The 61,759-nt window shown below is 46.7% G+C and overlaps 1 long non-coding RNA gene across 1 annotated transcript; it reads left to right on the top strand.

Moving 5' to 3' along the window:
* The first annotated feature begins 20,651 nt into the window (after positions 1-20,651).
* On the top strand, positions 20,652-52,662 carry LOC144172814 (uncharacterized). Its single transcript, XR_013323109.1, has 3 exons — positions 20,652-21,015; positions 47,063-48,354; positions 52,398-52,662. It is a non-coding gene; the product is annotated as an uncharacterized LOC144172814 (long non-coding RNA).
* Positions 52,663-61,759: the final 9,097 nt, after the last annotated feature.

Here is a 61,759-nt window from a genome sequence, read left to right as displayed (position 1 = left end):
CCCACATGTTCCCACGTAAAAAGACAGCGACTTATGGGTGGGTGGTTAGAGAATAAGACACCAGCCAGAATGTCGCCCCGGAAGCTCAAACACAAAGGCAAAAAATTACTCAAGGAACTCTTGAAAGAGAAAACTCAAAACACTAACTCTGGGGTAAAAAAACTTTCAACTGGGGTTTATTGGAAAAGAAACATCTTTTATATACAAGGTCACAAGTAAAAAGCGCGTGCACTCCGTTGGTATCACCTCATACATTCAGAAAAAGAGTGAACAAGCAGAATCAAAAAAACCTTTATCGGCAATCAAGAAAAGCTACTTCTTTCTCTTGCAAACATACTGAGGCACGACTAATGCAAGCGTCACCGAGCTTTGTTATGTGTGAAGCCTCTATTATTTCACGTTTACGCTGATTAGAATGATTAAAAAGAATGACAGTTTTATCAAGTATGGGATACTTGATGCGAGCCCATACTTGATAAAACTGTCATTCTTTTTAATCATTCTAATCAGCGTAAACGTGAAATAATAGAGGCTTCCCACATAACAAAGCTCGGTGACGCTTGCATTAGTCGTGCCTCAGTATGTTTGCAAGAGAAAGAAGTAGCTTTTCTTGATTGCCGATAAAGGTTTTTTTGATTCTGCTTGTTCACTCTTTTTCTGAATGTATGAGGTGATACCAACGGAGTGCACGCGCTTTTTACTTGTGACCTTGTATATAAATATGTTTCTTTTCCAATAAACCCCAGTTGATAGTCAGCGCTCGTCCTGTTTTTGCTCTTCTCTGTGTTTCGTCTTCTGCGCTGTTTAGTCACCATGTCGCAACACCAACTCGCCCAACTTTCCATCCTGCTAAAAAAACTTTCTTTCTAAGACAATTTTCTCCCATACAATATGTGGAAGCCGATCTGTATACAGCTGATGGTAAATTGTCCCAACATCAGCTGTTACAAAACCTCTCGGCATGTATACACGCGTGTAGGTGTAGCCCAATATTCCTCATTGCGTTTGCCACACGCGTAGTTCTAACGGCGTGCTACTGCTCAGAAAATCTTTATATACTCCTGTACTACTTTGCTAGATGTAGGGTAGTGTGGAGTGTTTAAAGCACTTTAACGGAGAACAAGTAAGTAGCAGAATCCTTCAATGCTTTTCATGAAACTCCCACTCAACTTTAGTTTTTGGACAAAGCTACCGCGAGGGCCACCGCCGCTGATCGGAGAGCATTCAGCGGCCACGGCGTCCCCGTGTGTGGGGATGCGCTGCGGAAGCGGAACGTGCAACCACGTTTGGCAGTCCTTTTAAATGCAGAGCACTTTAGGCGCTCGCCTTGTCGTCCAAGCTCGCTCGCTCGACCCAGGTATATAGAGCACCAAGGTGGCGTCCCGGGTAACACTGTTGTTCGCGGCGTACCCCGGAGGCTTCGAAAGCCAAGCGGTTGAAATAGTCATAAGCGTTCGAAACTCGTGAAACACTGGCGCTTGTCATACATCTTCCCGTTGTTTAGCGCAAAGAAAACTATAGGTACATTACAGGAAATCCATACGTAATTAACCGACAGCTCCCGCGTTTCTTTAGTTAAGGACACCCGTTGGGTTGGTTTTTACGGTAGTGTTACAACCCCAAAAAGGCGCGACAACAGTAATTTATATTTGGAGAGTGGCCGGTTCGAGCGTATGCCGAAGTGTCTGAAGTGAATGAGAGGCTAGAGGGGTGCACGAGTACGTTGTAAACTAAATATTTTGTACTACATGAACAAGATGAGATAACATGGGGACAGACAGTGCTTGACTAAAAAAATAGAAAGAAAAAAGCCTTTACGCGCACATCGCTTTGTGCGCGCAGGCACTAACTGGAGGAGGCTGTACAGTGTGCGGACGTGCACGCTGGGTGGCTAACGCACGGCGTTAATCAGACAAACAACAACTAAAAAACCAAATACACAAGGGGGGGATACAGAGACACTCTCTGGGGTGGCTTACATCGTAACCCTAGGCAACAACAACGATGAAAAAAACACAGCAGGCACGAAAGTTGTACGTGACACAGGAAAAGCTCGGAGGAAGCATACGTTTAACCCTAGGCGTGGATATGGGTAAGCGCGATCTCAATGACGGAAAGTCACGGCGAAGTCGAGTAGGCTTGGCCGGGCAGCGCTTAGGTTTTCCGGGGATCCGGGGTGTGGAGAGAGAGAGAGAGAATAAACTTTATTTAATGAGAGGAGTAAAGCGGGCGGTTTCCTCATTTCAGGACCCCGTTGGACGTCCAGCCGCCTCAGCCCGGTGGATCAGCCGAAGCTGCTCGTCGAGGCTAGAGCTGGCCAGCACTTTCTCCCACTGCTCAATCGAGGGATTAGATATCGGGGAAAGTGAAGGGTTAAGCTGGCACTCCCACACCATGTGATACAGGGTGCAGAACGCGTTGCAGAGTTGGCACTGTGAGTTGTATAATGTTGGCCAGAATAAGTGGATTTTTGTCGGGTGGGGAACGTGTTGGTTTGGAGGAGACGCCAGGAGCGCTCCTCTGCCTTGCTGAGGGAGGGATGGCCAGCGGGTAGCATAAGCCTGGTGAGCCTGTAGAATTGGGTCCCCTCCTGGCATGAAGTTACGGGTGTCGCTATATCTAGCCAACTTTCTCGCGACGCTCGGCTGGTTAGACCTCGAGCAGTCTCATGAGCAAAGACATTACCACAGAGGGAAGCGTGAGCTGGTGACTGGTTGGCCTTGACACCCCCAAAAACGAGGCTAACTCGATCCCGTAGATGCGGTGCTGATCATTCCGCCACGGGCTAACCGACATACTTCGATAAAGCCGCGTCACCCCCGGACCCTTCCCAGCGTCTTGCACGTTAAAAAACCTCCAGTCGACTGCCCATAGCCCCCGCACACCCTTAAATAAACTTCGCCAGATCGCCAGACTGTCTCGCACATTTTCACCTCCGCCGTCCCCATTGGTTGCTTCTTTCCCTGTGCCCCGCCACCACTCCGCATCTGTGAGTGCAGGGCTGCTCCCCCGATGGTGACGTCGCCTTCCCGGAATCACGGCAACAGGCCGAGCTGGTCCAAACGGGTTTCCCCTGGCCCACTTACCTCGCCTCCCAAGAAATCGGGATAGCCGCGAACGAGCCGAACTTCCGTGACTCCACCACGTGCCCTCTTTTGAGCAGTCACAACGAAAGGCAGGAGAAAAAACGCCGGAAAAGTTGACGGGGTAATTGAGGTGCCGATGCGCGACCAAGAATGGCCGTCCACCACCGGGGAAGCCATCATGTCCGCCTCCCGAATGAAACAATTTAGGGCCTGGCTGGCTGCTTGTGATAGCAAACGGAAAATGTGCCAGTGCAACGCCGGCACGTGCGGGGATAAAAGCACGAAGAGAACAGAAGTTCCACAGGCGCAGTTTCAGGAAGGTGGTGCGTGAGCACTGAGAAGGCGGGAAATTTGATTTGCATGGGGTGGTAGCAGTAAGCGGATAACGGCGGTACAGCCCACTACGGCGAATCACTGCAATGCACGTTCACATTGAGTGGAACGGACTTAATTTTTTGTATATAGACACGGTCTTGCTAGTTATGCTCTTAGTTTTGCTACAAAGCAAACCCGAGAGGAACATCTTAAGTGTAGCCGTAAGGAGAATTCGCAGAAGGAGGAACGCCCGCTCAAAAAGATCGACGGATGTCCGGATTTGATTCTGAGAAATTTCGTAGTAGTCGGCATGCAGAGGAAATTAAGGGCTAGTTAAGTTCCGTGATGGTTTACGTTCTTCCACTATCCTGAGATCGCTGCGTTTCACTCATTCATGCATAGCTATAGCTTGATGGGCAGATGAGATTAAGAAGTTTGCGGGGATAAATTGGTCAGAGTTGGCACAGGACCGAGGTAATTGGAGAGTAATGGGAGAGGCCTTTGCTCTGCAGTCGGCGTAGATAGGCTGATGATGATGATGACAGATTGAAACTTTGAGTATTGATTCCACAGCATAACGAGAGCACAGCTAGGGAAGCTCTGGAAATAGCCCTGTTAGGTTCGAAGGAAAATTCCCGCACGTGAACGTCTCAGTAGGTTGGCCAACATGTTCCGTGCTGGTATTCATAGGCGCTAAGGTTGTAAACCTCCGCGCCTATGTAAAGCCCAGAGTTCTAAAGTATAGCGTTCTAGACCGCTTTCCCCACCGAGGGCTCAGCGGGTGACCTTCGCGCGGCCGTGATCGGCAACGCCACGATGGCTACGGTCATGCAAATACCCGTAGAAGGGGAGGACATCTCGCCCGATGAATTTGGTAGCAGCTGCGGATGGACTACATCGATCAACAAGCACAACTCCGCCAGCAAGGACGCGCGCAAGCAAGGCGACCGAACCTCATCCGCACTTCGAAACGGTAACAAAGACCTGCTCTGGCGAAAGTGAAGAAACGTATCAAGCCGTTTTGAGCCTGCACCAGTTTCCGAGGGAGCATTTTTGAACCATCGTTCGCCCCACGGAGGAAGGACAGTACGAAGGTGCTCCTTCATAATACGATTTCAGAATTAATAGGAGGCCACTTTGCCAGCCAACGTGTCTGGCTCACTCAAATACCTGTGGGCCTTGGTTTACTCAAACACCTATGACTCTCGCACCCAGCATCTGCTCCAGCTCTTCTTGTACTCCACGATGCTTGGAGATCTGCTTTACGGGTTTGCCCAATACCGAAGAACATGCACCCTGATCTCTACCGGGGCAGAAGACAAGCACAGAGTCAAGCCCACGAGAATATCTATGGGAACCGTCTGGACGTCGCGTATACAGACGCTAGCTCGTACCCAAGCGGGCACCACAAGGTTGCAACCGTCAGCACCAAATCGGCCTTTATAACCTGTGCTTCAATTACCACCACATCCACGCAGATTGCTGAGGAACTGGCGATCACACTCGCACTTATTCACACCAAGGGCGCGGTCATCTTAACCGACTCCCAAGCTGCCTGTCGAAGCTTCTTGGCGGGGAGGGTGGCCCCACCAACTTTCTGCCTCTTCTCGCAACATCAGCCACAAAGAAACGTCGCCCTGGTCTGACACCCGCCCACTGTACATTGACGGGCAATAATTTTGCCCATCATCAAGCCTGCGCACTCTCTTCCCAGACCCCAGAAGAACAAGCGGAGTCCACACCACTGGTTACGTTTCAGGATATTACACAGTACTATCGACTCGACAGGCAAGAATTCCCTCAACCTCACTCCAAGCTGTCCAAATCAGAAGAAATGACTCTTCGTCGCATCCAAACGAATATTTTCGTCCGTCCAAGTTGCTTACACCACACGTTTTCCACTCAATTTCCCCCCCCAATGCACTTTTTGCTCGAAGCCTGGCACACCCTACCACATTTTATTGGAGTGTACGCATAACCCTGACCTCCCACCTTTTCCTTCCCCCCCTCCCCCTCCATGAGCTGTGGGAGAACCTGGTCACCAGCGACCACCTGGACGTCCAGCACCTACAGGCATCTAGGGCGTCGGTCGCCTGGTCGTCACTTGGATTCCCGGACTAGGGAACCACTCCTACTTTATAAGGCTCATTAAAGTTTCATACTACTACTACTACTGGTCCATCTTAGGGTGGCCCAAGCCCTAATCAGCGCAGCCAACGTGCAGGAGATGGACGTCAAGGAGGATATCATATGCCCAAAAGAGATGCAAAACATTATGGTAGCGAGCACCCCTCGAGGCGCAACACCATAGGTTACGCTTGGGTTAAACACATTAACATCGGCCAAGCCAGTTACGCGGTGAATGCTTACGTTTCTTCTTCGAGAACTGGTGCAAGGGGGTCATACGTGGCATCCATCCGCCATAGAGCACGAGGAGTTACACTGCCTCGTAATTCAGCCCAAAATACCACTCCCCGGGAGGTGAGGAGAATTAAGAATACGAGCACCGTAGTAATTCCCTTAGAAGGCCTTAAAGTTCCTGGTTATGTTAAATGTGGCCGGATCCTCGTGAAGTGCTCGCTCTATCGCAGGCACACCGATATCTGCCACGCCTGCGGTAGGCTCGGCAATCGAGCCGATGTATGTCCGGAACCCAAACATATTATCTGGTGGGTGGTGCGGCGAAAGCGACCCAGGCAACAAACACGACTGCTATCCTAAACGCACCCTCGGCGGGGACTTCACAATGGCGGCAAACAAGACCTGTAAGCAGCGTTATCAGATGCTCTTCGTGGTCAGTCAGCCGCAAGGAGAAACGCAAGCGCGGCGGCGGTGGCAGCAACACCTGCAGCGGACATACGTCACCTAGCCGTTCACGTGACTGAGGCGGTGCCGGTAACAGATCCAGAGGACGCTCGTAAGAGCACTCGTCCTCCAAAGGGGGCAAGATTTTCAGAACCAGATACAGCGGCACGGGGCGGTCTTGCTCTCGCTTCAAGGGACCTCCTGCTGTTCGTATCGAGGTTCCACAGAATAGCAGCAGCAGAAAGGGCATTACCTGGGCTGACCGAAAAGGAATTCACCGCTACCACCACCGTGAAATGTAACGGGATTTGTATCTCCAGAGCATGACCGGATTGCACAACTAGAAAAAAAACGCATTACTGAGACATGCTCTCGAACAGCTTAGGTGGGAGGTAGCGGCACTTAAGACAGAAGATGGAAAGAGAATAAGGAAGACAATACGTCCAAACAGAATCAGTCCAATAGAAGAGCACTCTCTCAGACGTGGTGCCAGCCGAAGGGCCTCCATTCCGGCCGAATCAAGAAATTGTAAAACGCGACGGATAGTCCTTTTGAAAAGATCCAGCAGGCGCCGGGCGAAATGCGGGTCGTCTCAGACAGAGACGTAGAATCTATTCAAACCCTTGTGGCCAGGTGCGACAGGATGGACTCGGAAGTCTCGAACTGGTGCATGCTCTAAGGCCAACAGGCAAGCATTAATAACAGCCAACATGGCCGTATAACACAATAACATGGAAGTTCGGCAATGGAACTGTAGAGGCTTCAACCGAAAAAAGGATGTCCTCAATCAGTGTGTTCGATCCACATCGAAGAACACGAAAATTTTTTTGGTTCAGGAAAATCTCACAGACAAGGTTTCGGTGTCTCGTTACAATGCTCACACTTGTCTGGGCAAAGGGAAAACAAGCATCTGCAACCTGGCAGCAAATCACTTCCTTTTCATAGTATATGACATTGGCTGCGATTATTATAAGGTTGAGCACTCGCTCATTAAAAGCATACCTGTAAGGCACATTAAAAAGAGCATCTTCGTTCTTAACATGTACAGCTCGCCACAGACCATAAACACAGGTTCACCAATATCACAAATACGACCGTCAGTAGGGCCAAGTCGGGTCTATTCTTGGTGGTAGGATACTTCAACACCCCGCACCCCCCCCAGTGCACCCACAAATGGGTATACTTGAAGCAGGTAACAACCAAACACAACCTTCAGCTTCTGATGGATCCGGCGTTTCCGACTTGGATGAGGAATTTATGTACGAGAGATACTACTCCCGGTTCGTGTCGTCAGGGGTTTCAATTCTGCATCCTGTAAAAATCAGAGCATAAATCTAGATGTAAGACTTTTCTAGATGTAAGGCTAGATGTAAGACTTTTATGGAATTCGTAGTCACTGAATGGAATCCTTTAGAAAAATCAGGTAAGAGGGCTCCAGCATGAGCAGGACAGCAAGATATCTATTTGGAGGAAAGGACGCTACAGATCAGGGAAAATATTAAGGTGGCGACCAAGAAAGTCCACAAGAACCGCGAGGTGGAAAGAATGGATAGTCGGATGGCACACCATCTAGAAGCAAAGGAATCGCTAACTACTAGGTACAAAATGTAAAAGCTCAATGAACGGCTTAGAAAAAAGGTTGCGGTGGTCAGCAAGGCCTTAGAGGATCACTGTCGGTTATTACGCACAGCAGTGGGACGAAGCATGTCACTCCGCAGACGGACAAATGAGGGTGCGGGCGAAGTGGAATCTTATCAAGCACCTGCTCGACGAAACCAATACTAGGTCCAACAATAGGAAAGTGCTGGAGAAAATCGTTCACGAGGCCACACGAAAAGAACACGGGCCGAAAATCCTAAATAACCTGGCCGGCAGCTACTTCTCATTCGGCGCGACCGGGCCGAGCGACTACCCAACGTGCAGGGGTAGATTGTGCCCCGAGCCAGACGCGCCTTTCACAACCTACGAAGTTAAGGAAGCCTTACAATGTCTCAATGCCAGGTGTCGCTGCGGCACGAGCACATCCCAAATAAGGATGTCAAGACCATAGAGGACGACTCCATACAATGGCTCACAGAGGAAATCAACAAATCCCTGGAGTGGAAAGTAGCCCTGGTAACACCAATTCCCAAGCCCGGCAAATCTCCCAACCTCCCGACTGATTTTACTCACATCTTGTGTGGGCAAGGTAGCGCTGCACGTAACCAGCAATCGCATAGCCACACCCGTTCAACAGAAAGGTCTCCTGCCCTATAACATGGTCGGCTTCCGACAAGGCCTCTCAACATAAGATGCAATGATGCTCATCACGACTTTAGTGAACCAAATAATTGGACAAAGATGGCGTGCAGCAGCCCGGAATAAAGCACTTAGAAGCTGAAAGAATCCGACTAGTCCAAGCATTTGTAATCAGCCGTATTAAATATTGGCTACCATACCTCAATCCATCCCCGATCGAACTGAATAAGGTAAATTTCCTTATTCGTAAATTCTACAACACAGCCCTACAAATACCCCATAGCACTTCCACTGCCAGGTTGGAACAGTTGGGCGTCTACAATACAGCCGAGGAACTAATAGAGGCCCACACGCTCAATCAGCTATCGCGACTGTCGGCATCCTCTACCGGCCAACAAATCACGCACAGACTGAACCTACGAGCCCCGCTAACTGCCGATACCAGAGTCCCCATCCCCCATTAAATTCACGCACAACTTCTCATTCACCATCTCCCGCGAAACATGCACCCGGTACACAATCAAAAGCGCAGGGTGAAATGAGCCTGAACTCTAACCGAGAAATACCCAATAAACCCAAGCACGCTATACGTGGACGCGGCCGACTACAGACATCACAACGCTTATGCTGTGACGGTTCTGTATGATCCCAACACTCCCCCCATCAATTCCCTTACTGTACGCACCCGCAATCCGGCAACAGCAGAAGAGGCGGCTATTGCGCTGGCACAAGCTCACCGGCCGACCCCTGCTACCATATTTTCAGATTCGAAAACGGCCTTCAAAAACTTCGCCAAAGGGACTATTTCCTTGCAGGCACTAAAATTCTCGTACAAAATCCTCCTAACACTGAAGTGGAATTAATTTGGAGTCCTGCCTATACAGGGTTGGGGGTAATGAGGTGGTCAAACAAGCCGCTCGAGAGCTCACGACCAGAGCAGGACCAAGCCTCATCCCCATACACAGAGCCCGATCAGCCCGAGACAGCTTATTAAGCTATCAAGAAATCACCGCACACTCCCACCTCTCCCACCGAATGTATCCGCCCGCACATTGGGATCTCACTAACGCCGAAGAACATATGTGGTGCCTACTACAGACGAACACGCTGCTATGTTGCGCCATACTGCACCATATTCACCCGAATTTATATCCGTCACCTAATTGCCCTGCGTGCGGTGTGAAGGACACAGTCGCCCATCTTATATGAGCTCGCTCTCAAGACCCCTTTCCCTTCATCCCCTCAGACGAGCTCTGGGAGAAAGCTGTGCAGCTCGGACTTGCAGGCCCAGACAAGTCGCGCGGAAAGAGCTGCCATGGTCACCGGCAGGCTGCGGCTGTCGGTAATCGAACGCACTTCACCGGGTTCTTGAAGAAAGTGTTTTCTCTCGCTCTCTCATCAAGACTCAAATCATAGCCAACGATACCAGGGATGTACGGGACATTCTCGGGCTCGACTTGGAGAACGGTTTCGACAACATATGGCAGTGACGCCTTCTACAACCCATCTCGGATCTCAACCTAGGCCAGGCTTTTCGCAACTACGTGAGGTCGATTTTGGAGGGTCGCAAAACTACGTTAAAGGTTAGACTACACCAATCAGAAGGGTACTCCCTCGGGCCCAGAGGGACACCTCAGGGAGCCGCGATCTCGCCCGCATGGTTCAATTTGGCCACGAGCCAACTGTGGCTAATCCTTTCAGGAACCGAGATAATTATTCATACTATATATGCAGACGATATCACCATCTGGTGTACCGGAGGCAACGAAGAAGAGGTGTAATCGAAGGAGACGGTATACTGAACAGAAACTTTCCTCGAGAGTACAGGGCTAAGGTGCTCGACGACAAAGTCTCACCTACTTCTCTACAGATGGTCAGAAAAGGTCCCAGGCCCAACGGGTGGAAGCCCCTGAATGAGATTAACATCAAGCTTCACACCAAGAGTATTGCCGACATTCCTAGGGTGGACACCCTAAGGGCACTCGGAATGTTCAGTGAATTTAGCGGAGTTAACTATACCAAGCTCCATAAAACCACAAGCAAGACGAAGTGCATGATCGGCCTGATCACTAGACTCTCCAATAACAGGGTAGCTCTGTAGGAGGATAACATTCCCAGACTCTTCCACGCGTTCGTCATGAGCCACATCGTCTACGTGGCTGCAATGCTGCAAGTGGCTGCAACTGGTAGGCGTCTGAAAAGTACAAGCCGTACACTCTACCCTTAAGAACATCAAGAACGTTTTAGCGGTTCCGCTAAACGCTAGCCCAGAACGCCTTCTCGAGCACGACGGAACCATTGAAGCCCAGAAAACTGCTCAAATATAAGGCGTCTTCAGCACACCCATAAGGAAGAACTTCCTCGCGGTATTGGGGGTCGGCCACACTGTCGTTCAGGAAAGGAAATGTGCTATGTGGGATCACCTACAGGGCAACATCAAGGTTGCACCTTTGCCTGAAACGTCTGTGGGACAACAAACAGAAACTGTTCAAAAGATAGAAGAAAAAAGACACAATAAAAACCTGAAAATTCGCATCAGAAACTTGAACAAATGGGTCACGGATCATGCCAGCAAGCGCGCAAACCAAAACTGGAACGATTTTCGCGAATCGCTTAAAGGCACCCTGAACTCCTCCAAAACATGGGCTAATATCAAGGGCATGTTGAACCCCGAATCAAGGTGTGAGACGAGTCACCAACTCAACAAAGTGGCTCACAACTTCAAAGGTACTAACGACGAACTGGGTTTGGCTATTAAAGAACGATTTCAACTGGACCGAAACATCGCACCGGTAAGCAGGAACTATCAAGGTAACGCCAATGAATAACTTGACAAAGAAATCTCAAAGAAGATCTACAGCAGGCTGTATTGAACAGCAATATGAAAACTGCATCTGGTGGAAAGGGAATAACAAAGAATACGCTAACAAACTTAAACAATGCTTAGGTGGAGGCCCTGGCCAAATACATAAACGATTTATGACTTGGAGATCGACTACCTCCTCAGTGAAAACACTCCATGATAACAACTCTACTCAAGCTGGGGAACCTCCTTGAAATAAAAATCTAAGACTAATATCTCTTAACTACAAAAGAATAATTACAAGACTTCAAAAGTACACAGAAAAACATCAACTTTTTCCAAAATACATGATCGGTTTCAGGCAAGGACTGTCCACCCAGGACGCCTTTCCACAGTTAAAACATGGTATCATAGGCATCGATGACATCCAAGATCAAATCATCCTCGCACTGTACCTCAAAAGCGCCTTCGGCAATATATCGCATGATTCTAACGTTAAGGCAGCCGAGAAGAGAGAATTTGGGGAAATAACTTACAATTATATTCGAAACTTTCGATCAGACAGAACAGCAACTATCGGCAATGCCAATACTTCATCCGACCCCTTTAAGGCATCAACACAGGGATCAATTATCTCGCCTCTTCTGTTCAACTTAACAATGATCAAAATCGCTAAGAAAGTGGAAGAACGTGACAAAATTGGAAAATTCTAATATGCCGACGACATTAGTTTCGGAACAAAAAGCGAAACTTTACAATCTAAATAAAATCTGCTACAGGATTTTATCAACGACCTCCAAGATTCGGTCATAAAAAAATGGCTTGAAATGCGCCCGTGAAAAGTCGGAACTCATCAGACTAAGATCAAAGCGAAACAACTTCACTCCAGGCAGCACTATAGTGGATGGACAGAACAACCCTTTCCGCCGCAGAATAAGAATACTAGACATGGTCATTCAGGAAGACAATAAAGCCACAAATACTCTGAGCAAGCTCAGCAAGACGGCTCAACAGCTGGCCAGAGTAGTAAGAAGGATTAGAAGAGCTAGGAGGGGCATAGGAGAGGAGTGCACCCTCTGCCTTTTTCAAGCCCTCCTAATGAGCCGCATTGCACATAGCCTCCCCTTCTACTGGATGGATTACAAACAAGAGGAAAGGACCGATGCAGTAATAAGAACAGCTCAGAAAACCACTCTAGGGTTACAAATTTACACATGCAACGAAAAATTCGTGAAGCTCGGGGTTCACAATACCTTCCGCGAAATAAAGAACACGCTATTAGATGCCCAGAAAAAATGCCTCCTGAAAACCAGAACGGGCAGGAAATTGTCAGAAGATCTGGACAAGAGGTTAATGCAGCCTTCAATATTAGGGTGGTCTACTTAACACCCGTTCAGAGACGTTGTATCAAGACCTCTTCCATTCCCAAGAAAATGAACCCCACTTACTTTAGCGGCAGAACATTTGCGATAACTCGATACATTCGAAAAACATACCGGAGCGATCGACACGCACTCTACACCGATGTGGCCGTAAACAAGCAAGGCAATGCATCAGCCGTAGCTACCAACGAAGATGGAAAGATGCTGGAATTCGTCATTAAAAAAACTAAACATTCAAGAAGCAGAAACTGCTGCCGCCATACTAGCAATCAGATGGGCTGAATTCAAGAACAGGGACACAATAATTATTACTGACTCGACTAGGACCATAAGGAACGTCATCTGGGGCATCGTCCCAAGGAATGCTGAAAGTCTTCTTCTAAAAATTCTAAAACAGAACCGCACAGTTGTCTTGGCTCTTGCCCATCCGGGGTTATAGGGGAACGAGGTGGCCAATTCTCTTACGAGGACTACCATGCACCACAGAAAGCCGGAACATTCGCACGCCCTCCCTGCGTACTGTCAAGGCAGAGACAAATGAACATCCTATAGACTTCACCGAAGATTTAATCCTACGCCACACCCCAGCCTACTGATGAAGAAGCGAGAAATCTGAGAAAAATGCAGACGAGCACCTACTTACATAAGTCCAGACTCACTTATGTTCCCAGAAAAGTATAATGAGGATTGCGACTAATATCACGAGAAGGCCGATTTATTCCATACATTTGGGAATGGCGAAATTACTTGGTACAAAAATAGCCACCAAACCTCATTAGAGTCCTGGGAGGAAGCCCTGTCCAGCTCGGACCCTGCACAGCAGCTTGCAGTGCTTAGTAGGGCCTGGGATGGGCAAATAGCTTCTAGGGTCCTGGAATTTGGATCCCACCCTTGATCTCTCCCAATTTTCCTCAACCGCTTTTCACAAAAGAAAGCTTACTACTACTGTCCACTTCGTCTGTTCCTCGTGACAATATGGTTCTAAAAAAATCAGGGGTTGCGGGCTTTGCGGGGATTACCGTTCCTCTAACGTGGCCATTGCACCAGATAGGCACCTTCTACCAACAATAAAGGACTTCACAAATAACCTTAGCGATGTACTATCTTCTCCAAACTTGACCTCCAAAAATCCTACCGTCAAATCCCCGCAGCCCCGGATGATGTTACGAAGACTGCCATTATTACACCATTTGGCCTTTTCAAGCTCATGCGGATGCCTTTCGAGTTGCGTAATACAGTTCAGACATTTCAGAGCTTTCAAGACGTCGTCCTGCGTGGCCTACGTTTTGTTTCCACATATATAGACGATTTTCTTGTCGCCAGTTCATCGTTAACTGCGCCAATCCGCCATCTGAGGACAGTTTTCGATTGCCTTGCAGAGCATGGCCTTGTACCTAAAAACGAAAAGTGTGCATTCGGGATGCACATCATTGAAGTTTCTCAGTCACCGCGTTGACCGCAAAGGTATCCGCGCTCTACCAGACAAAGTGAAGGCTATAATTGACTTTCCGCGACCTAAATGCTTCCAAGAGCTGCGCTGTTTCCTGGTTCTGGTCAATTATTACCGACGTTTCAATCTACACTGCGCGGCCATTGCTAAACCCGTCGAAGCTCTCCTTCGAGCTTCCAAATTTTACCAGTGAAGTCTTGACTATTCTGACACTGCTAATCTCGCCTTCACTACCATCAAAGAGCGCCTCGCATCTTCAACTCTGCTAGTCCACCCGCGGCACAATGCTCCCACAAGCATGATGATAGACACGTCGCACTGTGTAGTTCGATGCGTACTTCAGCAAAAACTTCATGGTTGCTGGCATTCCCTCCGTTTCTTTTGGAGGAAATTTTCTCGAACTGAGCAAGGCAACAGTACTATTGGACGGCGGCTACTGTCCGCGTACCTGGTGGTCAAGCATTTCCGCTTTTTCCTCGAAGGCCGCACATAGGCAGCACATAAGAGATCTTCACCGACCACAAGCCTCTAACTAGCACCTTCAAGTCATCAAAGAATAACATATTCGCCTCGAGAGATACGACATTTGGCGTACGTTGCAGAATTGGCAAAGGGCATTCAGCACGTTAAGGTACCTGAAAACATACCAGCCGACGCCCTGAGCGGTATTTTCGAATTACAACGCTCAGGTTTAAGCCTTCAGCAATTGGCTTAAATACAACAAGGTGACGAAGAACTCCGAAATCTGCGTTCTTCAAACACGTCATCCCTGCAACTCTAGGACATGCTCGACCCTGATTCGGAAACCAGCATCATCTGCGAGATTGTCCATGTCTTAAGCGGTAAACGGCTGTAAATTCCTGCATCATTCAAGTATATTGAATTCGACTCTATTCACCGTCGCTTTCATTCAGAAAACCATGCCTCACAGCGTTTCATCATCATCATTATCATCATCAGCTAATCTACGCCCAATGCAGGGCAAAGGCCTCTCCCATGGATCTCTGACTATCTGGGTCCTGTGCGAACTGCGACCAATTTGTACTCGCCAATTTCTTGATCTGATCTGACCATCTAACTTTCTGCCGCCTCTGCAGCACTTGCCTTCTCTAGAGATTCACTCTGTGACCCTAATGACCAACGGTATCTTGCCTTCGCATTTCATGCCCTGCCCACACCCATTTCTTCATAATTTCTACTAATATATCCTTAACACGCGTTTGCTCCCTCACCCACTCCGCTGTCTTCTTGTCCTTTATTAATACTACTATTATCTTCCGTCCATTGCTCGCTGCGTGGTCCTCAATTTAATTTGAACCCTCTTAGTGAGCCTCTAAGTTTCTTCCCCGAAGGTGAGTACCCCTAAGATGCAGCTGTCATACACTTTCTTCTTCAGGGGCAATGGTAGGCTGTCATTCATTAGGCGAGAATTCCTGCCGAATGCACTCCACCCTATTCTTATCCTTCTAATTATCTGTCTCATGGTTGCGATCCGGGGTCCTCACTTGGCCTAAGTAAATATATTTGATTACCACTTCCACTGCCTTGCCACCTATCTCAAACCGCTGTGATCACCCAGGTTATTGCATTACGTTAGTTTACTGCATATTATTTTCAAGCCCTTGATTCTACTCTATTTCCAGCATAGCAATCATGCTTTGGAATTCGTCCCCGGAGTTACTTAGCAAGGCAACATCTTCAGCAAATCCAAGGTTACTCGGGTATTTCCCAATAACCGTCACGCCCCACTGATCCCAATCCAATGTTCTGAATACTTCGTGTAATCATGCTGTGAAGAACCTTGGATGAATGGTATCTTCTTGTTTGACGCCCCTCTCTTGGTGTATTTTACGGCTCTCCTTATTTAGGACTATGTTGGCTCTGGACCCCATGTAGATATTCTTTAATATGATTACATAACTCTGGTATAAACCCTAATTGCGCAATGCCTGAACGACTACTAAGGTTTAGACAGAGTCAAATGCTTCTTCATAATCTATGAAGGCTATCTATAGGGGTTGAGTATGCTCCGCGCATTTCTCTATCCCCTGTTTGGTTGTGTGAATATGGTCCATTGTTAAATAGCCTTTACAAAATCGCGCTTGTTCATTGGGTTGTCTGAAATCTAGGGTGGAAGAAATTCTGTTAGCGATTACCTTGGCGAGTACCTCGTAGACGACCAACAGTTAGCTGATCGGCCTGTAATATATGAAGTCCTTCATGTCCCCCTACTTATTAATTAGGATATTCTATGCGTTCTTCTAAGATTCCGGTGTACGCGCGGTCATTAACCATTGCGTATACAGGTCTGCCTATTTTTCTAGTACGATTTTCTTTCCTATCCCTGAAAACGTCTGCTGTCAGCTGGTCTTCACCAGGTGCTTTGCTCCCTTGCATTTCTTTGAAAGCCTTGTTTACTTCTTCTACGGTTACGGGTGGGATGTCAATCTTCTCTGAACTACTTCCGGTAAGGTGTTACCCGGAATTACGTGGTTACTATACAGATCTGTAGAGAAGTCCTCGGTACTATAACTATTTTATCTCTAGTTTTGATGACATTGCCTTCGTTGTCTCTAAGTGTGTACATCTGATTTTGCCCCATGCCTACACGCCTCTTCACTGCTTTCAGGCTGCCTCCGTTCTTCACAGCATGCTGAATCGCCTCCCTATTATACCTCCGTGTGTCAGCTCTCTTATGCTTATTAACTTCGACAGCTCTGCTAGTTCTATTCCGTAAGCTGGGGTAGATTATGTCATGCTTTCTCGTTTCCTAGGAAAATTTACCAGTATCCTGTTTAGCGATCATATCTCCGACTTCGAAGGCACACTCCTTGATGATTGGTGTAAGATTATCGCTGGATTCCTGTATTGTGAACCCTGCTTCCTGTGTTAGAGCTGAACATCGATTCTGCAGCGCGATCCTCAATTTTTCAACTGTCTGTCTTACTGTTAGCTCATTGATCAGCTTCTTTTGTACTAGCTTGTTGCGGTTCCCCTTCAGATCTAGCCTAATATGACATCTTACCATACGATGGTCACTACACCTCACCCTTCTGAGCACTTCATCATCCTACACGACAACAGGATTATCGCATAGTATGAAGTCTATTTCCTTTTTACTCCCCATTGGGACTTCTCCAACTCCACTACCGGCTCTCCCTTTTCAAGAAGAAGGTATTCATGATGCGTAGATTATTCCTTTCTGCGAGCTCTACAAGTAGTCCCCTCTGTTATTTCTACGACCCAGACCATAGTTCCCAACTCCCTTGTCTCCAGCCTGCTTATTGCCTACTTTAGCATTGAAATCTCCCATAACTATGGTATACTGCGTTTTTAATTTAGCCATTGCCGATTCCACATCTTCATAGAAGCATTGAACTAGCAGGTCGTTATGGCTGGACGTAGGCGCATAGCACTGTACCAGCTTGAGCTTGTATCTCTTATTAAGCCCTATTACAGGACGGGCTACCCTTTCGTTGAGGCTATAGTGTTCGTCTATGTTGCCATCTATGCATTTAATGACTACAAATCGCACTCCCAGTTCTCTTCTGTCCGATAAACCACGGTAAAATAGGGCGTGTGAATTTTTAGGAACTGTAGAGACTTCACCTGTCCTCCTCGCCTCGCTAAGACTTATTATATCCCATTTAATACCCTCTAGGTCCTCGAACAACACCTCTAAACTCGCCTCGGTAAATAACGTTCTCGTGTTAAACGTTTCCAGGTTCACATTCCTATGGCGGCCTGTCCGGATTCAGGGATTCTTGACACCCTCTGCTGCCTCACAGGAATGACTGCCGCAGTGGTCGGTTGCTTCGCTGCGACTTGAGACTGAGGGCCGCTTGTTATTTCGCGTATTTATGGGAGGTTTTGGTGCTTATTCACAGCATTTATTTGCTGATAATTACCTCTGGCCTGGCGTGACTTCCGACATAAGTCCATGGGCCCGTTCCCTCCTCGCTTGCTAGCAATGCAAGGTCTCTCGGCATACCACATCGCCTTTTCCCACATTTTTTTTACCGGACGCGAGGTTCTTTACTATTCACGTGAACCTGGTTGGACCACTACCACAATCGAAGGGGTACCATTACATCTTGACTGTGATTGCCTGTTTCCGCGTGGAAGTGTTAGAATTGACGATATTACAGCTGAGACCATTGCTTCCGCGCTCGTGTCCAGGTCCAGGTGGATCGCATTGTTTGGTGTGCTAGCGGAGACTATCACGGATACTGCCAACGTTGAATTAGTTTGAGAGCGAGATCTATTCGAAAAAAAATTTGTCGTGTGTCTACCGATTTGGCTGCAAATGACATTGAAAGAGAAAGCATTCTGCCACCCATTCCATGTAAATGTCTGGCTTCTCCTCCAGCAGCACTCCTTGATGGATAAACGCAAAAAAAGGTTTGCGTAACCAATTAGTCTCCCTCGTTAGCACCGCTGGGACGCCATCTATTTGGCGGTATGAGCATGAGTGAATATCAAGAGAGTCGTGAACTGGGCCAGTTTGTAGAGATTCGCAGTGGTGAAATAACCCGCAAAAAACCAGGACAGAAAGAAGAGGAGAAAAACACAAGCGCTGGTTGTTGTCCTCTTCTTTCCGCCCTGTTGTTTTGCGCGTTGTTTCACCACTATGACTGAATATGGCGTTTAAAGCGCCGAAGCTACACCTGGGATATCATGAGCACCACAATGCAGGATGGCGGATGAGTTTACACTACCTGGCGATATTTGACCTGCACGAGAATTTTAATACACGGGAGTTTTCGTTTTTCTCCTCTACCAGAAAAGGAGCCACCCCGGCAGGGATCGAACCAGTGTCTTTGGCTTAGCAGCACAGCGCCTGAGCCACTGAGCCCCACGGCGAGTGGAAGCTTTTGTTGCTGTTAATTTTGGAGCGCCGCCCCGAGTTGAAGGCTACAGTGCAAGATCTTTTTGTATTCTTTGCTGGAAAAATATTTTTACAGCATATATTGGAGTTTTGTATTGTAAAGTTTAACTCGGTATATTTCAGAATTAGCACACCACTGCCCAATAATCCTAAGTATTTCATGTTGCTAAAAAATTTCGAAACGGCCGACTCATCCGTCACTCCCTTGGGTTCTTGTAGCTTCAGCGTAGGAAAGACAGATGAAAAGATAATCCTGGTGTACGCATTTCGCCAAAATAGAATTTTAGACCTCACGTAGAGCGGTCATCCTTGTAAAGTGAAAACAGGGAGGTAGTCTCAACCCGCTGGCTTGTAGACGAGCTTTCTCCATTACTTAAACTTTATTGGGTCACTCGGTGATGATCCCATCTGATCGCTTGAGAGTTGTTACTAAGAGAGCAGAAGCCCAAGCAATCTATAGCGGCGGCTGTCATTAAAGTGACTGACGATGGCGCATGTAGAATGCCGCAGCGGGTACTTGCGGAAATACGCATCACCTCTTACTTACATTTCTTCGCAATCCACACTTCTCAAGGACATATTTGCTGTAATTAACACTGGCCACAGCACCACACAAAGCACGTTAAATTTGAAGGAAGGTAAGCGCGAATTCATCCACTATGTTTTACTTTGAGCGCTGCCGAAGAACAACTGTACTACAATTGAGGTGACAATGTTGTGTATTATTATGACGGCGGACTAATTGATCCAAGCTCGTAGCGTAATGGTTGCAGTTCGCAAAGTTGATGAGCCCCTCTTTGCTTTCTAAGCTTATTCCAGCGTTTCGATGCGCCTTCCTCTTTGTTGGAGCATGTTATTACTTTTTTGCCGTGAGAACCCTCTGTCGCAGACAGAGCAGCATCGACTACTTTCACCTCTCGGAGCTGATCGACTCGACGTCGGCACGGTTTTTCTGATAGAAAAGAAGCGATAGTGAACGTGATACCACGAAAATACAAATACAATTTCACGTCACATCCATTATTGACGTCATATGCGCTGACCAGTCAGGTTGGTATAAATTGGCCAATCAGCGTGGGCGGCCCTCTGCTCCCAACTTCTTCTGCAAGGACCAACCGTACGCCTCCACTCTAATACAGCCAACCGCAATTTTGCTGAATAATTTGCTTAGGGCTTTTTTAATATAATTGTTACTGTTCGAATACTTTTTTTCCCTACTCGACATTGTTGATTTTTTTATTCCTAGTGCTTATCCCTATGAATTTTCCCAGAATGGCTCCTTGGTACAACAGCAATTTTTTTTGCTTTGCAACGTGCTCAGTGATAATCCAAGTTCCGGCGTCATATACTAGTAGCTGAAGTGCACATTCTTTGAATATTGGTTGTTTTGACCGAGACAGCACAAAGTACCTCTTCTGTATGTACACCATACAGGCTTACACTACGTGTCTGCTAAAATTGAAACTATCATTGCATCGTCACATTTAAATCTACTGGTCGTTCTTTGTATTCCTCTCTCCTTTGTGGAAAATAACAAATCGGCGATACAAAAGGGAGCTGGTGCTTTTAGTGCTATCGGATACCGGCAGGCAGGCGCGCCTGAGAAGCCCGATAAGCGATTGTGTAAGCGGCAGAGGATGTCGCTGCGCTGGCTCAAGGGCATTCAGATAGGGCTCCTATTTCAGATGTGTTCGCGGAGGGCAAACAAAGGCGGTCGCGGTCGCTGTAGTGCGTCGTCGCTGTTGCGTGAGATGGCGTCGCGCGCCCAAGAGCACACGGTGGTGCGCTTTTCGAAGGATCTCGATCGGCTCATCTTCAATGAATGTCTTCCAGGATTCGTTGAAGATGAGCCGATCCCCCTTGGGCTCCCTCCAGGACAGGAGCCCAACGTGAAAGCGTCCGTCCCTTGCGAGCACATCGTCGGCAAACCGTGCTACGTGCAGTGTGAGCGCAGCGGCCGTGTGGCTTTCCCGCTGGGTGGAGACGCCTGCTCAGAAGAAGAAGTCGTCTGGATGAACCCTCCGGCCAGAAGCATCTTGGAAAAGCAGGTACGGAGGCTCATATCAACGCGGGAAAATTTTTGTGCGCGTCCATGTTGTTTCGTAAACAGCTGCAGTCTTTGCGGTACTATGTAAACAAGACTTGGATGCTGCAGTGATCATCTTATTTATCTCAACAGCCGCGTTGCATTACTGAAACATGATACAGGGAAGTTGAAAACTTCTTTTCTGCTTATACTAGGCGATGTTGCCTCCGTACTTCGGATAGTTGCCCATTTGTTCAGCGACTCCTCGTATAGGGTGACGTACGGCCGCCCATTAGACCAACGGCATTGTCGGTGAGCAGGCATAGCGTACGCGTTCACCCCCTCGCAGGCTACAGAAGTGCGAATAAAGAAACTCAATTTTATACCATCCAGCTGTGCCGAAGGTTTCTGAACACAGCCCAAGTACTAGTTTACGAGAAATATGTGCAGCGTTAGCCTGTTCACAGACACTACCTAATCAAAATTAGCCCGAACTTTATGAGATTATGCAACCCGTATCTCTTTAGTGCGGTCAAACATCCTAGCGCAGCTATTTAAAGTGTCCCTGAAAGGCGTTTTGAGCACACTAAATGAACTAGCGCAATCGTTAGATTGGGTCGTCAACGTCACCTGTGCCAAGTATTACTCTTTCACCCGCAGCTGAAAGCTCACACATTTGTTGCAAAGTTTGTCGCTTTTTTCTTACCCTTCCCTTCGTGTTTTTGGACGCCGCCATCTTCACATGTCTACGTCATCGATTCCCAGATGTTCGTCATGAGCTCTACATCCTGCTATTGGGCGACTTTTTGACGCACTTCCGACAAAGAGACGAGTCGTCTGCTCAGCGTCGGCTCGCCGGCTCATCTGCCAGCGTAGTGCCGGAGTGCTTTGACATTTTACGACAAACGAAACAAGTGCAAACAAACGCTTAACCGTTTGTATTGAATGCAACACGGCCATAACACGACATGGATATTCTCTTACCCCAGTACGTTCCATATAAAAAGCGTTGAAGCCTCGTGGCAGTTCTTTCGTGCAATCGCAGAGAACGCCCTGAGCCGAAAGCCCCGGTTTGACGCACACATTTTATTTAACTTCAAAACAATCCACAGATGCGTTTTGAACGAACACAACGTCACAACATGCGTTGCAAGTCTGAACCGCGATTGAGAGACGATGAGTTGCCTCCTCCTGCCCGTCGTAAATTCGGCACTTGCCTCGCGTGCGGTTTGCGGGGACGAACAGCAAGTCACTTAACCCTGGCGCACAAGCCGAGATGGCTTGCCACGCACACTGCACATATCCCATGCGAGGTTCAGTCGTACGTCGCTCGAGAAAGATAATCGAGAACATGGGAAGCACTATCCACCCGCAGAAGCACAACGTCGCATTTCATCGCGAAACAACGGCGTCCACAACACATACACCATCGCCTCCTGTAATGCCAAACGCATCTCGCACTTCCCATTGGGAGTGAGTGGTACGCCTGCAGTGCCCACATGTTGCGAGGTGGGGCCCCGAGGTGAACCGGGATCACGGAACCGTGACGAACTTATAGAGTGGTTTGGCCTTGTTGCCAAGGCAACCGATGTTTAAGATTGTCAAAAAAATGGCGCTCGCTCCAGCGCTAGAAAGCTCAGAGCCACGGCGGAGCATGTTTTGCCAACGTTGCCACTCTCCACCACGCGTCGCCCCAAGCTGAACTGGTCCCATGATTAAGCGTTTTGTGCACGGGTTCTGTATCGGTTTAAGGCACGAATTACCACCGCCGCAAAATAAGACCCGGCACCAGCGGGGCCACATCTGACACGGTGCTTTTTGGGTAAACAGTGCGCGGTGCATCAAAGAGAACGAGCGCACGATCCTCCCGGTGCGGCTGCGAGCTCACGCCGATAAAAAGTCACGTGCCGCCGATAGCAACTGCAGCAACGTACACCACGAAAGGGCAAGGCCAGGCCGCCGCACACATGCGGCCAGATTTTTCGTTCGCTTGTCAAGCCTTGAGCGGAGTGCGGGATTCATGGTGTCAACAAAGCTTGCCTGTAGCAGACGGCAGTCTCTGCAGCGCAACAGCGGAAGTACGTCACCGCTGAGGAGCGCAGCATCATGGGAGGCAAGGCTCGCGCGCTGTCAACAGCGGAGAGTAAGTTCAAAGGAGGAGGAAACCCGAGCGACGATAATGCGCGGTTTTCGATTTACGATTTCTCAGCTAATACTCATCGCTTTAACGAAATGCTTGCGGGAGGAGATTGCTAATACATTGCTTCATTTGGTTACATGTACATCCATGCATCGGCGGAAGGTATTTCAGGACCCATTTAACCAATCTTGTGGGGAGTAAAGAGCTTCCGTTACTAGCCCGGGAGACACAGATCTAGTTCCTTTCAGGTGTACTCCTGGCGGACATATGGATGTCACTTGTGTATTGATGAGCATTGTTTGAGGCAGATAAGTTCCCCCATCAGTAATCAAGCAAGCAAATGCCATTTTTGAAAATGAAGCTTTTGATTTGTTACTGATGGCGTGACACAGAGAAAAATACTCTTCAGGGTGAAGCGAAAGAAGAAAACGCTTCCCATAGTCGCAATCGAACCTTGGTCCCTCGGGTCATGAAGCTTACGTCTATTCGATTGCTCCATTCCGAGACGGCCAAAGAAGTTTCGATTTGGCCAGGGGTGAATGAACTTGCAAAATTACCCAGTAAAATATTCCGCCCCTACGCCTAACGACGATAATGGTTCAACGTGAGGCTTTTTTTTGCGGAATGATACAGCGGATGGCGAAAGTCAAAGCCGCTGCGTTGCAAAGTTGCGAGTCAAAGTCAAAGACCAACGAGTCTAAGTGCAAACCGTCTTCGAGTCAATGTCCAAACTCATGCGACATCCAAGGAATCCCTCCCGTGAAAACTTCCGAGTTTAACCATTGTCGTAGTCAAGTTGACGGGTGGTGCATGCTTTTTGGCAACCTCGTTCATGGTCACGCCTTATGTGTGTCCATGCGTACAGCATCAGGACCTTTTCAATGGATGCGTCGGTGAATGGTTTTTCTTTTCGGAAAATCTGTTTGATGTTGCTCCAATTTTACAAGCCGTGACGGCGTTTTGTTTTTCTGGTGAGCTCTGTAACAAGGCATAAAACTTCCAAACAAACTACGGCGTACGTTTTGTCGTTAACAAGAAACGGCGTGGGAGTTGACATATTCTAGTCTTTCGAAGCTGTAGAACATGGGCCCGGAGAGTAATGCGCACTGGGGAGCCGCGTTCAACAGCCGGGCTGCGGCAAAAACCACATTTCGCCAGAGTTTCAATATCTATTGCAAGAGCTCCGATATAAAAGATATTACACCCATCGAAACTGTGGTCACTTAATTCTGGTGCCAGAGCAGCTCACCACCACGTGGCCCGGCACTACCTTCTGGTTCTATGCAGTTGCCGCAGCACGCAGGAGGGGCAAAAGGGCTTCCAAAGTGGGTCATGCACAAGTAAAGGTATTTCGTCGTTGAAGAATGCTCCCATGAGGTTGCAATATTGGGTGAAACACGATCGTTAAGGTTATACGCATTAATAAGTATTATTCTATCTTTTCCTAAACTATAATAAGCACGTGCGCACCTTTGGAGTCATTACTGATTAACCCATTGTCTACGGCATCTCTTTTGTATTTGCTGATTGAATACACCATCTCGCCATGTGTTCAAATGGATGTTCATAGAGTACAGTCATGCCTGTTTTAGGGCTGCCACCAGAGGAAGGCGAAAGCGTACTATAGTTTGTGACAAGAGGCAGCCCTCAGGGACGCAACTCCTTTTGCTTTATTATGATTATACCCAGGCTTAAGCGATTCTTATAGCTATACAAAAGACGTTGTTTGCAAAACGTACATACTGTGTCATTGCAACACAAATAGTAGACCCGCACCTGTATATTTTACAGATACATCATGACTTGCTCTTCTATATAGTTCTTGAATCACAGGCACACTGTCTCCAAAAGCAGCGCATTACCATTTTGGCTACCACATAGCCTTCCCATTTCAACATGTCAGTTAGGGCCGCCACTTAGGCCTGCACATGGCGCAATGCCATCTTTGTTTACTTTTTCGTCGAGATATATGTCACCCTAACAGAGCGTGAAAAAGGCGAGAGAAAGAAAGCAGACAAGCCGAGCAGACAAAACGTGATCTTCATGCTGGCCATTCTTGCCTATTTTCCTAACGGCGAAGCTCTGTAGAAATTCTTAATTTTTCATGTCCACTGTTAAAAATACCAACAAATTGCCGAGCACACGCGCGCGGGAGCGGCTGTCGCAGCGACCGCTCGACAGGTAAACCGCTCGACAGCAAGTTAAATTGGAAGAACCAAATTACGCATGTTTGTTCGAAGATAGCATCCGGATGCTACGCCCTTTTACAAGCTCGTGATTGTTTTGACGCAAACATCCTGCTTATAATTTACCATGCCTTTATCAGCAGTCACCTGACATATTGTTTAGAGTCCTGGGGCCGGACGTTCACTACGTACCTTAACCCCATCAGACGATTGCAAAAACGTGTGATTAGAATTATGAATTTCGCCAAATACAATGAACACAGTAAGCCTTTGTTTACTCAGCTTCGACTATTACCTTTTGATCACATGCGTGAGGATAAAACGGCTCTAATCACATACAGCATAGTAAGGAACAATCATCCATTTCCTGTCTCCTTATTTAATAGTCCATTACGGCACACAAGAAATTTCAGCATTAACAATTTCAATCTTCTCCTTACTCATAATGTTTATGGTGAGCGACTTATACAGTACGTTGTTGCGAAAGTGAGGAATAAAATCGCTGTTGACCTAAGGAATGACCATAACTTCTGTAAAAAACTGAGAAATCATTCTCTGTTGTTATATGCCCATGAGTGTTCCCAACATTAGAAACGTAGTTGTTTTTTTTTTCCTTTTGATCTCAGCAAGATCACTTGCCTACAGTCGTAAAGTTCGCGGCATTTCTTGTTCTTTTTTTTCAAATATTCATCACGTGTTATGTATGACGTTGTTTTGGTAGTTACTGCAATCTGACCGTATGTTTATACAGTGATTGATAACAATGAGACTGCTTATAACTATGCATTTCCGAATTTTGACCCACAACTAGCCTTTGGCAAAGGGTCCAAGCACTGCTTGCAAATATTATGTGCCTATGCTTGAAATAAACCATTGATTGATTGATTGATTGGTTGATGGATTGATTGATTGATGGATTGATTGATTGATTGATTGATTGATTGATTGATTGATTGATTGATTGATTGATTGATTGATTGATTGATTGATTGATTGATTGATTGATTGATTGATTGATTGATTGATTGATTGAACCAAGGCACCCTCCTTCTCACCAATCCCTCAGAACACAGCCCGACCGCATTTGGCGTCGAATGCAGACCAACGCATTCTACAACACCACAATACTGCGCTACATCTCTCCCTCCACTTACCCCTACAACTGCCCTTCTTGCTCCGTCCCAAACACTACCTACCACCTGGTCTCGGAATGCCCCTACGCGCCAAACCCCCTCCCTTCCCCATCCCCTGAGCAGTGGGAGCGCGTGCTGGCCAGCTCACGGTGCGAGTACCAAGAACTCCTCATCGCTCGCGCTCAAGCAGCTACTCTAGCTCGCGGCTATCTGGAATAAGGAAGCCACCAGTTTTATGCTCAATTAACATTTTCCAATCCAATCCAATCCAATCCAATCCAATTCCAAGCGCTCGTGTATGCGTGCCTCGCGGCGACCACCCAGTGGCCCATGCGCACGTTCGTCAAGCCAGGCATACCTACTTAGGGTGATTGGCCATGCTTGGCAAAAATACTCCAGCGTTCACCGTAATCGTTGCAACACTTTCTGAGAACGAGAAGTACGCGCCATAGCGTACGCCCCTCCAAGGTGATGTTGAATGATCACCACTTCCAAAAAATGAAAGACGCTCACACTTAGGGCCAAAACGCATGAATCGCCCCCAAAGAAATAATTTTGCACGCTCGTCACTCCTGCCCAGTTGTATTGTTTCTGACAAATATTTCCTATAGTTTGTGTTGAAAGGAAATCGGAAATATGAAAGATGAGATGAAAGCAGAATTTGCGAAAGAACAGAAAGAAATAAGGGTTGAACTCAAAGAACATCGCGCAACGCTGGAACGCCAAATGCGGAATGACATTCGTGAACTGAAACTGGAACAGAAAGTTTTTGCTAAAAGCCTTGAGTTCGCTCAGAGAAACATTGGGGACCTAAAAAAACAGAAGATGAACTACTAAGAATGTGATGCTTGCATCTGAGAACGAGGCGCTTCCCGCGAAGAAAGCAGCGATGGAAAGCACTCTGCAAGATTTGGAAGGGCGCCGTGTTCACATGGAGCAGTACTCTAGGAAAGCGAATTTGGAGATACAGGTGTAATCAGAAAAGACATGAAGCCGTCACTGATATCCTCTCGAAAGTTGGCTCTGCGATAAACGAGCCCATCGAGGACGCTGATATTGGGGCTTGCCGTCGTGTGCCGACTGGCAACGCTGATAAGTCCCATATCATTGTCCAGTTCAAGTGGCCCACAAAACCCGACACTGTGCGGAAGAAAGCAAAGAAAACTCTGCTAACCAAAAATGACCTTGGGCTTCATAACACCGCACCAGTATATGTTAACAAACATTTTTGCCCGGCACAAAAGAAACTGCTCCCCATGGCCGTCAAAAGGAAGCTAGAACACCACTGCCAAACCGTCTTCTCGTTCAATGGAAAGATATTTGAGAAGGAAGGTGATGACCCGCCCATTGTGTCGATAAAGCTTGAAAACGATCTCGGCAAGATCTGTGCGAAGAAGCCTATCAGTACTCCAAGCGTAATGCGTCCTGGAGCGGCAAAATGAGATGTAGGGCCCTGAAGAAAACTTCGCTTCTTGTCCGAAACCACAGAGTACATCATGAACTACAGCGACTTTTGTCTGCCACACAAAGTTTAACTTCACAATTTGTCGTTTGAATCAGTCCTACATATTATTATACGTTCTATTAGTGATAAACAGGATTCCGTTGCTTTATTCTTAGAAAATTTTGTTTTAAGTTTACCATAATCATGTTTTAGGAAACCTGGTATCAAAGCAATTCTAAACTTTTTAATTTTCCAGGTCATAATACCTTTTACGTAAATTGTGCGAACAAACTCGGTGGTGGAGTGGCTATCTATGTTACTACTGAAAACGTGAAATACTATCCGAAGTCTCATGAGTTACGGATGCTTATGAAGTACTTTTGTTGATATGCCACAAGCAAATCATCCGTGTTATGTATCTATCGCCCTCCGACAGAGAGTGTTCTGCAATTTCTAGATTTCTGCGAAGAGTTTTTATATTTCGCAAGCAAGAACAATTATAACCTAACTTGTGGCGGGAATTTTACTTGAATATCTGGGACCAAGATCGGTTTGGTCGAGAATTCAATATTAGAATTTTTACATATGGCTTCGGAAACTTAATCAGCACTTTAGTTTTTGCTGCAAGAACAGGGCAAGTGACGGTTGTTGCGAGACTTATATTGGCCAGACGGGTAGATGTGTCGATGACAGGCTTAGAGAGCATAAGAACATCGTGTGAAAGACTGCTGTTTCGGTGTATTTGGCTTCGCAGTGCAGAAAATGTGCTTGCGTCCCGTTGTTCCGTGAGTGCGAAGTCATCACCAGAAAGATAGGCACGCACGCGACATTGTCGCGTGCACAATTTACTTCTGCGCTTGACATGCTTATTACCAATATTGAAACTACTGTCTGCAGTGCTGGGACAGTGCTAAGTAGCATCGGATTTGAGTGATCACTGTCCGGTATTTTCTATTTACCACACATCTTCCGTGGAGAAAGGTGCTTGATCTGTGCCTTTATTTGCTTAGCTGGTCGCCCAAGACAGGCTCGAATAATTTAAACCATGACTGATCGTTTATGCTTCACAAGCAAAATGTAAATGGTGCGAGCCTTTGTGCACATTAATGCGCGTCATTTTCTGTTCACGGCGTTGAAGTTGTCGAAAAAGATACGGAAGCCTTGGGTGACTAAAGAACACATAGATATGATGAAATGTAAAAATCTTCTCTATCATTTTTTTGCGAACCCGCTCGAAAGCAAAGCTCGAACAGTTTGAACGTTTCAAAATTCACCTTAACACAGAGTTGCGGCGCTCTAAAATAAAGTATTATCAACATATCTTTGGGCATATTACTCGGCAGCGCCATGATGTTGCTCGGAAGAAGATAAACGATGTCTTCGATCGGAATAATAATAGGTCTGCTGTAGATATGGTAACTCTTGGCAACCGTGAACTCAAAAGCAAGAAATTTGAAGACTACTTCAATATTCACTCGGTTAATATAAATGTAACGATAATTGCCCACCAGATATAAGCAGTCACCATAGCAGTTATATTGACAGTATATGTTTTGAACCAACCGACGCACATGAGATCCACAATACGTTTATGATTTTGCGAAATAATAGGTCACTGGATATTGATAACATTGAAATTCCACGTGTTAAATATGTCTTGGTGTTAAATTTGTCTTGCTCACATCTTTAACATAGCAATTGAGTATGACACTTTTTCCCGATGCCATGAAAAGGGCCAGATTATCCGTTATAGATAATGGGGGAGACAGGAACAATCCTACAAATTACAGACCAATCTTTTTTGTACCTGTTTTTTTAGAGCTTAAAAAAATATATTTTGCCTATTTACAAACTTCTTTGATGCAATAAAGTACTAACTGAGTCTCGATTTGCCTTTCGGGTACGACGATCCACAGAATAGGCTTCAGTGACGATAAAAGAAAATATTATAAGAAACAAAACTTGTATACATTACGTCTCTTTCTGTACTTCTGACTGACCATTACGTTCTTACTGCAAAGCTTAAACAACACGGTATTCGCGGAAAATCTGTGGCCTTGCTTGATTCGTACATAAACGACCAACAGGAATGCGTTTTAAATGCAGAGCATTTCAGTAACTCACGATGTCACCCGCGTTGACGTCCGTATTCATAGTCCGCACCATCGTTGTCCGCACTCCTCCCCCTACACTATATAAAAAAAAAGTACTATCCGGCGCCTGGTTTCGATCCCTCGACCCTGCGGGCGGAACGCAATGTACATGGTGCTCTATCCACTGCACCACAAAGCCGACACAGAATGGGAGGCTACGAACGCGCCTTATATCTTTGACTCATTCACACTATATAAAAAAAATACTATCCGGCGCCTGGTTCCGATCCCTTGACCCTGCGGGCGGAACGCAATGTACATGGTGCTCTACCCACTGCGCCACAAAGCCGACACAGAATGGGAGGCTACGAACGCGCCTTATATCCTTGACTCATTCAAACTACTTCGATTCCCGGCCGCGGCGGCCGCTTTTCTGATGGAGGCGAAAAGCAAAAACACCCGTGTGCAAGAGATTTCGGTGCACGTTAAACATCCCCAGGTGGTCAAAATTAATCCGGAGCCCTCCACTACGGCGCGCCTCATCGCCTGCGTTGCGTCTGCGCGTTAAACCCTACAATCAATCAATCAATCAATCAATCAATCAATCAATCAAATCATTCAAACTACGTAAAGAAGCTGCTGATACAACGCATTCACTACCACCAACTCCCCAAACACTAAACGTTAACGCAATACACCCAACCCCTATGCGACGCATTTACTCGAGTCCCCCTCGCGGGGAGATGGGCCCAATTTGTTTATTAATAACCACAAATCATCTCTTTTACCTGTCTCGCTCGGAGTACCTCAGGGTAGTGTTTTGGGTCCCCTTTTATTTACACTTATATAAACGACATTGTCCAGATTGATAGCAAAGTTAAATTTTTGATCTATTCTGACGACATCACTTTTACTGCCTCCAGTTGTATCTAGATAACATAATTGTAAAATGCAATTAAGATCTTAACAAGGCATGTGTATGGTCCAAATTAATGAGCTCAGAATTAAACCAGCGAATACGAAGGCCATCCCTTTTCGTGCTCAAAAGAAACATCTATTTTTTGCATCAGGAAAATTAATAACACCAGCCAGTTTTCATTGTCAGCGACCACAAAATTGAAGGAGTATGTTTTTCTTCAATCTTAAACTGGGACACTCAAATCGACTTTCTTAGCAAAACGTTTTCGGCAGTTACAGGACTACTATCGCGTTGTCGTAGTACCCTTCAGCTCGAACCATAGCTTCAAATTTACTACGCCTTATTTGAATTTTGTTCATACTTTAATTACTGCAGTTTGGTCTGGGCTACAACCACAAAAACAAAACGAATAGGATTGTCACCATACAGAAAATAATTATTCGACAAATATCAAATTTAAATCGCACAGACACAACAGGAGAAAAGTTTGAAGTGCATATAATTTCCTACAAGTCGATAAAAGGTACGAGTTTTGCCTATTGCAAATGTTCAAGTTTTTATCAACTAAAATTGTTAATTACCTTTCCTCTATGCCATACGTTACACAATTACTCACAGGCTGTCAAAACGCGCTGCGCCGATATATGGACGGTACCACACTTCCGTACAAATTACAAGTTTCGATCATTAGCTCATATTATTCCCATGACTCTAAACAAACACCGAAAAACTGCTGGATACAACAGGAGGCAGCTTCAAAAATACATCGTGCTATTGTAACAAAAGAATATCCGGAGTGTTCAGTCGTTACTTTATCTAGCTTCTGTGTTTCTGACCTGCTGGTTATGTACAGTGTGCCTATAGTGTTTTGTGCATCATGTTTGCTTTGCTTTCGTATGTGTTGCTTTGTGATTGTGTTAGTGTGTTTAAATTTCCTGTGTGAAAATTTAGGTTTTTAACATTTCAAATCCAAATTTTTAATTCTTCTTTGGGATGCAGTTAAAAGCTGTTTCTTTTTCTTTCTTCCGAAATTTGCTTCTTTATGGCGTGTTTTTGTGAAACTTTAGCGAAACTGTATTATTCCAGCTGTATTTTTGCATTGTGTGTGCAGTGCCTTCCAAATGCGTCCTGGCCTTCGTCAGGCTCTTCAAGCACTTTTTTAGCCAGGATGTCGTCCATTTGATTACGGGGAAAGAAATAAACCTGAACTATGGCAACAATGGTGGAATAAAGTTCGTTGCGGCAGCGAAGAAGCAACTCGTCTGCAATCGTAGTGGTCACCATCACAACCTTCATCAAGTGCTTATGACCATCATGACCATCACGGCCTTCGTGATTGCCGTGAAGGTTGCGTACAACTTCGATACCCTCAAGTCTTCCGCGTTAGTGTGAGCCCCCTTTGTTTTCTACGTCACGTTGAACATTATCACCCTTCGTATGTTCACATATTCTGTACTTGGTGTTCAAGTATTTTTCAGAAATCGGTCCCAATATTTTTTAAAACTTAGTGTTCGTACTTCCTCCTAATGTTGATGGAGTTAAAAAGTTTTGGCTCTTAACGCTTTTCCACGTGGTTTGGCCGCAACTGTGGTTTTTGTTGTTTACGATTTTCGGACGATTTCTTCAAGAGGTCTATAGCATGAAAGAGCTATCGTAGGTAGTGTTATCACCCAAATCTTGCATGTGATTTGCTTCTGTCCCCCTGAGACAATTTTCTTCAAGGTTGGACACTTTGAAGAAATAGAGAACACCGGTGGTGTGTGCGTGTGATGGCGGTGATCACCGATACCACCACGAGTCCCCTTGCCAAAGGGCCACTGAACCTACTCTGGCTCAAAAAAACTTCTCAGAGAAGCCTCCGCAATAACAGTAAACACATACGGACTCATTCGTGCTAAGTGCCCCTACTGTAGCGCCTGGCGCCACATAAAACATTGGAAAGTAGTTCACGTGGACTTAAGGTTTTAGTTGACAGCAGTTGCACGGGGGTGACATCACCGAGCTTGAAAAAGAGTGCGAGTACCAGATAAGGCAACGGAAATGCATATCTTTTGTACAGACGAATAATTTGCTGTCCCTGTTAATTTGGCATTTTGTATCGCTTAACACCTCAGTCGTGTTTATCAAAATATTGCGCCAGTCATTTTAATCCCGGAGGTCTTAATACGTTTCCTGCCACATCAAACTTTTGTGGTTGAGACGAGGCAAGGTCGATGTATTTTATAACTCATGAGCTTGCGACCGCCAGGTACAACACGAGATTTAAGTGTGGTGCACTCTATACACGTTCAATTTCTACAAAGAATGGTCCGCGCAGTGTCACGTTTATAATTTATTACTTGCACCACATATTTCCCGCACTAGGGGGTTATCAGAAGCTTCGTATAAACCACTCCAGTATGGCAACACACCACTGCTAACGAGGTCATATTTGGCGCTCTGTAGCTGGAAAACTACAAAAATAGTTCTACCTGTTTTTCAGGCAGGTGATAAAAATACCCCTTGGCTCCCATTAGTTAAACATAAAATCCAAACTATGGTGACCTTATTTTTATTTGGATTTTAAATTACACCAAAATGCTTGATGTGGGGCAGTGCATTTTTCCTAGTGAATTATCTTGTCTACAGAAAGTAAAACTCGCACGAAGACCGGAAAATAATACAAAAATACCAGTAAAAAAGCCTGCACTCCTAGATGTTCTAGATGCTGTTGTAAAAGACCCGACATATTGGCAGTTTTTGAAAAAGGGTAAAATTTGGGAATTTTTCTAAAGAAAATTCCTTAAATCCAGAATAAATATTGTAAGTTGTTGTAGAACATGTAATTTTTTTATATTCTGGTTTTCTGGTTTATAAATTATGTCTGGTTTTCTCTAGATGTACATTCCTTCCATGCTCCTTTTCTTACATATAAGCTATCTTGATTCACTCCGTTTACGCGCAACTAAACTTTGTTAACATTAATGTATACTTTTGAAAATATCTGTGTATGACGACCCGTGGCGTGATGTCACATGCCTTACTGCAAGGCACTGTACTTGTTTTTGTGTGTATATGTGTGTTTGTGCTTTCTGTGGGTGCATGTATATTCTGGTGTACGACAGTGTGTAATTTGTGTGTGTGTGTCAGTATCGCTGTCCTTTAATTGCATTACTTGTGAGGTGTGGGCATCTTACGTTGCCTGTTTTTTTTCCTTCGTGCGCTAGCAGAAGGGCCCTCCGGCTCTTCCTGGGCACGTTAATAAACGATTGATTATTATTATTATTATTATTATTATTATTATTATTATTATTATTATTATTATTATTATTATTATTATTATTATATTTTTTATATTATTGTTGTGTTGTTGTTGTTACTTGTTCAAGCCCTTTCGAGGTAGAATTCATTAAGACATGATTCTTTCCCGCAACACCAACTGCGTTCCACTCGATGGCAAAAAGTAACGCTAGCTTCGAAATATTGTATCAAAATGCTCCTGGGCTTCGTACTAAATCTTCTGAGTTTTTTGCGAATGTTCTGTCCTCTATATTCGCAATCATTGTTATAACAGAACCTTGGCTTTGAAAGGACATTTCCTCCGCTCAGTATTTTCCTCCTAAATATCAAGTTTATTGTGCTGACAGGAATTCGGGAGGTTTTAAGAAAAAAAGGCGGAGGTGTTCTTGTAGCGGTAGAGAGGTCGCTGCAATGCGTAAGACGTCCGGAGCTTGAAACACAACGGGAATCTGTCGGGCTTGATGTGCGCCTCTTTGAAGGCAAGAAGCTCCTTATTGGGCGTTTTATGTTCCCCCTGATACCACCCCTTCGGTGTTCAATAGTGTCCTTTCTTCTATCGAGCAAGCATCTACACTTACCAGCAATCACAAGCTGCTTGCCTTGGGTGAATTCAACACACCAGGCGCTAAATGGGATAAACATACATTTTGTCACTACACTTATAACAATGAACAAACGTGCAGCATGATTCTTGATTTCTCAGCTATTACTTCTTTGCACCAGTTAAATCGTACCAAGAACTTCAGTGGTACCATTTTAGACCTTTGTTTTACGGACATTTCAAACGAGCAAGTTTTTCATTCGGACATTGGTGTTGTGCGTCTTGATAAATTTCTCCCTCCACTTATCATTTCCGCATCTTTAAGCGTACAGCGTGACATAGCTCCATCCCCATACTCTACCCTTCGCCGTTATTGCTTTTGACGGGGTGACCATGTAGGTTTATACTAATATCTTTCCTCTGCCGATTGGTCCACTGTCTTGATCAACTCTGATGTTGCGCAATTCGACTGCTTCACTGAAATTGTAAAGAATCGTTTGGACCGGTTTATCCGAAAGTGCAAAACCTCGCAGAAATTTCCTTTTTGGTTCTCCAATGAACTCCCTTATGCTGAAAGATCGCGCCCATAAAAAGGCACGTGACTCTGGCCTCGTTAGTGGAAGAAAGATTTTCGTGTTCGCGGCTCAACGTGCAAAAAGCTTTATAAAAGAGACTATAGTTCCTGCCTTGAGTCCGTGGTGATTAGTGCAGCGCGTGACCCTTAAAAATTCTGGCAGTTCGTTCGTTCCCACTCAAATAACGTTCCCACTCAACCTTGTTACTCACCGACTGTTGCTCAAAAAACTGTTGTTCTGTGGCGTCAATGCTCCGCTAGTTGCCTTACTAGGCAGCTATCTTCTTAACAGATGCTGTTATGCCAGTGTACATGGCCAAAGATCTGTCGACTACATTCTTATCAGCGGTGTACCTCAGGGGTCCGTCTTGAGCCCTCTTCTGTGTTCACTTTTCATTAACGATGTGCCTACTTCTATTTAGAGCTCATTTTTTTCCTTTTGTATGCTGACGGTACAAAGGTTTACAAAATAATTAATTGCCCAGAGGACTGCCTTGCTCTTCAACATGACATCTCATCTTTCGCGCGCTGGTGTGCAGAGCAGGGATCAATTGTCAACTCTAATAAAGCGAAAGTTATCACCTACAGCCGGAAAACACATGCCTTCCAATTCTCTTGCACGCTTAATAATGCTCGTCTGTCAAATGTTTCCGAGGTTAGAGACCTCGGAGTTCTTTTCGACAGTTCCCGCAGTTTCTTTCCCCATATACGACTGATGCTCGGGCGGACCCTCCGCTCTCTGGGTGCGGTGTGCAGGCTTACAAGACAGACATTTCACTTCTCCTTTTCCTTTTTTCAAGCTTTACTCATCAGCTTGCCTCCCCCAATTAGAATATTCAATCTGTCGTTTGGAATGGAACCTGCCAGTCCAACCATTAGTATTTTGAACGAGTGCAGAAAAAATTCCTGTCAATATTGTTACGTGGCGAAGACGCGTAAGGTGAAGCTAATTATAAGTACAAATAAGCTGGGAAGCACTGGATTAGGCTGAAGCGTGAGTCCGGGGCCAAGCGTTGTCGTTCTCATCGTCTTCAATCAGCGGCGCAGCGCCCACCGTATGTTTGGCGCGAACAGGGATTGCCCCGTCACATGACCCCCGGCGGAAGAGGCACCGTCTCGGTGCTGTCTAAGGAGAATCGGTCAGCGGGGGCTGATATGGCTTGAGGCGGGCGACATGGACAACACTGGTAGGCGGGACAGTAGAGGACGATGCCCAAGTAGAGACGGTAGGAGCAACCTCATACGTCACATCTGTGACGCGACGCAACACTTTGTATGGACCAGAATAGGGTTGGAGGAGTTTTTCGGACAGGCCAACACGACGTGCAGGGGACCAGAGCAGGCGAGGGATCCCGGAAGGAAAGTGGACCGCGCGGTGATGTTCGTCGTACCGTGTCTTTTGTGAGACTTGCGAAGCAAGAAGATGGTCGCGAGCCAGTTGACGAGCTTGATGGGCGCGAGTGATAGCATCGCGAGCGTATTCAGAGGAGCAGGCAGGAAGGAGCGAGTCCAAAGGCAAAGCCGGTTCACGGCCAAACAGTAGATAAAATGGGGAGAAACCGGACGTGTCATGGCGGGAGGTGTTGTACGCGAAAGTTACGAATGGTAATGCAAGGTCCCAGTCTCGGTGGTCAGAAGACACGTACATAGACAGCATGTCGGTCAGCGTCCGGTTCAAGCGTTCGGTGAGGCCATTAGTTTGCGGGTGATAGGCCGTGGCAAGCTTGTGTTTCGTCGAGCAAGAGCGGAGGATGTTGTCGATAACTTTGGACAGAAAGTTTTTCCCGCGGTCGGTTAGAAGGTGGCCGGGAGTGCCGTGGTGCAGAAGGACGTCGTAGAGAAGAAAGTTAGCGACGTCGGTCGCGCAGCTTGTTGTAAGGGCACGGGTGATGGCGTACCGCGTCGTGTAATCTGTCGCAACGGCGACCCACCGGTTTCCCGCTGACGACAGTGGGAAGGGACCAAGTAAATCGAGACCCACTCGGAAGAACGGCTCATGGGGAATTTCGATGGGTTGAAGTTCTCCAGAAGGAAGTGTGGGAGGCTTTTTCCGACGCTGGCAGCTGTCACACGAGCCAACGTAGCGGCGTACAGATCGGTAAAGGCCAGGCCAGAAGAACCTGCGCCGCACTCGATCATAAGTTCTGGTTATCCCTAGGTGGCCTGCGGTGGGTACGTCGTGTAGCTGGTACAGAACGGTCGAACGCAGGTGGCTGGGCACAACGAGGAGGAGGTCCGGACCGTCAGCACGGAAGTTATGGCGGTATAAGACGCCATTTCGTAGGGTGAAGTTTCGCGTGGAAAAATCGGGTGATGAAGAGGTAAGTCGTTGAATGAGGGAACGGAGCGACGGGTCACGGCGCTGCTCGTCACCGATGTGGAGAAAGTCGGATATTGCGAACACACAAGCGACATCAGTAGGTGGGGTGGCCTCAGGGAGCTCAACAGTGTGACGTGAGAGGCTGTCAGCGTCTTTATGCAAGCGACCCGACTTATAGGTGACGGAAAACGTATACTCCTGCAGACGTAATGCCCAGCGACCAAGCCTTCCGGTGGGGTCTTTCAAGTTGGTAAGCCAGCACAGCGCATGGTGATCTGTGATGACTTTAAAATGTCTGCCGTACAAGTAGGGACGAAATTTTGCGAGGGCCCAGACAAGAGCAAGGCACTCGCGCTCTGTAATGGAATAATTGCGCTCGGACTTTGACAGCAAACGGCTGGCGTACGCAATCACGCGGTTTTGGCCGGCTTGCGATTGGGCCAATACGGCGCCGATCCCGTGGCCGCTTGCGTCGGTACGCACTTCGGTGGGAGCGAAAGCGTCGAAGTGACCCAAAACTGGCGGTGACGTTAGGAGGGAAATCAAAGTGTTGAATGCTTGGGCTTGATCGGGACCCCATGTAAAAGTGGCACTGTTCTTCAAAAGGTCCGTGAGAGGACGAGCGACGTGGGCAAAATTTTCCATAAAGCGGCGAAAATAGGAGCAAAGTCCGACAAAGCTGCGGACATCGTGAGTCGAGCGCGGCACGGGGAAATCGGTGACGGCTCGAACTTTGTCGGGGTCGGGCTGAACTCCAGAGGCGTCGACCAGGTGCCCAAGAATTGTTATCTGGCGGTGGCCAAAGCGACACTTCTTGGAATTTAGTTGGAGACCAGCGCGTCGAAATATTTCAAGGATATCTGACAGGCGCTCCAGGTGTGTCTCAAATGTGGGTGAGAAGATGATGACGTCGTCTAGATAACATTAGCACGTGGTCCACTTAAAACCGCGCAAAAGGGAGTCCATCATTCTCTCGAATGTGGCCGGAGCATTGCACAGACCAAATGGCATAACCCGGAATTGGTAAAGGCCATCGGGGGTCACGAATGCAGTCTTTTCGCGGTCTTGCCCATCAACGGATATCTGCAAGTAACCAGATCTCAGGTCAATCGACGAAAAGTATCTGGCACCATGCAGGCAGTCGAGGGCGTCGTCTATGCGCGGAAGCGGATAGACATCTTTTCTCGTGATCTTGTTTAAATGCCGATAATCCACGCAAAAACGCCACGTGCCGTCTTTCTTCTTGACTAAAACGACAGGGGATGCCCACGGACTAGAAGACGGTTCAATGATGTCCTTGCTGAGCACTTTCTCGACCTCTTGTTGGATCACGAGGCGTTCAGAATGAGATACGCGATATGGCGGTCTTCGCACCGGTGCTGCATCTCCAGTGATGATGCGGTGAGTCACAGCGTGTGTCGTACTCAGTGGACGGCTGCCTAAATCGAAGATGTCTATATAGGACGTCAAGAGAGAACGAAGAGCGTCGGCGTCCTTTCGCGAAAGATCGGGTGCGATCATCGCTGCGACTTCATTCGCTGGGAGTGATGACTGCTCAGTGGGACCCAAACAAGGCGTCACGGGCTCTAGCGGGGTAGTAGCAGTATGTGCTTCCAAAGGGCACAGTGATGAAAGTGCCATTCCTTTCGGTAAAACTTGAGGGAAGGAAAAGAAGTTGAGGAACGGGAGACAGGTCTTGTTCTGAACAATAGTGACTATAGTATGCGGCATAGTAACATTGCGTGACAAAAGCACATCCAGAAGAGGTGAAACGACGTAGTCGCCGTTTGCAACATGGGAGGACGGGGATAAGGAGATGTAGCTGACAGTGTTTGGGGGCAAACGAACGTGTTTGGGGTTGCAACAGCGCAGCTGGGGTGCGTCGGAAGAAGGAGGGAGAGGAAATTGGAGGCGGAGGAGTCCAGCAGAACAGTCGATGAGAGCGGAATGCTCAGAGAGAAAATCAAGGCCCAGAATGAGGTCATGAGGACAGTGTTCGAGTACGGTAAACAGAACGACTGTTTCTTGGTCAGCGATGCGTATACGAGCTGTGCACATTCCGACGACCGGAGGCGTGCTGCCGTCGGCAACTCGAACTGCACGGGACGTTGGCGGCGTAAGGACTTTGTGGAGACGGCGGCGGAGGCTTGAACTCATGACGGAAATCTGGGCTCCGGTGTCGATAAGAGCTCGTACTACAACTCCATCGACAAGGACTTCAAGTAAATTGTGTATAGTCGGCAAAGTCAGTAGAGGATTTACGGGCCGGGTCGTTGATGCAGCGTCACCTCCTTGAGTCCTTGAGCTGCATGACTTAGTTTTCCGGAGGGGGTCGAGAGTAGTCGGCCATGGGGGAGGGGCGGCGAGGCTGCGGTGATCGGGACTGGCGGCGTTGCGGCGACGGTTATTGGTTCATTCGGGTGTTGGGACTGGTAGAGTTGGGCGGGTTGAAGTCAGTGCGGGAAGAGAAGCAGTTTTGCCGGTCATTGGGGTAGCCAAAGGATGGTCGAGTACTGTAGTTGGCGTAGCCGTTGCGGAAGGTCGGGGGCCTGCGGTTGCGACAGTACCGAGCAATGTGGCCGACTCCAGAGCAACTGAAACAAATCGGTTTGTCGTGTGGTGTACGCCACTCAGCAGGGTTCCGGCGGGGGTAGCGGGGAGGAAGATGGTCGATGTGGGGACCGGGAGACCTAAACTGTCGTTGGAAAGTAGAGCCAATCGCGCACACAGGGTGAAGGCCCAGGTTGGCTATTTCGTCGCGGACAATGACTTGGATGGCAGAAACGGTGTGGAGCTCGTTCCGATCCGGCCCGTATGGCACCGCAGTAGTAGGGGCCATAGCCTCCAGTTCTCGGCGCACGATTTTTGTTATATCTGCCGACGGCGAAACCGGATCTTGAAGACGTGAAATACAGGCTGGTGGACGTCCATCTTCACATGAAGATGTAGCTGCTGTGTGCGGAAGCCTTGTGAAGTTATGGGCGATACGGCGTCCTTTGGCCTCTTCGAATCGGCGACATTCCGTAATGATGGACTCCACTGTGGCACAGTCTTTGCACATAAGAAGGTGGAATGCGTCATCCGCAATGCCCTTCAGTATGTGGCCTACTTTATCGGTCTCCGTCATGGTGCTGTCAGCCTTCGAGCAAAGGGCCAAGACGTCCTGGATTAGGCGACGTAAGATTCGGTCGACGTCTGGGCGCGGGATGCGAGCTCCTTTCGGGCAGCAAGCTGACGGCCAAGAGGCTTTCCGAATACCGCTCGCAGCTTCGTTTTGAACACCTCCCAACTGGTCATTTCGGTCTCGTGCGTCTCAAACCACTTGCGCGCGGGACTTTCCTCTTTCAGGTAGAAGATGGCATTCGCCAGCATGATGGTAGGGTCCCACCTGTTGTGAGCGCTGACACGCTCATAGAGACTGAGCCAGTCGTCGACATCAACGTCGTCTGTTCCGGTAAACAGGCCAGGCTCCCGGGGATGAGACACGATGACGAGGGGTGTTGTCGACGCGGTCGCTCCATCGGTCGGCATGCTGACACGAGGAACCGAGCGTCCACTACGAAGCTCCGTGGTGGGTGAAGCTGGTGGAGCACGCCCGTGCGATGGTACGGGATGAGTTGTTCACTCGAACTCCGCAACCTCCACCAAGGATATTACGTGGCGAAGACGCGTAAGGTGAAGCTATTTATAAGTACGAATAAGCTGGGAAGCACTGGATCAGGCAGCAGCGTGAGTCCGGGGCCAAGCGTTGTCGTTCTTATCGTCTTCTATCAGCGGCGCAGCGCCCACCGCATGTTCGGCGCGAACAGGGATTGCCCCGTCACAATATATAAACACCGGCTAAGACGCACTTCTGTTTCGTCCTCTAGTCAACATCAGCTACCTAAGCTTATTCCCTTGAATTCTGGGCATGATCGAGCTGATCTTCGTTTTCTGCACAAGCTACTACACGGAGTCATTTCCTGCCCAGAACTTTTGTCCCAGCATATGCTCCGAGTTTTCCAGAAGTGCACGCGAACACGTCATTCATTCCATACTGGTGCAACTAGTAGTCGTCACTCGCCTATTCACCGACTGCAAAGCCCGTACAACTTTCTTGGGGAGAAATTGGATGTTCAAAATGGCTCCCTGGCCCTGTTTCGTGCAGGGCTGACTAGTACTGTTTGTAGCTGACAGTATATGTCTTACTCCGTTCACATAATGTTGCTATGCCACCTTGCTTTGTTCGCTCGTTACTGTATTTTCTTCAACTTCTCGTTTGTATAACTTTTATCCTTACCTCACTATCTTCTAATTGGCTGTATGTTCACTTAACTAGTACATTATTTGTGGCTAACTCTTCCGTCCATAGAGTGTGATATCACTGTTATTACCGTTCTTTGGGCTTCTATTACTGTAGCGTACTTTCAGTGATACGTGTTGTATGTATGTCATTTTGTTTCTTTTTATGTTTGCTAGGGTACCAGCACTAACACATCACCGTCGTTCCTGGGCACTAAAAATAAACTGATTGATTGATTGATTGATTGATTGATTGATTGATTGATTGATTGATTGATTGATTGATTGATTGATTGATTGATTGATTGATTTGCCTGTACTCTGTTTCATACATTGTCTCATTGATGCTTCATCTTATTGCTATGGTTATTGTACGATGCGTTTTTGCAAACTACCATAATTTACAGTCTCTGGTAATCGTGTAATGTAGGTTGGATGCCACTTTTAATTTCATTCAGTGTAGTATTTTGAGTTTTTATTGTTCTTCACTCACTTACCTTTTTAGTGCTGTTTATTTGTCAGCCGCTGATGTCTGTCATAGCTGCCTTTTTTCCCTCTCAGTGAGCCAGCACAAAGGGTTTGAGTGTTCCTGGGCACTTTAATAAAGGTTGATTGATTGATTATTATTATTGGAGACGTTTCCGACGTATACCTACGATAGCGAAACGAAAAGTTTATTCTTTATGACGGCACAAACACGCCAACAGCCGAACAATGGCCGTTCATTTGTCCGATAAAACTGGAATAATTACGATCCATTTGTGAAATTCAACAAGCGCACTGCTCAAATGTGTGTTCAATAGCCCCTGGTGCTTTCTGCAGCGTCGCATATAGTTAAAAAGAAATGAATAAGAATGCTTAAGTGCTAAACTACTCAGTAAAAAACGCTGCTTGATGTCCGCGTGACGCACTTTATTTACGGCTCAACAAAAACGGCCAAAAAGTTATCCAGCTTTGGAAGGCTGGAAAACAGCAGAGCTTGACGCGGTTATCCCTTCGTTGGAGACCCGGCTGTAGCACCTCACATCGATTTCCAAAGTTGCCGCTGAAAGTTTTTTATGACTGGCTGGCGCGGATCGTACTGTCTGCAGGCTTTCCCATCTCTTGTATAGTGAACCGCGTTAGCACGCGCTATAAAAGCTGCCAGCCAAGTCCAAAGCCAAAGCCCGCGCTATGAACCCAAAAGAAACGCTGTGCGCCTGTACGGCGATTATAGCTCAGTCGGATGGACGCCGGTTCTATTTACACCACGGGAAGCGTTTTTTTAAAGACGATAGTCTTTCTTGGGCTACATAAACCCAGAAATTTTGGTCTGTCTGTCCGTCTGTCTTTCTCTAACTCGATTCAGCCACCCGGCCAAAGTAAAATGCTTACTGCTCAATAGCCCTATACACTCACAGCCAAATGTAAACGTCTAAGCCCGGTTTATATGTTCATACTTGTCAACTTTGTTGAACAAAAACAAGACATTACGCAAATATAAGACAGCAAATTAGTACGCAAGGGATATCTACAGTGTTCCTTTATTAAAAAAATCATGGTTGCTTGGTTTTTCGATAGCAAATGATATTCTTCATCTACTTTAGAACGACGCGCACCGCCTGCTGTTGCCCGCGCCACCTCCTTGCTGCATATGAGAAATCATGCGGCAGCAGCAAAGAAAGGTTCCACTATCAAGGTTTCACGTTGTGCTTGGAACGCACTTGGAGCACGGCAACGCGGTTCTTTAAACCTTGAAGTCGGCCACCTCGATTCACGCCCGTCTCCGCCGTACTGCAACGCTGGCACCGAGGCACCCCGCCTGTAGCAGTGGAACACGGTAAACTCAAATCACCTTGGGCAAACCTTTATGAGCACGACGGAACAGGAACAGCATGAGAAGTGAGTAGGGGCATTTCCTTGGCAAATGTCTACAAATACTATCGTCTTTTGACGACATTTGCAACGAAAGGAGCAGATACGCAGCCAATTTTTTTTCTTCCTAATCGGCGGCAGATGTTATCGTTCCCCGTCGTTGCTAATCCCGCACCGCACCCTTCGGGCCTTTGGTGAGGCACAGTAGTTAGGTTGGCGGTTTCAGTGGGTAACAGTCCCAGTCTATGTTCCCGGGACCTTCCTAACCTCATTTGTTTCGTGAGGCTTCGAGGTTTTTTGGTGCGACGTACTGAAAATGGTGGGCCTAAATCTCTCGGCTGTTATTGAATTTGAGAGACCAGGAAATAACATAAAATTTACATGTTTTTACGTGAGGGCTGTTCTGTGCCACTCTGGCAATTTGTCTTTGGTACATTGATATTGTCCATATTGTAGGCAAGACGTCCCACTATGCGAACTACAATTCTACACATATAAAACACATTTTCAAATGTGTTTAACCGCTGAACAGCCCTCATGGAAAATGATCTCTTAGAGTTTGTCGGCAGTGTGAATTTTAGGGCTCAAAGAACTGCAGCTACCCAGTGATTTTTTTGTCGTCGTCTTTTTAATAAGGAATGACCTGCTAACACAGCTGTGTTCGATGCTCTACGGTTGCATTGAAAATACAGTTCTCTTTGAGTATGCTCCTAGAAACTAGGATCACACTGCTTGCGTTCGAAGAAATCTGTTTTAGAGTACAAGGCACATAGCCTAAGATTCAGTATGGAAATTCAAATTGTAAAAACAGTAACAGCTACCACCACCTGCAGGTTTTTGGATTCAAAATTCGGCCGCTTGTCCCTGTGCCATCATCCCACTGCTGTTAACGGTTATTTTGAGGGAGCTGGTGAATCTAGAGGACTCGGTTGAGCCCTATATAGTTCTTAACGGTCAATGATTGGTTCTCGGTAACATGAGTAGCGATCGGAAACTTCACTCAGAAGCGAATGTTGAGGTTATATAGTGTTCGTACAGGTGCTGATTTTTAAAATATGGCATTTATAGGCACTACCGTCAAAAACAGGCGTTCATAGGCACCCTAAATGTCTTTCTTATCCTCTAATCTCTGCTCAAAAACCTGAGTGGCGCAATACGAGAGCAGGAAATAAAATAGCCATTTGCCTTAAATCTGCATTCTAGTAACGATACAGCACAAAGGGAGCCTGAAGCCTATTTCAGGCAAAAGGTAAATGTGTAACCTACGATACCAAACTTGTTTTACTTTGAATGCACGTAGAAAGGGCATTTAAAATAGAAAAAGGAAACAGTATCCTAAAGGGACCACGCACACCAAACCCATGTTTAATTCATTGAGCCTCGTTAGTATCATACTGGTACCACTTTTAACAAACTTCGCTCAAATGAGCTATATAATCAGGAAAAAGAGAAGGACCATGCGACCCACTAGCTCATTTCCCGCAACAGAACATACATCATACGTGACAGCTCTCCGATTGGCTGAGGCCACCAAAAGTAAACGCAAATTAGCCAGGGTTTATAAGGTTGCCGAACGAGCTAGTCGGGCTTAATTAGGGCACATTATTTTTGAAGCAGTAAGAATGGTGGTGTCAAAAGCGGAAGTTACGGAAGTACATGTAAACATAGAAGTACCGATGCGTACTCCTGTTGGTACAGCGAGCACTATGCTTATTTTAGCTGTACAGCATTGCGGCGCTTTGGGGTTGTCTCAGGCGACACTGGCCGATTGGCGTAACGAACGGTGTCTTACGTGACCATACTTGCCGAGTGAGCCTCATGTTTCATGAAAGGATTAGTTTCTACGTCAACAAAAACAAGCCAGGCACAAATATGGTCAAAAACAACGCGAAGGCAGAAAACGGACCGTCGCGGTATGGTGGCGCCATCTAGGCTGACTAACGGTAAACCAGGCTCCGCAATCGGCTGCAGAGCGGTTCTGTGATGTAATTGCAGATGTCGCGAAAACACGATTTGGCAGGATAATCATAATTTTAAATTCAAATTATCTCTTTCGCAGTGAGAAATGATCGTTTGCTTCTGCACAAGCACTGGGGCACTATGAAACACGAACTCTTTCGAATAAAACAAACTAATTTTTTCTGCGTGGGTGCTTTAAAGAAACGTTTTTGAAAGGAGGGCAAATAAAAGGCGATTCTAAAACACAAGATGTTAAACAATCTGTTTCCAGAAAACCAGAAACAGGCGGCTGAATTAGGTAGCGCGCAAGGTCTGCGACCGCAGTGAAAGAAAATTGGTGTTGCGTCGGTGTGTTAAACCTTACATTCAGAATCAGAATCACTTTCTCCGGTAGTGAACCGAACTCGAGTGGAAGGCTTTGCTGTCGGTGGCTGGTACGAGTGGGTCTTGGTGGACGACTTGATAGGCGGCTTAGGGTGCATTTACCCCGCGCCTCCACCAGACGTCACATAGCCAAAAACGACGCAGATGTCTGGAAGTAAAAGCAATACAAGTTTACTGGAGCGAACTGGGGCTCCGCTTGAATCGTAGGGCTCGCTTTGACTCGACTGAAGTGAATACCGCGGCGGCTGCTATGTCAGCATTTATCTCTCGGCGAGATTGTTTCTCAAAATGTCGAATTACAACGAGAACACTGGAGATCAAAGAAGATTATTCCAGGCTAACTGCGTCAGGGCGAAACACTCTGTCTAGAAAAATAAGGTACCCGTCCGTACTTTCGACTGGTTGTTGTTAATGTGTGCAGCCCTTGCCTATCTCTAAAAACTTATTCTGGTTTTCTCTCAAACAATACGTAACACAGCGTGCGTTGATTTAGAGGCAAATTTCGTTCCGCGCAATTTACGGCTTACGTCTCATGTGTTTCTCCCTTCGTTATACTGGGAGACCCGAGCATCTTCGTGCATAACTGCTGGTCCGAATTATTGGTAACGGCATAATTAAGACACTGACCTTTCAAAATATAAGAATCCCTCTTTGATTCTTTGTGTACTTTGGCTGCGTACTTACATGTAAGGTACAATGCATAGGTTATACGCTTTGTGTGTGGCTATGTCGTTCACACGTACTGATGTATAATTCATTCAGCGCGTGTTCGTACGAGGTGTTCATAAGTATTCATCATTAGTTGTAATATTCCCTAGACTTCTGAAATTACCAATACAAAAAGTTTATGCATTTGTCTCTATTTTACCCAGCAAACACTCCGTAGTCCTGTCAGAAGTGGCATAATTACCAAGAATGCCATTAGACCTCCTGCCCTAACCGTTTTTTTTTCTCTGGTGCAGGTTGTATGCTGGAATAAAACCAATGGCTGCAATACCGTCACAGCTGCTGTTGATAATTCAAAACACTTTCACCATGAGTGCGAAGACAACTCGGCAAGGTGTCCTAAATCGGCAGCGGAAATTAATGCCAGCGACGTCCACGCAACTCTGGAATCGTGCAGTGACGCCGCGATCGGGTCCGATGCAGCTGGACCTCGTCTGAGACAAAGTGATTCCCCAAAGCAAGACGCTGTCAGCACGCAGAGCTCCGAGCTTTCAAGTGGCTTTCAGGGAATGTACAACGCCATCTCAATGAACTTGTCTGCCATTCAAACGGACCTTAAAGAAATAAGACATGCAGTTATAATAGGCACCCCAGCTACCTCTCTCGAAGAAGACACTGGCGAAAAGAGCTTTGAAACAAGGTCAATACAAGAAAGCCTCCGGCAAACGAGAATTGAAATGGCGATGCTAAAAGATGAATTTGATGAGTTCACGCAGAATATGTACGCAAACCAACAGACACTTCATAACCACATCGTGGAACAAAATGAGGCGCTCAAGCAAAGTCTGACCGACACGGTAAAATCGAGAATGGACCAGAGAGAACTTGCTGCCGAGTTGGTCGCTCTCAAAGAAGCTATGGGAGATGGGCAGAGTCGATTGGCATGTGCTATTGATCGCCAAAATGACCTAATCAGTGAACTGCTTCGCAGTACTAATTCGACTCAAGAAACACGGACGCAAAACTTCCAGGGAACTGCACCAGTTCACGTTGCAACATGCGTCTCAACATCGGAAAAGAATGTGCCTGAGATTGCTTGGGCGAAAAGCAGTTCTGCCGAAGATCGCCAGCTTGCATTGGCTCTCTTCCCTTCGACCATGGCTGTTGCTACAACGCACACGTGGACCCTTGAGGGATATCAGTTACTCAAGCAAAGAGCCGGAATTCAAAAAATTGTGAAAGGAATGGTGGAGTCAGTGTACTTGAGGGGCTACTGCGTGTCATTCGGAATTGTTTTTTATAATCAGGCAGGAGCCTATTTCTACTTGGAACTACACGAGGGGAAAGTGGATCGCTATCTCAACTGGCCCTTCGATCTCCAAATCAAGTGGAGCATTCTTCATCCAAAGGGAGCCGAGAAGCTGGAGTATTGCATGACACCAAGAAAAATGTCACGTTGTAGAGACCTGTTCTTAAAACCGAAGGAAGCGAGTGACAGTGACAGTTGCTCGAGAGCTCATAGCATCGCTGTTAGCCCAGCATACCTGGAGTCGTGGGGCTTCATCGAAGACGGCCGAATGGTCCTCAGGTAAGATATCCCATACATTGTTTGAAAAAGCCGTGAATGACCACAAGATTGATTGCGATAATGCAAGAATCGTCGCAACCGAAAAAAATTAGTGCCTTTCCACTATGTGAAGAAGGATGACCTGCAAAGCTGGACGCAATCCAAGGAGCGCACGAAACAAAACACGTTTGTCGTAATTTGCGATGGAGCATATGTCCTAGCCCGTTAGCGGAATGACCCTCTGACGAATCCTAGCTTTGTTCTTGCAGATAAACATGGAACTGCCTGTGTCCCTCCCGCGTCGTAAGCATCTTATTGTTTGTGTAAGGCCGGGTTCATACTTTTGCCGCAACTGTCGCAATGACTTAAAGAATGACGTTATTTCGCGTCTCAGCTAACCGAACAGCATGACATGGCAGTTTTTTACGTCCATTGATCACGGTATAGGTTTTGCGTCGGTAATGTGCACTTAGCCTAAGACAGAAAACCAATCTGCTCTACCGCTGAGGAATCCGGACAGAACAGCTGCGCGTGCACGCCTCTCCGACTGCCTCCCACTATTCTTCACTGCACACCTGCGCACGGATAAGGGGGAAACCGGTCATTTACGCGTGCTTAGAAGTGACATACGCCGCGACGGCGGGTTTTGGTCATTTTAGGGGGCAGCCCTTTGGCAGCCGTTTCCTGGGCTTCGCGGGAGCGGCGTCTTTTTATGCCTGCGTAACGGAGTGAGCGAGCGCAGCAGCGAAAAACGAAAGAAAACGGAGAGGAGAGTCTAGCGAAGGGTGAACTGGAGTACGACACGTGCGGCTACCATGTCTTTATTCCAGAGGAGTCACTTGTGTTACACACACCGGAAGTCGGAATTTTCGCTTAGTGAGCCGTATAATGCTTTCACTTATATGAAGCATAAGGTACTTCGGCAGCTGTACTGGCAACCACAACCAGATGCTGGTAACTTAGTGGTACCTTTGGAAAGCGTGTTGCGGTACTCGAAAACCATCGTAGACTCCAGGCAGGGAAGCCCATCTCCAATTGGGCACGCCGCTTAACTGCCACGCTATAGACTGGAAATGCTGCTCTGTGTTCGAGCACGGAAGCAAGATCCCACTGTGAATGGGGCTGTCACCGTACGACTTTTTGGGTCCCTTTGCCTGTCTCACTTAATAGGACATGTTATGGGAGTTGCAGTCATTGTCTAGTTACATCACTAAAGTACAGAAGATTTAACATCGAAGCTGTTCGTGGTCAAGGCTTTCAAGGAACGAGGCGTCGGAACGGTGACGCATGATGATGATGATGATTGCTATTGATTTCCACTTTGTAGCGGGGTGATGACATGTCCCCTTACCAAAAAGGACTAATATGCCTGTGTTACGCTCTTGGTTTAATACTAGCGCTGCTTAGGGCAGGCACAAAAAACTTATTAGGCGCAAAATAATTTTTTTCTGTTGCAGGGGGTAACTGTCCTATGCAAAATTCCCTTCTCTGCGTCTGATGTGCAGAGGGAATATCCTAACGAGGAGGAGAAAAAGCGCCAAGCACACGTGCAGAAAGTGAAAACAATCGTTGAGCTAGACGCTTATATAGGCACATGTTTTCTGAACTACTAAACCTGGTGGCAGCGCTTATGCTTTTCAACATGGTTTGCAAAAAGAAAATATTGAGCCTATTTTAGACCAGACACCAATACATAAACGACAATTTTTCGTACCATTCTTTGCCGAGTACCCACCGAGCCACTAAATGGCAAAAAACAACGAATATAAGGTGACTGCCCAATGACACCAGAAATATGGCTTAGGGTTATTCACTGTCTGGTACCCTTTATCTGGCCTACGTGTGTGCGTCGTTATTTTTAGCCCTAAATCCCACAAAAGGACACTGAAGTAATTTATAAACGTTGTAAAATTACTCGCGCAAATCGTAGTCTGGAGTCCTTAAGCCACGTTTTTGCCACACTCGGTGCGTTTACTCACCTTTATGTAGAGAAAAATATTCTCGAGTGCTGTCTTCCTCACTGCATCCTCTTGGCCGAATTCCTATGACGTTTCGTATGACGCTCACCCGGGATGGCTTGGCTTCAATGCCCAACTGCACGGCTCGCCGACACTGCGACAAAGCCAGTCGACCTGCCACCGGCGGGTGGAAGTAATTTATTCGCTCAGATTAAGAAAGCCAAGACGCGATTTATACGTAGACAAATGCGCCTTTGTTAGTTTGTAGACGGTATCAAGCTTTGTAAAATCTATGACGTTCAAATAGCTCCACAGATGCGCACGTGCGACGCTTGGTTGACTGGTACGCTAGCAGAAAGTCTAAGGTCAGTTTAAAGCGGGAGAACAATCCACAATCATAGGCACCGACGTATTAAAATCAACCGAAATTTTTATCGTAAAGCGTAAAAGCAAGGTGCGGAAAGCGCTTTGGCGCTGGGTGGACTAGCACAGCGGCCAGCAACCCGAGCACACACCATGGGGTTGCTTTTTTCCCTACGGAATACAGTGGTTAGAGATGAGATATTTGCGGGATTATGGGGATACCTTCTGCACGAGGGTAATTCAAGACATAGTCATGTAAGCTGCTCCAAATACTGAAACTAAAAGAAATAGGCATGCTATACGATATGTAGTTTATGTTTCCCTTCGCCCACTGCGCTGTTTGTTACGGTCAAGTGTCCGAAGCATTAGGTCAATTGTTTTGCAATACGCAAGCTCGAATCCACGGTAACGCGTGTGTTTTTAATTGTTTTTTCTTGGTTAATGTTTTCTATACTGAATTCACCACTTGCGTTGCAACTTTCATTGCTTCACGGGCGAGTTCCCATAATGCGTGACAACCGACACTAACGCGCTGATGAGAGCTCGCTGGCGTGGTATTGCCATAAGCACGGACTGCTTGCGGGCACAGCGCCGAATCAGCCGACTCTCGGGCCAATGCTAACAAAACACGCGTCTTATGACACAAGTACAATTCAGGCGAAGTCCAAAGGCGGGGCAAATTGCTTCACATTGCAGTGTCTCAGGTGACGTAGAGGGCGTTCAGCCACGGCGTGCACCTCGCCCATGGGTCATTACGATTCTAAGCCGTGCTTGCAGGCTTATCCGGTATGCCGATTCTTGAGATGTCGAGAATGCCCAGCCAACGATTACGTCGTACGCCAAGCACGTTTTTTCACAGAACGGAAACCTAAACGGGTTTAATTCCGATCTCGGACATTGTTCAATCATAGAGAATCTTCACAGCACACCACTGCTGTTAGTTGTTGCGGCAGCTGCGAATGCCACATGGTACTTTTTTCTTCTAGGCTTTGTAAATAAATACTGTCCGGTCGACCAGATAAACGATGAAAAGGGTGTATTTGAGCCAGTGCTTTGCAAACGAAACAAAAGTTTTTCAAATTCACTTCAGTATCTCTTTAGAGAGCATTATTGCTCCTTTTTGAATCCTTCCGTTGCCTTCGGATTGTTCGGAGTGCTGTCATCCTTCTAGAAAGTGCTGCGTGTACTTATTTGTTCCCCCTTCTTTCAATCTTTTCTTCATTTTCAGCTACCATACAACGCAGTAAACCAAGGTACTCAAGCAACTCGTATGACAATATATCGCTGACTTTGCACACCGGATGATTAGATAACGGCTTCTCCTTAACACTCAGCAAATGCTCTCCACAGCTGCAGAATTCTCGGAACAGTTTTTGTATGCAAAACATTGCCCGGTAATGGGTCAAAAGACGGCGTCCGCCGGCATACTAAGACCCCGCTGGCAGCGACAAGCACGAAATGGCGAAAAACATGCGCGAAGATACCGAGTTTACTAAACAAACCGCGGTTCCCCTTCGGAGGACCAACAAAATATCCCAGTGCACATGCTGCTAAAAAGGAAATGCCACAGCAACTCATTAAGGCACTTCCGTCTTATCCCAGTGAAATAAATATCCACCGTGTCCCAATGTCGCAAGTCATATTTTCGCTTGACATTTAGGCACTTTTCTCCTCGAGCGTGGTAACTAATCGTAATGTCAATCAATTATTTGTGAACTATGTGCGTTTGTTTCCTTTTTGCAGACTCTCACTCGAAGATCCCACAGCCGACGAGGAAACATGAAGATGTCCTTCACAGTACAGAGTCACCGTCTGAAGCGTGAAATTCTGTGCGTGTTGTGTTTCCACCGTTCAAGTAGCAGTTTTGTATACTCAAGTGAATACACGTCCTCGAAGGCACAGCTGAAAAGTGTCAATGGGAGGCAAATGAGAATAATCAATCGGACAACGATCAAATGAAGTGTTCAGGTGCAGCCGGGTGAAGAATAAACTGATTGCTAAGGGGCGAGCTGTATGCTTTTTTTGTCGTCGGCCTTTTTTCGATCCGTTTAAAAGCTCTTGTCGAGAGAACTGCAAAATACTTGCTAAACCACAATGTTTTTTAGAAATTCATCTGTTAAAAAGTCTGGATGTAGCGGCGAGGGCTAATGCCCAGTGCTTCTCATCGCCTTTGGTATATGCAAAAGGCATGGTTGGAGGATCTTCGCCCCTTTACACCATCTTTTGCATTTCCCATTGGACCTAGTTCAGATTTTGATTCAAAGCATTCCTCACTCGTATATTGACCATTTATCGTCTGCCCCCGTTCATCCAGCTAACAGGATAGCCAACGGGATAAAGAACTGGAAGGGCAGAAAATGGTACAAGCAGAGATTAAGCAAAAAGCGAACAATGAATCGCAGAAATACGGACGAAGGACAAAAGCGCATCCAAGAAGTTTTGGAACGATGTACAGTTAATAATCTCAAAAACTACATCAATCAAAAATTGTTGATTGATGAGGAGGGCACCTATTTAGAAGAAGAGCGTTCGTTGGCGTATAATAATTGAGTGATTAGTGAGACGTTTTGAGAAATATAGGAAGGGAAGTCTACACCGACAACAACAGCGCTACAGGAGACTGCGGAAAGGAAAATGAATTTGAGCAACGTTGAATAAAAAAAGCAAAGCAAAAGGTTTACCCTAAAACAGCACTGTGTCCCAACTGAATACCAATGTAGCTGATAAACCTGCTTGGACCAAAAAGTAAAGAATCGCTTGTGAGGACAGTACATAAGGGGATAAAATCCAAGTAAATACCGGAGGAACGGCTAGAAAGTAGGATGAACTTAATACATAAAGGTAGAGTCAACAAGGCTAGTATTTATTCATACAGACCACTAACAGTAACTTCACTGGTGTATACGTTCGTATTGTAGGCTATAAAGTCAGAAGTTCAAGCGTAAATGGAAGAAAATGATATCCTTGTTGAACTGCACAATGGATTGACAAGACAGGCGCTTAGATGATAATTGGTTTTTATCAAAAAGTGCATTGAAATTCTGAAAGCTCAGAATAGACCATTATGAATTACGTTCTTGAGCATCAAAAGAACACATGACAACGTCAACAGAACACTGCTGTAGAGGGTGCTGAAACTCCAGGGCTTAGATGACAAGTTAATACAGTTCCTTATAGCATTGTATAAAGACAACAGAGTGAACCTCAAGGGAAGGGCAGAAATGCGCACAGTGGGTCAAAATCCAAAGAGGTCTGAAACAGTGATGTCGTTTGAGCCCAATACGGTGTATGTCTTTCGTGGTAGGGTTAGGGAAGAAATTGGGAGAAAGGGAATTATTGTTCAACCTAATACATAAATGGTAAGGCGAAGTGGTGCAATAGCCTATTCCCGGATAGCTTTACGCAGATGACATGGTTCTTTTAGCTGATAACCAGACCGATATGCAACGGCTCATAAATATTAGTGGCCAGAAATCCACAGACCCCGGGTTAAATGTTAGGAATGATAAATAGACAATAATGGCTTTCACAGACACTAAGCACTGAGGCAATGTCATTCGAGCATGGTGAATACCGATAGTAAAGAAAAATAAATATTTGGTAGTGTGGATAAGCGAGGGCGACAACTGCAAAGAAATCGCGAGGAGCAAGTTAAGAACAAAGGAAGCGAAACGCAGCTATGATAAAATCACAAGCTCTATCATAAATTGAAGTGAACCAGAGAACAGTAGGCCGTTTGACTTTGTGAACGCATGGAAAAACAACTAACGCGTCAGTGCAGGGAGTTATGGGCTGCGCGTCGTTTCAAGTTCGAAAGGCGCAGCGTAAAATATGTTTTCAAAGGAGGTTGAGAGCAGTCGATGAACGTAGGTGGGCAGCTAAAGTTATTAGGTACCTATACAATAAAAGCGTGGAAACGCAGTGGCTAAGGATTACTAGAAGTCTAACAATGAAATATGGAAAGACCAGTGGAGAATCCAAGACAGCCAGCGTAACAAAAAAAGATGCAAGGCACATGGAAACGAGCAAATTAAGAGAAAAAATTGAAGCTAAAACGTCGTTAGAGATGTTCATGGAAGAGAAATTGGACAGACAAAAAGAAAAAATTTAGGATAATTCCAAGGGAGGTACTTTGCTCTTTGAGGCTGGAGCGGGATGTTCAAAAACTAAGAGTTGTGTCGTGAAGTATACACAAAATGATGAGGTATGCGTGATCTGCGGAAACGAAATAGAAACTATGCGGCACGCAGTGTTGGAATGTGAGTGTATGCATCCAAATCTACATGAGAGAAATATTCGGCTTCCAGAAGCCCTAGGATTTAAGGGTAGCGCCGCGGGAGTTTAATGTCAAGGCGGTCGAGACAACCAAAAAGAAGATTAGAATGCTGGTGGACGAAAAGCAGAGAATGGAATATGACCTGGGAGAGCTACCACCTCTGAAAGAAATAAATATTTCGCGCCTGCCCTAAGAGCAGCGACAAAATTACACGAAGAATGTAAAACAGATATATCAGTTCCTTTGGTAAGATGACACGTCATTAGCTTGTTACAGAGGGGATACCATTAGCAATCAAATGAATAAAACAGGCAACTCGGTTGCTGATAACCGACACCCCGATTCAAAGGGAGAGCCCCTAGTCATCGTCATTGCCACCAGTCAAAACCCCTCCCATGAAGCAATTCAACGTGCCCATGTCTGGTAGGGAAAAAAAACATTCGCCATAATGTCACTCCAGGAGGCTTTCAAGTAATCAACACAAAACACTACTTCCGAATACGAAAAATGTGTGCTATACTTAGATTTTACCATCCACGCTACATGAAGAAACATAGGCATTGCTGCTAACGAAAAAGAGAATCCTCCAAACACACCTCTGAGACGTTTCAGAGACAAAACTATGACTGAAAAGCAATATGGAAGGTCGGCAATTTAGTCCTTGAACATGCGCTTGGGGACAAATGTTTTGTGTTCTTGGAGGCGCAAGCCCGCCCGTTTTCTCCGGCACTGTGGCGAAAAGCGCTCTCTCTGTTTTTTGGCAAGGTGAGAACAGGCGGGCCACTATAATTTCTGACCATGACTTTCGAAACGGAGCACTCCACTGCTGCTTCGACCTCCTCGTCGTTACTGGCAGCGACACGAGAAATGATGTCATCTTCCAGCACACCACACACAATGGTACTTGCGTCCACATTGACGTAGTCCGCAAAGGAGACGTCCTCCGAACCGTCCACAATGGGGCGGTGACGCCATCTTCGTACAGACGTGTCTGGTTTTCTCGGAAACCCTCCTCGCCCAATACGGAGTGGCCATACAATGTGCCGTCGTAATCGCTGTCACTTACTGCCAAGCACGCACTGCATGCAGTTGATCTGTTTTACTGGCCGTCTGCCACGCGCCAAGGGAATGGGGCGGCGGCACGCAGTCCCAGCTATCCGTGGCAGAACCTTCTCGCGTTCTAATTGGGGGCTTTCTTATACACCAATTTGTATGGAGCTTGCATGGACCAAATCATGCAGTTCGATTTATTCACGAATTCGAATAACTGGAGCTCGAAATAACGCGCATTCACTGCATAACAGTTTTTTTTTGTTTCAGTTGACACAAGGCAGCGCAATTCGCCTGATACATGTTACATCTAGACAGGCGTGCACAACGCAATTGTCCAATTGAAAGTTACAACAATACTTAGCCACTTTAACTGATTGTTCTCGGCATTGGTCTTTATGTTTGACCAGATACAATATCGGCGATACAAAACAGACTTAGTATTAGGGGCCCCATCGCGGACTTCCAGGCATTTATGCATCAGTGACGCCTGGTAAGCGTCGAGATAAGATACTATACTCCGTTTTATACATCAAGTGCAACGCTGTGTAGGCTACACAAGTAGTCCGCAAAGATAGAGTGTGTATCGCTCCGCGCGGTTTTGTAGCCGTGTAGTCTAACGCGTCGCTCCGGAGAAAAGACGCTGAGTTTTGAAGTACATGGGGTCGAAACCGCGTTCCGACGTTTCTTTTTATTTTTTACCACATCTTCTGCGGGTTCAATTCTACATATTATTTCGTTCCCAGTAACTTAAACACTACGCGCATGCGGAAATGAACTGCACGTATGGGTTCATTAGATGCATACCGTGCTCATTTGTGCGGGCCGAAACAAGCTCGAACCGATGTTTAACCAGCAATGGCGACTTTGTCGCAATTCTGCAGCATTGTCAGTTTACCTTGTTGATTCTAGCGAGAACTTTGTGTAAAAAAACACGTTAATTTATTGATTATTTAGCACAGCTCTTCCAACCAGAGTGAATTACCAACAGGTGCTCACTGTCAACTTTCGTTTTCGCCGTTGCCTTGTTGATCCACTTCTTTCTGGGCCTCTCTTAAAACACTCACCATGTTATTGATTCTACCGGGCCACCAGCAGAGCAACGGGTTCAGTTTTTGCCAAAAAAGTTTGGAACAGACTTTGGCACTGCACTGTGGAGTAGCCCGAAGCACTTGGTGCTAATAACGTATTATTGGTTATTCATTTGAAAGGCCAGAAAGCAGATTTCTGTACCTTAAAATACTGATTTCTGGCACAGAAACGCAAAATGTATATTTTAAATTTGTTATTCGCCTCTTTCCATTCCGAATATATGCACTATTTTTGTGAATTCTTGTGCGTGATTTATTGATTTCTTCACTACAATGTTTCACCCAAGAAACAACAGTTATATTTTCTTGTGTGATTGAAAAGAGTGCTCTTTAGGCTAAGCTCTTATTCGCAAGAGAATTATGCATTAGGTCAATTGTTTTTGCATACGGAACCTTGATATGGCCTGTTTTTTGTGTTAAGAAAATGTAATGGTATGTGTTAATGCTGTGAAAAAAAAACAGAACTAGCTCATGAATTGAAGATTTGTTGCCATACATAAATGCATACAGGGGCAATACGGATTGTGTGTCATACACAAATATTGCAAGAGGAGGCTGACTGTCGCGTTTGAAAAAAAAACTTTATTTATAGCAGAGCACCTCCGGTTGATTTCCTGGTGGCATCCGACTTCTTCCTTTCGTTCCTTTCTTCCACCCAGTTTTTACAGAATGTATATGACTGTTCCGGCTGTATACACTTCACGACCGACCAGGACAGAATTAAAATGTAGTGTCTGTCATAGCACGCGTCACTTGGTGACGTTAAACCCCACAAACAAAACCACACGACGAGGAAACACAGTTTGGCTTGTCGCGGTAACAAAGCCTTCTCGGGGAATTAGCTCAGCATGAAGCAGCGCGAGCAGGCTGCATAGAAAGGTGTCCACGATCCAGCTCTGCCAGTTGACCCTCGTGAACAAAGTCGCCACTGACAGGTCACACATTCCTGGGAAGTTCATCAACAATTCCCCCCTGCCCTGTCTCCGGAATTCCTTGATCGTCCGCAGGTACCTGCGGCGCCAGACAATGATGCCAAGATTCCGTATTTTCTTATCATAGGTGAAGCCCATGTCCTTCATTACCCTCCACAAGGTGGTTTTCGTGAAGTTCGGCAAGTCGTCGTCTTCGTTGACAGCCTTTCTCACACTGTCCAGTGTCCCGATCTCCCTCTTGGCATGCATGCTCTGCACTTTCAGGCGGATGGCATAGACTGTGAAGCTGTCATTCTTGACGGTTCGCGTGCTTGATGTCGTCACGCCACGAGGTCCTCTCTTTGGAGACACCAAATTCCCACGCAGACACTCCACCTTCAATTTCGCCACGGTACGGGGAGATACTCTGGTGTCCTCGCTCACAACATTCAGTACTTCCTGCACAGATTTCGCCGGGAAACGCATCCTGGTACGGGCATACACAATTGCAATTACTTGCTTGGCGTTCTTTGACAACTTTGATGTGCAAACCCTCGAAAAAATGCGTACAGGAGACGGGGTCGAAGCCCGAGAGCTGGACGCCATTTTTTCAACGCTGCCTCAAAGAGTAAACAAAAAAAAATCGCCCCAATCCACCCCGTGAATGTGGTTTGAAAGCAAAGCTGTAAACGGCACCCATAGCGATTACTCGTGCGAAGTCACTTAAATTCACTCACATCGCTCTACAAATAGTAAAACCAGAGAAAAGTGAAATGCACTTAACCACTCTATTTATTACTTCAAAGAGATATTCTTGGTAAGGTTAAATCAATGCATGATGCCTGAACGGTGTTTGGTTGAGTTGTATTTGTGTAGCACAAGAGTGAAAACTTTTTTTATAAAAAAAAAGTTCCAACCCGGTGTTGGACGATCTGACTTCTCCGTCTCTGTGCCGCGGACGGAGGCGACGAGATTTGAGGCAGAGAAGGAGGAGGAGGAGGAAGAAATACTTCTGTTCAGATTTCTGAACGGCCCAGAGTGCAGTCCTCGGGAGTAACTCCTTCTTCTGTGGGGCCCATATGCAGTCCGCGCGGACTGTGTTCTGTCCACCCGCTGAAGCTGGGTAGGTAGAGAGCGCCTGGACAGCAGCATCTCCCATTGCTTTTGCTGGGTAGTTGACGGAAAGAGAGCAGGGTGCTCAGGGCTAAAGTCGCACACCCCGATTACGGGGCGGAGTGTTCCTACTTCTGAGTAAAATTTACATTCAGTGTCGTAGTGATTCGGATCCGTTAAGTGAAGACGCGTAGGCTGTGGGAAGCAGCCCGGATTGCATGGGCCGACGGGTAGTTTGTTGTTCTCTGGAAAGGTCAGTTAAGGCGAAGGTACGGTCTGTCTAAGAAGGCGATAATGCTGGGTTATCTCCCTGAACGTGACAAGCGGGTGACTGTCCTCGTGCTGCTCCATAGCACGGGAGGTAAAGCGCAGGCTCGTTGGGTGGGCATATTTGTCGCCCTCCATTGAAGCGTGAGGGGGTGTCCAGATGAGCTGAATGGAACCGTTTGGGGAGTGGTTTTTTAGAACGCGCAGTGCAGGGCAGGACACCCAACCAGACTGGTAATTCCAGTAAGCTTGCTGAGAATCGGTGACTACCCTCCGAACCCCTTGTTGAGTGAGAGCCAGGGTGATGGCTGCCTCTTCTGCTGCCGTCATTTCTTGGGTCCTAAGTGAGGTACACGCAAGGAGGTTAGTTCTGGAGGTAGCCACGATGATTGCGTATTGCTACCCTCGATGTTTGGAGGCGCCTGTGTAGATAACTGCATGATCCCCACCGAGGGTGGCGTTTAGCGCTTGAGCCCGTGCCTTTCGGTGACCCTCTTTATGTAAGGGGTTCATATTTCTAAGCAACGGGAGCATGTTTAGTTTTAGTCGCCAAGAGTGTGGGAGTACGTCAAGCGCAGTGACATTCTGGGCTGCCCAGCCAATCTGGTGAAGCATGTGGTTACCCACCACAGTTCTGAGTCGGACCTTCTGGTTAGAAAGATGGCCTTCTATCAGCTCTTCCACCGTGTTGTGGAGCCCCGGGCTAAGCAGCCTCTGTGTGGACGCACTCATGAGAAGACCAATGGCCTGCTCAATCGCCCTTCTGATCATTGTATAAAGCATCTCTATATCTTCCTTGTTGAGAAGAAGACAGGGGGTTGACGTAAGTGACTCTCGAGAGGACGAAATCTTCAATTAATCGAAAGGTACCGGATTCCGTTAGGCCTCGCTTCTTGGTGGCAACTTGCCTGATAATGTGTATGATTTGATTAATGCTGTTTTTGAGGCGCTGAAAGGAGACGTCACTCTTGGTGTTAGCCTCGAGATGTAGGCCCAGGATCTTGATGCTGAGGCTAGGAGTGATGGCCTGGCCATCAAGGAGTATTAGAATGTATTCCTTGACTTGGCGTGAGGGCAGACGACAATAAGCTGTGATTTTTGCGTGAACACTGGAGGCCAATGGCTTTAGCACATTGGCGCACTAGAAGTGAGATGGCATGCATTGGTGCGAGCTTCCTTTAATTTTTGTAACTCTTAGCACATGAGCAACATGCGCACATGGCCACTAGACGGGTGTGAGTGGTCGCGTGACGCTTTCACGTGGCATACAGCGAGAACGCAGGGGGTAAACCCGCAGATGTGCTTGGTGGGTACACCACCTGTCTTCCCGTCTTCGCGTGGGCTCGTAGCTGCATCGGTAGGACAACGGGATCTCGCTTTGTTAGTTCATTAGTTCCAGGTTCGATTCCCGGCGGCGCAAGTAAATTCTTTTATTTGTTCTCTGGAGTTTTCTGGTGACACCAACGGTCGCGAAAGAACCCTTGGGGGGTAGAGGTAAAAGGCTTTGCTTTAAAAATGGCGTTCCCTGTCCTTTCTGTCCTTTCCCTTACGGCGGCTTCAAACCCGTCCTCAGACCACGCATGGAGGCGTCGGGGTGGGAAGTAAGCGCTGTGTTCGTCCAAACGGTCGATATCGTGTATCCTCCATTCACCCAGGTTTCATCAAAGTAGAAGATTTTTTTATCTTCAATCCTATACTTTGCGGTGTCGTAGAGGTGCTTTTGCTGCCACGCGAAAATGTCGTACCGCTCTATATGAAGCGAGTTTTGGCCCCTCTTCTCATATCTGTCATTCAGCAGGCGGTGCACAGTCCATGGCTTGAGAGGAGTAACATCGCCGCTAGCGTTGACATCCGCTGCATCATCCTTCACTGTCGGGGTCCCAATGCGGAGAAAAAGGCGATACAAGGACGAGAGCAATGCGCACCTCGTGAAGTCGTCGTACTCTTCTGTACGTCGTCTCTTTCCAGTGCTTCGCGTGCGCTTACGGGAGTGTGTCGCAACATTTAGATCGTTATTTTTCATCTCCTTCTCCACCTCCATTACAAAGCTCACGCTGACTCCGAGAAGATCACTCACTGTCGCGACTGGTTCTTCAACGTAGCGCTCTGAGTGAAAATGCCGCAAGCGAACGTACGCCTTCCGGTTCATCTTCCGTACGGAGCTGCAGATGACACGGCCGATTTTGTTTTTTTTTGTACAATCGGCGTGACGTGGATGGAAACGCACTACAATCCTCAGTCAAGAACGATAACGCACACCCAGATGCGAGTTTTTTGGGCTCCAAACTGGAAAAGGGAACCGGAAATGCATGAAGCCAGTAACAAGCCTTTGAGGGAAAACCCGTACGAGCAGAAATTCACCATCAGCAATAAAGTTGAACCTCACTACTCGAGTTG

Source organism: Haemaphysalis longicornis, unplaced genomic scaffold, assembly GCF_048455015.1.
Source record: "Haemaphysalis longicornis isolate Haplotype H1 unplaced genomic scaffold, Haemaphysalis longicornis Haplotype H1 scaffold_26, whole genome shotgun sequence".
NCBI lineage: Eukaryota > Metazoa > Arthropoda > Arachnida > Ixodida > Ixodidae > Haemaphysalis > Haemaphysalis longicornis.
Note: the sequence above shows the minus strand (reverse complement) of the source record. Positions and strands in the feature narration are given on the sequence as shown.